This window comes from Sorex fumeus, unplaced genomic scaffold (assembly GCF_029834395.1).
Source record: "Sorex fumeus unplaced genomic scaffold, SorFum_2.1 ptg000063l, whole genome shotgun sequence".
Lineage (NCBI taxonomy): Eukaryota > Metazoa > Chordata > Mammalia > Eulipotyphla > Soricidae > Sorex > Sorex fumeus.
In genome coordinates, this window is record NW_026606120.1 from 70,908,216 (window position 1) to 70,980,089 (window position 71,874).

General features: G+C 45.1%; 1 protein-coding gene across 1 annotated transcript; it reads left to right on the top strand.

Moving 5' to 3' along the window:
- The first annotated feature begins 1,096 nt into the window (after positions 1-1,096).
- On the top strand, positions 1,097-58,931 carry ZNF652 (zinc finger protein 652). The gene is made up of 6 exons (XM_056127263.1): positions 1,097-1,440; positions 46,959-48,134; positions 50,605-50,752; positions 51,074-51,189; positions 52,219-52,363; positions 58,385-58,931. The coding sequence occupies exons 2-6, from the start codon at positions 47,211-47,213 to the stop codon at positions 58,903-58,905; spliced, it is 1,854 nt and encodes a 617-aa protein (XP_055983238.1). The 5' UTR covers positions 1,097-1,440; positions 46,959-47,210; the 3' UTR covers positions 58,906-58,931.
- The last annotated feature ends 12,943 nt before the right edge of the window (positions 58,932-71,874 follow it).

Here is a 71,874-nt window from a genome sequence, read left to right on the forward strand (position 1 = left end):
TATTTGTTCAGTGTGTTTGAGATAATAGAAGTGGGATAAGGCACTTGGGTTAAGACAGAATTTGAGAAACCTCTGAGAAGTTGGGTTTCTGACGGCCCCTCTGCCCCTCCAACTGCTGAGGTCTCGCCCTCTCAGCACTCCAAACTTTTCAAATCAGGGGCACCCTCTCGTGCCTCTGAAATTGGATAAGTGCTACCTTGTTTGCTAACAGCACCATTAATTATATTAACGATTAATAGCTAATTAGTCATAGTACTGTAATACACCATGGAGATTTCCTATCTTGCAACAGCTCTGAGGCACCTTCCCCTCCCGGCTAGCGAACAAGTGTGGCTCTCCATTTTCCAACCCGCTGTGGCACTCTCAGTTTCTGCAGTTTTTCGTCGGCGGCCTCATCCATCTGCGGAGTGACACTACAGCTCGTGTCCAGTCTCTGGTATTTCTGTCCCGTCGCTCACTCCCACACGTCCCCGAGTCCCCAGGAGGCCAGTCAGGATCCCCCTCCCCGCCCCCGACGCACACCCCTGATTTCCTCCAGGTGCTTCTCCTTCTCAACCTCCCTTGGCCCTCCTCTTCGCCTTCGGGCCCCTTCCTCCACTTCACCTTTCCTCAAGCCTGAGCCGCCCCCTCAGGTCCCGGGACCCCAGCCCGCGGGCCCCAAGCCCGCCCCGACTCCAGGTCCGGGCTTCCTCTCGGCAACCACGCCCCCAGACCCAGGGCGCGCGCGGTGCGCACGCGCAGTCCACGCCTTTACCTGGGCGCCCGGCAGTGGGCGGAGTGGGCGGGGTGGGGGAGGCGGGGGTGGAGCGCGGGCCGGCGGTTGATCTGGGCAGACGAGCGCTCGCGGGGTGGCAGGAGGGAGAAAAAGGTGCGCCCGGGCCGGCCCCGCGGGCTGCGCATGCGCGCCGCCGCGCCCCGCGGCCGGGATGCCAGGGGGCGGGCGGAGGGAGGCGTCGGCAGCCCAGTGGGGCGGGGGCGGGGGGGGCCCGGCGCGCTGAGGGGCCGCGGGCGCGCGCGCGCGCGCTCTCGCCGCCGCTCGCCCTCGCTCCCCCGCCCCCCTCGCGCACACACAGACACACCGACGCACAGACACACACACGCACACACACACGCACCCTCCCCTGCCTCCCTCCCCGCGCGCCGCCCGCCCGCCCCGCCGGCCCCGCTCGCCCTCGCGCGCTCGGAAGGGAGTCGCGAGACGTCGGAGCGGCGGCCACGTAGCGCTGCGGCGGCGGCGGCGGCGACGGCGGCGGCGGCGGCGGTGGCGGCCGAGGCCGGGTCTGTGGAGCGGCCCTGAGGACAGACGTTGGGCGGGGTGGGGGGGAGGGGCCGGCCCGGCCGGCGGTTGTTACTCGAGCGCCGCGGCTACAGGCCCCCCGCCGCAGGGATGGACCGCCGAGGCGGCGGTCGGGGCGGCGGAGGCGGAGGCGGCCGGCCCGGGTGAGTAGGAACCCCCGCACCCCCAGCCCCCACCTCGCACACGCCACAGTGGCGGCTGCACCCCCTGCAGCCTGCTCTTCCTCCCCGCTGCCCGCCGGGCCGGCCGGGGCTCTGCGCGCAGGGCTCACCCTCTGCCGAGGCAGCTGCGTGCACTAGGCCGGAGCAGCCCCCATCCGGCGGGGAGGCCCGGGGCGCTGCGCTTGTGTGGCCCAGAGCTTGGGCCGGGGAGAAGTGGGGCGGTGGGGGGAGGTGGGGGGCGCCCGCCTCTGCCCCTTTCGCCGCTTTCCTCTCGGGGACCCGGGGCTGGGCTCCAGTTTTGCAGGGAGTTAGCTGGCCCGGAGGCCTGGATGGGAGCTTGTGGCACGGGTTAGCGGCCGAGGGGGGAGGTCTGCCCCGCTCCTCCGGCGGGCGAGCGAGCGTTCTGCCCTGCAGCTGGTGGCTCGCACCCCTTGTCTCCCCCGCCCTGCGGCTGCGCCCGAGCCTCCCACCCCGGGGAGTATTGTGCCTCCCGAGATCAAATGCATCGCGTGTACACCCGCCTCACGCTCACCCCAGAGGGTTGTGCAGACCTTTCGCCACCCCCACCTTCGCCTCCCCTCCAATCAGACTCCAACTTCAGATGCCAGCCTCGACGGGAGACACGAAATGTAGTGACACCCCCGTGCAGCTGTAACGTGCTCATTGTCGAGGGAAGCCCCTGCCTCCCCCGCACGAAGTCGAGCTCCGCGATTGACGATCCCATATGCTCTTTGAAGAGGGCCAGTCTTTGATCAATCTCGTGGGTCCCTCCCCCACCACCCCCCACACGCGCGCACATACACACGCGCGCGCACACACACACACACACACACACACACACTCTCTTCCTGATTGTTGAGCGGCCCCTGTCATCGCCATTGTCAAAGAATAGCCCAGCCAATCAAAGGAATGTGCTTTTTTTTTTTTTTTTGCCATTGGAGAAGGGTGCTTGCCGCAACCATGGTCTCAGGATGTTCTTTCCCCAGTTGGCCTTGTGCTGGTTCTCGCATGGCCCCCAGGTTCTAGCATCAGCGGCAAAGCAAGTGCCTTCCCCACTCCCGACCCTCAGTGTAATATCAAAGTGATGCTTGGACCCCGTGAATGAGCTCCACATGGTGTATTGGGATCGCGGTGACATTGTAGTGTTGAACGCCGGTGGGCAGGACAGTGCGCCAGTAGGACAGTCAGAGGTATTTGGGGTAGAGTGTCTAGGATCGGGTCTCCCCTCACTGCCGAGGGATGTCCAGGCCCTGTATTGTTCTGGGACTGGTAACTGGCACGCTTTGTTGACAACATGTGTCTGTTTGAGGAGGAAGAACTGCGGTGGCTGGGTGTGTGTGCCCAGTGCGGGTGATGTTCCTGCTGAGGGCTAATGTGAGCGGGGTGACTGCCCCGGGGTCTTCTGTGCTGGCCGGCAGCGGGGTTGTTTGTATCACAAGTGCACATGAATTCAGAGCGATACTTACTCCCTTTAGTAAGATTTTTGTTTAGAATGTTCTCCCCAGAGAACATTTTAGTGATCCTCCTGGAAATGGCTGCTTCAGCGGTTCTTAACCTTACTTTGGGGGATGCTGAAGCCCCTAGGAAGGACCCCTCCCCCCCAGGTCCCCCCCCCCTTCAGTGAAACAGACAATTTTGTATGCAATTCTGGTCTTGAGGTAGGTTCTGGGTTGCACAAAAGTGAAAGGAACTTGAGTCTTGTCTTTGTTTCTTAAGGATTTGCATTTACCTTGTCTGGTTCTGAGCAATAAACAACAAAGTAGGCTATGTGTGTATCCTGTGCTTCCTTCTTTGATTACAATCATTTAAGTATTTGTGTATCTTTTCTGTCTTCCGGTGAGAATGGAGATACTTGAGTGCTTCAGAAAAAGTTAAAACTGGACTAAAAGTTACTTGTTTGATTTGACCAATTGACAATGTATGTTCCTTGCACTCTATATTTTAAATGTAGCAGAATTTGACAGCAAAGTCAGTGATCCTCTTTATGATGTCTGCCTGGAATCTTTGTTACTGATTGAAGTCGTCTGAGCCTTTATAATATGGAGACTTGAGTGATGGAACAGTCCATAGTGTCCATAGGGCTCTTTCCTTGCACCTTGCCAACCCACTTCAACCCCTAGCACCCGATTTGGACCCCCGAACCCACCAGGAGTGGTTCCTTAGAAGGGAGCTGGGATTATCCCTGAGTACAACTGGGTGTGGCCCAAAAGTAAAAACTGAAAAAAAAGAGGCTGTATCGTTCTCATAGTAGAGCACTTGTGCTTTTTTTTTTAAACTTAATTAAGTATCTTTCATGCCTTTATTAAGGTCGACACATTGCCAAGAGAATCGTATGTTTAATTTTTTGTTTTAATGGAGGGTTTTGATTGTGTTTAGGGAATTCAGTTTCTTCATTTAGAATGAGGAACTGGGGATAAAAGTTTTACCAATCTGTCAGTAAACAGGGGATAAATATCAGCTATTCCTGTTTCAGTCACTGGGCACCCAGTCTTTGCCTGTGATCCCATTTCAGTCAAAAGACATTTATTCCACCTTGTAATCGTGTTGTGATCAGCACTGACATAAACAGTCTCCAGCTCTGCAGGAGTTTAGGATTCTGACAATGTTTTTTCTAAAAGAGTTCTTTGAGACTGGTAGAATGTTTGCGAGGGGGGCGTTCTGAGAGGCTAAGGAATTCCTGGTATTGGCATATTTTTGGAAGGCAAGGAAGATCAGGAATCTTGCACAGAACCTGTTCCACACACCTGAAGAATAGCATTTATTCTAATAATTATGTAGTGTGCCCTATTAAGTTTGAAAGCTTGCTGAGATTGCAAGTATCACTTTATTATCTCATAAATGTGCTTGAAAATGGCCTTCTATTGCAGGTTATATTTTTTTGGCGATGCCTGAAGTTTTACTGTTGGAAATTATTTGCCTTATCTTGAGCCCAATCTCTTTCAAAGTTACAAATATGTTACCTTTTTTTTTTTGTCAGCATATATAGTGACCCAGCATTAGGGGTTCAGGGGACAGTGTGCTTCCTTGATTTACTACTGCAGAACCGCTTCTCACCAGTCACTTACCTAGTTAAACACCCACTCACCGCAGAGCAGCTGATCATATAACACCTATGACTGTGGGAGCGGTCTCACTGCCAGATTCAGAGCCTGGAAGCCGGAAAACAATCGCCTAGCAGTGGAACGCTTAAGGAAGCAGTAGTGGTGCCAGCAGCTCACTCGTTAAAGCAAACAGCTCGCTTTAGTTTCTTCAACACACTTCTCCAGACACCCTTCCCTGAGGAGGTTTCAGATCAGCAGTTCCTGCTCAAGGGAAACAGCGGCTGCTTTCTGCAGTTGTGGGCTCAAGATCTGACTGGTGGCATCCAGAAATGTTTCCCTTTCTGCTCTCAGTGTGGGAAGTAATCTTGTAGTGTGGTAAGAAAAATACTTTTCAAGTCTGTAGAAAAAGTTGATCAGTAGTCCTGCTGTTGTAATTTTGTTTCTGAATGCCTGAAGCCTAGGGAAGAAGTAAACTGTTGAACAACTAGTTGTTTTGTTGTTGTTATTTTCTTTTCTTTTTTCTTTTTTTTTTGCTTTTTGGGTCACACCCAGCGATGCTCAGGGGTTACTCCTGGCTCTGCACTCAGGAATTACTCCTGGCAGTATTCAGGACCATATGGGGTTCTGGGAATTGAACCCAGGTCGGCTGTGTGCAAGGCAAATGCCTTACCCGCTATGCTGTCACTCCAACCCTTGTTGTTGTTATTTTCAATCTTACCTTCTCAAGGGTTTTATAATCTCACTCAAATGTGAGTCTACTTTTGAGTTTCGTTTCCCTTGTTTTAAAAAGTCAGTTGAGGCACAGCTTAACAACAACAAAACGTTCTATAGCTTCTCTTGTTTTATGAACCCTAGTCTTTGGAATTAGTTATTCCAAAGGAGAGAACTAACAGTATTTCCTCACTGGGAACCCTTGGGTCTTGTGCTATGGTTTTAGGTATCTTTCTTTTCCAGCCATTGCTATCATCGTTTCAGACAGCACTTTGAATTCATTTTGATAGGGGTGAACTGATTTTGTAGTTAGTGATTTTGAGTAAGGATCAGAGAGATCGGTCTTGGAGTCAGGCTGAATTAAATTTGAATTGTCGCCTCACCATTTATTGGCTTATAGCATTGGGCAAGTCACCTTGACCTCTCTGGCCTCAGTTTCTTCATCCACAGGTGGGATTTGTTATGAGGATTAGAGATAATATATGTAAGCTTTTACCACAGTTCCTGGCACATGTACTTATTTAAGACTCAGTAAACGGTAGGACACAGGTGTTGTGGGAGTGAAACACAGATCATTTTGCTTAAAAGATTTAGAGGTCTGGCACTGGGCTCTGCATACTTTTATTTGTGCAGATTTGGGATGAAAAAATTGCAAATATTTGATTTGGAGCATACTTAAGTCCTGCAGGTGCAGTGTGCTTATTGGAACTTTGATTTGTTGCTCTATGGCTGACTCAACCTGGGGGAGACAATGCAATCAAGCTCCCAAATTGACAGCATTCTGCACAGACTGTACTTGTTTTAAGCCTATTCAGAGCTTGTATGGTGAAAGGGGTATTTTAGGATCTCAATTTATCTCAATGAGTTCTGTGTTCAGAGTAGAATTGTGCAAAGCCTTGTGTAAATTTTTATGGTTAATGCAAACTGGGAAGTGCTCAATAGAATCAGTGAATGTGGGGCTGGAGGGATAGCACGGCGGGTAGGGCGTTTGCCTTGCACGCGGCCGACCCGGGATCGATTCCCAGCATCCCATATGGTCCCCCGGGCACCGCCAGGGCTAATTCCTGAGCGCAGAGCCAGGAGTAACCCCTGTGCATCGCCGGGTGTGACCCAAAAAGCAAAAAAAAAAAAAAAAAAAAAAAAAAAAAGAATCAGTGAATGTATCAGATGTTCATTTTAGTTAATCTGTTTATATAGCAATAACTTTTTAAAAAAATAGCAGTAACATTGTATTTCTAAAAACATCTATGAACATTTTTGCAAAAAATCCCCATGTCTCATCTGACTTTTTTTTTTCTTTTTGGGTCACACCCAGCGATGCACAGGGGTTACTCTTGGCTCTGCACGCAGGAATTACCCCTGGTGGTGCTCAGGGGACCATATGGGTTGCTGGGAATTGAACCCACGTTGGCTGTGTGCAAGGCAAACGCCCTCCCCACTGTGCTATTCCTCCAGCCCCTCATCTGACGTTTTGATTATAAAATGTTATTAGGGCTGAAGATCAGCATTTCTCCTTTGGTGGAAAAGAAAAGTGCCTGTCAAATTTATTGACTCTCTATGTTAGACCTATACCTATAGATTGTGTGTGCAATTTGTAGTCTTATTTTTAGGCTAAAAGATAGTTTTTTGATAAAATATGACTTCACATTTTTTTCCTTCCTGCCTGCCTGCCTGCCTGCCTGCCACACCCAGTGGTGCTCAGTTCTTACTCTTGGCTGTGTGCTCAGGGCTTACTCCTGGTGGACTTTGGGAACCATATTTAGTATAAGGGATACAACCCAGGTCAACCGTGTGCAAGGCAAGCACTCTACCCACTGTACTATCACCCTGACCCCGATATTGATTACTTTGAAAAGTAAATTTAAGTGTGTCTTACAGTTATTCTATACATAGCTTTAAAAAGAAGATTTCTTGAGATTTAATTATTCTATCATTTTTTTGCAGAATACCATTGTGGGAAGTTCGTGATTAGGTAGATGTGTCAGTAATGCATTTAATTTATCTCAAGGAATCTGTTAGTCCTTATTTTAATTGAATTTAATTAATGTTTTTGGTTTTTGCTTCACATCTGGCTGTGCTCAGAGCTTACTCCAAACTCTGCATTTAGGGATCACTTCTGATGGTACTTGGGGAGCTAAAGGGGGTGCCAGAGATCCAACCTGGCTTGGCCACATGCAAGGAAAGCCCTCTGCTGTACTCTCTATGACCTCCTATTTTTATTATTGAGTCACCAAGGGACTTACCCATTATTGGAGGCAGTTGCTAGTATTGGATTGCTGATAAAGAGGGTTTGGAAAAGAATGATCTTTCCCTTGCTAATGTTCCCAAATTGACTGGTCTCCTGTCTCCTTTTCAGGAAAGAATTCATACAGCTCCCTTCTGGAAATCTGACTTTTTAGGGAAAGTGCCCCAAATTGTACCTGAGGCTGCTGCCTCCCCTGCCGGTGGTTTCATTGTCCCCCACTGGGGGGGAGGGGCTCAGTAGCACTCACTTTGTGAAACTCTGCTAATTAGTTATTTAAATTTTTAAATCTTTGGACCACACCTGTGGTGTCTAGGGCTTACTCCTGACTCTGTCCTCAGGAATTACTCCTGCTAGGATTTGGGGGGTCATATGGGGTGCTGGGGATAGAACCTGGGTTTGCTGCTTATAAGGCAACTGCCCTACCTTCTGTGCTATTGCTACAGTCCCAGATACTGCAAATTAGATTTTGCAGGGAACTTGAAAAAACTTAATATTTGCCAGAATGTAGAATAGCCTTTATAATTATGAAACCAGACTAAATTGCTACTTTTTGCCTGCCTGCGATAGCACAGCGGTAGGGCGTTTGCCTTGCACGCAGCCAACATGGCTGACCCGAGTTCGATTCCTCTGCCCCTCTCGGAGAGCCCGGCAAGCTACCGAGAGTATCTCGCCCGCACGGCAGAGGCTGGCAAGCTCCCCGTGACGTATTCGATTTGCCAGACACAGTAACAACAAAGTCTCCAATGGAGACGTTACTGGGCCCGCTCGAGCAAATCGATGAACAACGGGAGGGCCTTTACCTTTACCTTACCCTTTGAAAGAGGAGGTATTGAAGGAGGGTGCCATTAAAAATAGTAACAGCTAAATCCACCACAAAACCAAAAAGCAAACTGGGGCAGGAGTAATAGTACAGCAGGTAGCGTGCTTGCTTTGCACGTGGCTGACCCTAGTTCAATTCCCAGCATCCTATATGGTCCCTGGGCATCACTGAGAGTAACACAGGAGCACTGCCAGGTGTGGCCTCCCAAAAAGGGGGGAGGCTCTTTTTTTGTTTGTTCCTTAGAGTCCAATTAGAAGGGATTATTGGAAAATAGAAGTAGAAATCATGTGGAGAATGATTCCATGGCCTGATTTCTTGGTCTTTATTGTGCGTGTGCCTCCGGAGCTGTGGGGCATTTAGCTGGGTCATGCAGGCACACACCGTTGGTGATTCACCCCTTTTGTCTTATATGCTATAGACAGGTTCAGGGAATTTAGTGAAATATAACTTTTTACTTATACTATGTGGCCCCACAAGATGAGATTTAGACTTAAGCCCTTATAAATTGTTCTCAGTCTCTTGTATGTATCATTTTAGTATATTTAAACTAGTATTAGTGACCTATAAACATTTAAACATATGATGAAGTGTCTAAAATTTTTTTTAATTTGAAGAGGTAGTGAGGGGAGTGTTTGCTCTAATTTTTATTGCTAAAACTGTATTTTCTCCTAATTTCTCTTAAGACCGACTCAAATGCCCTGGGCTTTCCTATATTCATATACTGTTAGAGCTGTAGTTTATAGTTATAGCGACTGAAAAATTCTGAGAGGTCTACATTTTTCTTTTTAGCGTGTGAAGCATACAGAGTTATTTAAATTAGCTCAGCAATAGTACAGGGGTTAAGGTGCTCACCTTCGAACAGCCAAGCCCGGTCTGATACCTGACACTGCATATTGGCCCCCAGCACACTAGGAATGATCCCTGAACTCAGAGCCATGAGTAAGCCCTGAACACTGACTGGTGTGCCTAAACCCCTACCCCACTAAAATTTCTTTTGGGGGAAAAAAAACTCTAAAGATCTGTTAGTACAGAATCGGTGAAATCAATTATGATGTATTTATGTGATAGAATTATATCATTAAAATTATATTGTTCTGTCATTTAAAAATGGGAATCCGGGGCTGGAGTGATAGCACAGCAGATAGGGTGTTTGCCTTGCACGCGGCCCAACCTGGGTTCAATTCCCAGCATCCCATTTCGTTCCCCGAGCATGGCCAGGAGTAATTCCTGAGTGCATGAACCAGGAATATCCCCTGTACATTGCCAGGTGTGACCCAAAAAACAAAAAAACAAACAAAAATGGGAATCCGTAGATAGTGCTATAAACCTCTATAAACTATACTATTAATAAAAACAGCAAAGCATGTAAATTGCACATAGAGTGTGCTACTGTTTGTATAAAAATGAGTGGGATGCCTGGCATGTGCTGACCCCAGGATTTGAGCCCTGCTACCACATGCCTTACCCCCTCAACCCTAGCACCTCTTGATGTGGTCCTGTGGCTTTGCCAGATGTAACCCTCTACAGCTAACAACTACAACATGAGGTTTTTCAGAAACTAAGAATCACTGGGACCGGAGCAATTATCACAGTAGGTAGGGCATTTACTTTGCATGTGGCTGACCTGGGTTCAATGCATATGGTCCCTCAAGCCCACTCCTGAACACTGCTGGGTATGGCCCAAAAACAAAAAAAGGAAGAGAGGAAGGGAAGGAGGGAGGGAGAGAGGGAGGGAGGGAGGGAGGGAGGGAGGGAGGGAGGAAGGAAGGAAGGAAGGAAGGGAGGGAGGGAGGGAGGGAGGGAGGGAGGGAGGGAAGGAAGGAAGGAGTACTCAGTTTTATAATAAATGGTACAGTTGTCTGTTGTGGGGGTGAATTGGATGATTTAGGAGATGTGTGGAAGAAGACACTTCATTGTACTTTTTTGTTTTGCTTTTTTGGGACTGTACCCAGTGGTGCCCAGATCTTACTCTGACTCTGTGCTCAGGGATCGATCATTCCTGGCAGGCTTGGTGAGGCCTTGTTGGGTGCTGAGGACAAACCCAGGTCAGCTGCATGCAAGGCAAGTGCTCTACCCACTATACTATAGCTCGGGCCCCATCATTGTACTTTTAAATAAAGTAAATCAAAACAAATTAATTTTGGGCTGGAGCGATAGCACAGTGGGTAGGGCATTTGTCTTGCACGCGGCTGACCTGGGTTCGGTCCCCGACATCCCATATGATCCCCTGAGCACTGCCAGGAGTGATTCCTGAGTGCAGAGCCAGGAGTAACCCCTGAGCATTGCCAGGTGTGACCCAAAAAGAAAAAAAGAATTCTAAGTTTGGGCAACACCAGTGGTGTTTAGGGCCTAATTGTGCATGGGGTCTGTTCCTGGTGGTGCTTAGGGAACCATGGGATGCCAGGCATTGAACCAGAGACAGCTGCCTGCATGGCAATTGTTTTAACTTATGTATTATCTCTTTAGCCCCTAAAGTAAAATTTTAATGAAAGTAGACAATAATAACATGAAAAATTAGGAAAATTTCCTACAGTTTTTTTTTTTAATTTTCTTTTTGGGTCACACCTGGAAATGCTCAGGGGTTGCACTCAGGAACTACTTCTTGCGATGAAGGGGACCATATGGGATGCTGGGAATCGAACCTGGGTTGGCCACGTGCAAGGCAAACACCCTTACCCACTGAGCTATCACTCCACCCCTGAAATTTTCTACAGTTTTAAGTTAAAAAATTACAATTTTTAAACTGTCCTATCAGCACCTAGAACAAGAAATAGATCATTAATATCCAGAGACTTCTCAATCCTCTCCCAGGTCTGCATTCCTACGGGTTGCTACTGTTTGAGGTTTTGTTATCATTTATTACTCCTGCCTGCTCTGTTTTGTTATTATTTTGGGTGCAGGAGTTGCATTCAGGTCTTACATAAAAGGACTACATGCCCTTGACCCCCAAGCTATGTTATGTTACTCTGAACCCAGGTTTTTTTTTGTTTGTTTTACAGTTTATCCATGTGTTAACTAATATATTTATTCTAATATAAGTTTCTGTTGGTATAGCATATTTCATTTGTGCATTCTATCATTGGTGGATAGTTGAACTATTTCTAGTTTGGGCTGTCTTTAATAATGCTGCTTTCCAGTCACTATGAATATATAAAGACTTCTAAATTTTATTTGTTTGCTTGTTTTTTTCTTTTTGTGGGGGTGGAGTTGGTTCTAAGCTCAGGAATGAATCACGCCTGGCGGGGATCGGAGGCAGACCATATGTGTTGCCATGGAATGAACCATGTCAGATGTGTGTAAGGCAAATGCCCTATCCATTGTACTATCACTTTGGTTCAATACTTGTATATTTTAGATCCATGTGAATAAAAAGGTAAAGGTAAAGGCCCTCCCATAGTTCGTCGATTTGCTTGAGTGGGCCCAGTAACGTCTCCATTGGAGACTTTGTTGTTACTGTGTTTGGCATATTGAATACATCACGGGGAGCTTGCCAGGCTCTGCCCTCGGTAGGGCGTTTGCCTTGCACGCAGCCAACATGCAACACGCAGCCGAGTTCGATTCCTCCGCCCCTCTCGGGGAGCCCATGTGAATACTTAATAAATATTTTTATTTGAAAAATACTCTGATTCATAGAAAAATAGCAGTATCCTGATTTTCAATATTGAAATATTTAGGGTAACAAAATAATTTCAAAAAACTTTTTAATATATTCTTAAAGAATTTTTACAATTATAAGAGTGTTCCCAAGCCAAATGTTGTTTCATTCTTCAGTAAAGAAGGGTTAAGTGTGATGAAAAATGTTTTTAAAAATTGTGATTCTTAAAATATATGTTTTCTAGGGATCAAAGGGGTGGTACTGTGGGGTTCTTGCCTGGCATATGGCCAACCCGGGTTGGATCTATGGCATCCCATATGGCCATCTAAGCACCACCAGGAGGAGCAGACCCAATAGTAATCCTTGAAGCTGCAAAGTATGTTGCAGTCTTGGTATAATACTAAAATCACAATCCTTTCTGCATTGTTACTAGAAATATTTAAAATTAATATACATGTAGACTTTTTGGTAACTTAGGATTTTATAGAATAGCAACATGAAAAATTAACATATATGACTAATCTTGAATATTTTAAGATTTGGCAGGCTGCTAGCCTTTTGGTTGGTGTACTATAATTGTGTGTGTATCCTTGCACTTTCACAGCCGCAAAGGCACAATCATTTCTACTAAAAATTGCATTGATCCATTTCATTGCTTTAATAGCAGTATTGCTATTTTTCCTTCTCTTTTTGCCCGAAGAGGAAATAAAGATTAAAGTATAAATCTGTAAAGCAGTGGTTCTCTACTAAGAAGTGGTTTTGCCTCTAGGGTACGTTTGTTCATGTCTGGAAGCATCTTTAATTATCACAAGTGTGGCCTCGGGTATGCTATGACACTTACTGGGTAGAGGTCAGGACAGATCTCACAGCAGAGGGCTGTTCTGAAGTTGAGACATCTGGCTGTGAAGTAGCTAGTCACTGATGGCTACTAGACAGGGAAGGGTTTCAGCACTGACTTGGTTAGATTTAGCAGCTACAACTCATACACAGTTTATCTAGAGAATGAATAAACTAGTAGGTGATGCTCAGGGGTTACTCCCGGCACTATGCTCAGCAGTCACACTTGGCAGTGCTCAGGGGTCCTTATGGGATGCTCAGGGGTCTTTATGGGGTCCTTATGGATTGAACTCAGGTTGACTGCATGCGAGGCAAACACCTTTCTCACTGTACTCTAGCCCACTAGTAGGTAGTTTTAAACTAGTAATAGGTTTTTTAAAATTAAGACTGTATCACTGTATCACTGTCCTCCCCGTTTGCCGTGCGGATGATATACTCTCAGTAGCTTGCCATGCTCTCCGAGAGGAGCGGAGGAATCGAATTCAGGTCGGCCATGTTGGCTGCGTGCAAGGCAAACGCCTTAGCCACTATGCTATCGCTCCTGCTCAAAATTAAGATACTTATACTGATTTTAGTATAAGTTTTGGTGGACAGATCATTTGGGGTGGGGAGACATTTTGAATCATACCCAGCTGTTTTAAGGGCTTTTTCCTGGCTTTATGCTCAGGGGTCTAAGCACTCCTGGTGGGGGGGTTGGGGGATCATATAGGGTGCCAAGGATCCAGCCAGAGTTAGCTATATGCAAAGAAATTGTCTAAACCCCTGTATATTCTTTTGACCTGAAAAAACATTTTTTAATATAGACTATTTTTAGTCTCCTAGTGGTAAATCCCGATTATATTGGAATATAGCTATTATCTAAAAGATTATGAAAAAGAGTCATTCTATATTATGCTGCAAAGGCTTTTAGGGTCATTTTTTTCAAAAGCAGACATATTTGACTTTTATGGTAATGTTTATCTTGCTTTGCTCTAAGAGAAACGTTGGGGTTTTGTTTTTGTTTTGGGGCCATATCTGGTGATGCTCAAGGGCTTACTCCTGACTCTGCACTTAAGAATTACTCCTGGTGGAGCTGGAACGATAGCACAGCGGGTAGGGCGTTTGCCTTGCACGCGGCCGACCTGGGTTCGATTCCCAGCATCCCATATGGTTCCCTGAATACCACCTGGGGTAATTCCTGAGTGCAGAGCCAGGAGTAACCCCTGTGCATTGCCGAGTGTCACCCAAAAAGCAAAAACTAACAAAAACAAGAATGACTCCGGGTAGTCCTCAGGGGACCATATGGGATGCTGGGCATTGAACCTGGGTTGGCCCTAGACATGGCAAATAGAAGAGTTTGCTTTACTCTTTGCAAATAGTATTATCTGCTGTACTCTCTCTAGTCCCTCAAAGAGAAAGTTTTAATTGTTTGACGGAAAATATTTTGGGGCCAGAGAGACAGCTCAATGGGCTGGAGAGCATGCCTTACATGCTGGAAAATTGGGTTTGGTCTTTGGTACCCCATGACCACCACGAGCACTTCCAAATGCAGATGTTTCCCCACCACCAACCATCAGAATAAATTTAAAAATAAATGTTGTATAACATGTTGGGCTGGAGCGATAGCACAGCGGGTAGGGCGTTTGCCTTGCACACAGCCAACATGGTCGACCCAAGTTCGATTCCTCCGCCCCTCTCAGAGAGCCCAGCAAGCTACCGAGAGTATCTCCCCGCACTGCAGAGCCTGGCAAGCTCCCCGTGTCGTATTCATCTGCCAAACACAGTAACAAGTCTCACAATGTTACTGAACCTGCTCCAGCAAATTGATGAACAATGGGAGGACTGTGACCTTATAACATGTTACATTTTAATAAAATGAATGTTTCTAAGTGTCAAAACATTTAAATTAAAATAGGAAAATATATCCATTGTAAAATAACTATTGTGTTTTGTTTTGGGGCCACACCTGGCTATGCTCAGGGTTTAATTTCGCTCTTCATTCAGGAATCACTCCTGGCGATGCTAAGGAGACCATATGGGATGCCGGGGACCAACCTAGGTCAGCCACATGCAAGGCAAACACCCTGCCCACTGCATTATTTGTCCAGCCCTGCATAGTAAAATAACTCTAAAGTTCTAACTTATTAGTGTGAGAGAAAACCCTCCCAAGGGATGCTCAAGAGACTTGGGCCCTCCCATCATTTCTCGCTGGGGACAGCTAGCTGGTGGTTCAGAGTGAGGGCCTGAGGTATTTTTATTTTATTTATTTATTTTATGTAGGAATACTGCTATTTATTCAGCCACTGATTAGGCTGAATGAATTGTGCATGAACTCCACCTTACTTTTTTTCCCCCATTTTTTATAATTTTATTTATTGAATCACCGTGAGAGCAGTTACAAAGCTTTTGGATTTAAGTCTTGTAATACAATGAAACACCCGTAACTTCACCAGTGCCCATTCTCTATCACCAAAAACCCCAGTATAACCCCATTCCACATCCTTCGTCTACCTGTGGGGCAGATGATTTCCAAATTACTCTCTCTCTACTTTGATTACATTCAATATTTTGACACCAGACCACCATCATTATTTGGGATTTTACCCCAACACTCAGATCTGCCGAAAAGGCAACAGTAGACAATTTGTTTTCTATTGCTGGTTATGAATAACATATGATGTTGCATGGCTGCAGTAGTGGCTGCAATTTTGAAATTCCGAAATTTTAACTAATTAAATCTGGAGGGATTTCTTGCCAAAACCTGCTGGGTTCCGAGATTAGTTCCTGAGTCTTTGGGATCATGGCTGTTAAGCAGCTTGATCAGGAGCCAGAGAGGCCATTCGTTGGTGATCACTCAGGGTCTCCTTTGGACGGGGAGGAAAGGCCGGCTCCACCCCCATCCGGTGAGGCCCTGTGTGTCTCGTCACTGCGGGCCCAAGCCTGACTGTCCAATGGCCTCTGGTGGATGGCGGCCACTGAGCTGCCAAGGGGGAAAGGCGGAGGCACAGCACCCTTTCCCCCCTGGGGAGGCCCGGCGACAGTAACCTACTGTGCAGTCTGAATGCATTTCTGCCAGAAGACGCTGGGTTTCAAGATTTGTTTCTTAGTCTCTGGGATCATGGCCGTTAAGCAGCTTGATCAGGAGCCAGAGAGGCCGTTACTGGGCAGCGACTCGGGGTCTGTTTGGAATGGGGAGGAAAGGGTTGGCTCCACCCCCGTCCCATGACGCCCCCTGTGTCTCGTCATTGAGGGCCCAAACCTGACTGTCCAGTGGCCTCTGGAGGATGGTGGCCACCGGGCTGCCAGGGGGAATAGGCCAAGGCCCGAAACCTATTCCCACCTGGGGTGGCCCAGTGACAGTAACCTACTGCAGCAACTGGGCGCATTTCTGCCAAAAGCTGTTGGGTTTCGAGATTTGTTTCTGAGTCTCTGGCATCATGGCCATTAAGCGGCTTGATCAAGAGCCAGAAAGGCTGTTTGTGGGCGGCCACTTGGGGTCTCCTTGGGACGGGGAGGACAGGGCCGGCTCCACCCCCATCCCATGAGGTCCCCCGTGTCTCCTCACTGCAGGCCCAAAAGGGCCTGAGGTATTTTTATTTTTATTTATTTATTTATTTTTGCTTTTTGGGTCACACCTGGCAACGCACAGGGGTTACTCCTGGCTCTGCACTCAGGAGTTACTCCTGGCGGTGCTCAAGGGACCATATGGGGTGCTGGGAATTGAACCTGGGTCGGCCAAGTGCAAGGCAGATGCCCTACCTGCTGTGCTATCTCTCCAGCCCACTTGAGGTATTTTTAAAGGTATGGGTTTGAAGAAGAAAGATAAGAAATATGGCACAAAGAAAAGCATTAGATTTATGTATTTCCAAACTATATATAAGGGTTAATTCTTAAAGACATGAAACCCCGGTAAGGTCAAGGTTAGATCTCATTTTCCCTAGTGTTTAAACTTTGATCTTCTAAGAGGTGATGCACCTGTTCATGCTTAACACACACACATGCACGCACGCGCACACACACACACACACACATTAGCACCTATGCATGCACCACCTCATGCACAGTCCACCTACTTATATATTGAGCTAGGTAGAACTGAGAAGATTAATAAATAAAAAGATTTTTTATAAAACTAGTGTATAACCTTTCATACAGAGCCCGGTTTAAACAGTAAGTTACTCATATAGAGTGCTCACAGAGTAAAAGAGCAGCAAGGCAAAGACTCAGCAGTGAATGTTTACTTCTTTGTGGACATCATGCTCTGGACTTGGGCTGTATTTCAAAGATAGCTTTTTCAGAAAAACCATCATTAGAAGGACAGGAGTTAAGTTACTTGTTGGGGCTTGTCTTTCATTTCAACGCCCAAACTTACATGTCCTGTATTTTTATTTATGTTTTTACTTTATCAAACTTTATATTGCATTTATCATTCAATCCTCATGCAGCTTTTGAGATTCATTCATTTCGTGTTTTTTAACACAGATAACTTTTTTTTTGCCAAATAATACTCCACCACGTGAATGTACCACACATTGCTTATTAGTTGACCAGTTGAAGGACTGGATTGTTCCTGATTTTGATGCTTAGGATCAGAGCCACTTGTAAAGTTCGGGACAGCTTTTGGAGTGAATGTAAGCTTTCATTTTTCTAGAGCGGTGGTTTTCAATCTTTTTACACCTGTGGACTGACAGTTTAAATCTGTTGCAGTAGACCAGTGGTTTTCAGTCTTTTTATATCTGCACCAGTACTGGTCTGCGGACTGATGGTTAGAAACCACTGCTCTCTGGCCAGAGAGATAGTACAGCAGGTAGTGTGCTTGCCATGTACATGGCTGACCTGGGTTCAACCTCTGATATCCATATGTCCCGTGAGCACCGCTAGAAGTAAGTCCTGAGTATCGCCAATCACCGGGTGTGGCCAAAAACAGGGGGGAAAAAAAGAAAAAGAAAACATAACCACTGCTCTCAAGCAAATACCTAGGAACAGAGTCACCGGGCCATAAGGTGTGTATGATTTAGCTCTATGGGAAGGTTCTAGTTTTTCTGTGTCTTTATTAATACTTGATATTGCCAGTATTTAGGGGCAAGCAGTGCCAAGGGGATCAGGGAATTGAGCCCATGATATTTGGCTGCCCAGTGCAAAGCCACAGCAGTGCAGTAATGCTTGGGCCTGGTGATATACCACTGTGCCACCAGGACCACACCCAGTGGTGCTCTGATGCTCAGGGATTCTATGGTCCTAGGGATCAATTCAGGGCCAAGTTTGCAAAGCATGTGCTCCAGCCCTTTGAGCAATCTCTTTAGTCCCTATCAATATATTTGTATTTTAGTGCTTCATTTGAGGGGAGGGAAGGCATTTGGGGCCACACCCAGTGGTGTTTAGTGCCTATTCTTGACTCTGTTCAGGGGTCACTTCTGATGGTAATTAGAGGGCCCTTACAGTGCTAAGGATTGAATTGGGTTGGATGCATGCAGGGTCCTGTATTTTAAAAATTCTAATAGGTATGTAGGAATAATTAATCGGCCCTGTATTTTAAGAATTCTTATAGGTACATAGGAATAGTTCATTTGAGCCTTAGGCCAGAATCTCAGTGCCAAGGCCAACTCTGCAGTAAACCGCTGTTGACTTTGGGAGTCATTTAACTCTCCTAAGTCTTTTTTCTTCTCTCTCATATAATATAGAATATTGAATGTGTCACTAGATCTCCTGTAGTTCCTGATTAATTTATAGGAAAAGATAAATTCTTTTTTTTTTTTTTTTTTTTTTGCTTTTTGGGTCACACCCGGCAATGCACAGGGGTTACTCCTGTACTCCTGGCTCTGCACTCAGGAATTACCCCTGGCGGTGCTCAGGAGACCATATGGGATGCTGGGAATCGAACTCGGGTCTGCCATGTGCAAGACAGATGCCCTACCCACTGTTCTATTGCTCCAGCCCCAGGAAAAGATAAATTCTTAACAAGAGGATGGATTGATGCTTGCTTGTGTAAAATGAAAATTGTTCTCAGCTAAAGTACAAACACTCCAAACAGTATACATGTTTATAAATAGAGTCTATATGAAATAAATTGACATTTATAAGCTAAAAAATCAGTATTTACCCAGCCAAATAATCCAGAAATCCCACTCTTAGCTCCTTTGACCCTAAACATAATAAAACTATGACTGTGTCATATTTGTTAGCTAGATTTTTGTAACTAATGTTGCAGTTAATAGGGGCAACCTAGAGACTTTTGACTCATGTCTGATGTTTTTACAATATTACTGTTTCTGGGGAGCAGATGAGATACTACAGCAGGTAAGGTGCTTGCCTTGCATTTAGCTGATTGGGAGTTCGATCTCTAATACCATGTAGAGTCCTCTGAGCACTGTTAGGAGTGATCCCCGAGCACAGCCAATATTAAGCCCTGACCTTACTTCATGTGTGTGTGTGAGTCTTAGATTTTTAGCATCATAGTTTGTAGTAAATTTTAAAAATTTTAGTAATTTTTTAAAATTACCCATTTTCTAGTCACTGCTCTTTTTCTGTTCTTTTCTTGGGCCACAGCTCAGTGGCTAGACCCATCTCTGCTTGGGAGTCACCAGTGATGCTCAGGGATTGTGTGATGCCAAGATTGAACCCAGGCCTCCTTCAGCAAAGCATGTGCTTAGCCCATTGAACTATCTCTTCAGCCCCAGGGACTCACTTCAAGAGTTTTATACATTTAGGTACTTCCCCTTAACATCTTCCTTTAATGTGAAACAAACGGCTTCTATATAGAATAAAAAGAATACCATTTAAAATTAAGGATTAGTTAGTTATACCTGTCCAAAGATATCTGTCAGTATGATTGTATACATTGCATCCATCTATCTACGTGGCTCTTTTTTGGTGGAAGACTGGGGCTACATCTGGTAGTGCTTAGGGACTACTACCTGCTCTCTGCTGAGGGGGTAGCTCCTACTGATACTGAGGGATCATGTGGTGCCAGGGAAAGAGAAACAGGTTCTGGTTCTGAGTCAGAAGATCATTATAGATAAAACAGTACTTAGGTATCTTTCACTCCACATTGTTAATTCAAAGAATTCCTCCTGATTCAAACTATGGCACCAAACTTGATCATCGATTTGTTCGAGTGGGTGCCAGCAACGTCTCCCTTCGCCCCTGTCACGTGCTAGTGTAGCCCAGTGGCGTCTGCTCGTTCTAGGAACACGAACAGTCTCAAACTGATAACTCAGGGTCTTGACGAAGAAGTCTGACCATCTCATAGGTGGGCGGCCACGCGATCTTTTGATGTCCCGTGGAATCCAGTCAGTAATGGCTCTAGTTCAGCGGTCGACTCCAAGTCTCATTACGTGTCCAGCCCATCTGATTTTCGATGCCTTGGCAAACGAGAGAGCGTCCCTGATTCTTGATTGTCAATGGAGGTCGGAACTCTGGATTCTTTCTCTCATTTGAGTGAAGCGTGATACTCCAAGCATAGCTCTTTCGATTCCTCTTTGGGAGACCTGAATAGCGTTCTCATCCTGTTTTTGTAGAGCCAAGTTCTCTGAGGCGTATGTTAATGCAGGAAGAACAGTATTAATTTGAACCATTTCTTTTTTGTTTTGTATTTTTGTGTTTTGGGTCACACCCGGTGATGCACAGGGTTACTCCTGTCTTTGCACTCAGGAATCACTCCTGGTGGTGCTCGGGCAACCATATGGAATGCTGGGAATCGAACCCGGGTTGGCTGTGTGCAAGGCAAACGCCCTACCTGCTATGCTATAGCTCCAGCCTCTAAACTGTTTCTTGAAGTGACTTAATTTCTATCTTATTTATTTGTGGTACCAGGGATTGAACTCAGCAACTTAGTTTACTGAAGAGGAAGACTTTGACAACTTGAAGTAGATAATGGATTTTAAAAATCACACCCTTACATTTAATGGAACTCTTGAATGTTCCTTCCACTTGCTTTTTTTTTTTTTTTAGGGAAAAAGTCTTAAAATGAAAAAAAAAAAAAGAAAATCATTTATTTAAAGGCTTAAATGGGGGGCTGGAGAGAGCACAGCGAGTAGGGCATTTGCCTTGCACGCAGCCAACCCTGGTTCAATTCCCAGCATCCCATATGGTCCCCTGAGCACCCCCAGGAGTAACTCCTGAGTGCAGAGCCAGGAGTAACCCCTTGCATCGCCACCCCCCTCCCAAAAAAAAAGGTAAAGGCCTAAATGGTGGCCAAGAAAGCTTCAAGGGGCTGGGGAGATAGCTCAAAGAATGGGAGTTGTTAGGGCTGGAGAGATGGTGCAGTGGTTAAGGTTCTTGCCTTGCATGTGGTCAACCTGGGTTTAATCCTCGACATCCCATATGGACCCCCAAGCACCGCCAAGAGTGATTCCTAAGTGCAGAGCCATGAGTAACCCCTAAACATAGCCAGGTGTGGCCCCCAAACCAAAAAACGAAAGCAGACCAACCCAACCCCGTCCTTTGCTCATCCTGTCTCTCACCTCCTACATTCCTGTGGTCTTTGTGCATGGTCCCCTGGTATATATGAAGGTGCTAGGACATGCTGTGTCGAGTGTCAGCTGAAGAACACAGAAAACAGCTTATAACCAGCCTCTCCCATAGCACAGTTGACACATTCGAGCAGTACAGAGAAAGCTTCCCTTTCATCAGATGTTCATTGTGGGCTCCACTAAGAGACAGCTTTGGTTTGGTTTAGGTATATCCTTAAAAAATTAAAAGATTGGGGCTGGAGCAATAGCACAGCGGGTAGGGCGTTTACCTTGCAAGCGACTGACTCGGGTTCGATTCCCAGCATCCCATATGGTCCCCTGAGCACCGCCGGGGGTAATTCCTGAGCACAGAGCCAGGAGTAACCCCTGTACATTGTCAGGTGTGACCCAAAAAGAAAAAAAAAGTTATAAAAAAATTAAGTGTCTGGAACTCATTAGTGCCTACTCTGCAGAAGATTAGATTCTTACAGTTACTTAGGCAAATTGTTGCACTTTTAATAAGTTGAATTTTTCCTTTTGATCTTTATGCATTAACATATTTGGGATTAAAGTTTTATTGAATCAGTATAACAAGTTGCTTACTTAGATGTTTCTTAGCTTTTTTCTGATCGTGCCCCACCCTTTGACCTTATTTTCTTCCTTTGACCCCCTTGTCCTACTACTTGGCCTCCTAGTCTCATGCCATTGCCCCCATTTATGCAGTGTTCAACGTGTGATCTCCTTGGGATATCCAGGGATGTTGTAATGGAGCCATATGGTTCCTGGTTGAGAAATGCTGACTTACTTCATAGTTGTTTAGAGATACAATTTAAGTTATATAAAGTCATAATGTGGAAGGATTTTTTACACTGCATTTTACTTCCTCTAATTTCTTTATTTTTTTCTTTTCCTTTTTGGGTCACACCCGGCGATGCTCAGGGGTTACTCCTGGCTTTTTGCACTCAGGAATTACTCCTGGCAGTGCTCAGGGGACCATATAGGATGCTGGGAATCGAACCCGGGTCAGCGGCATGCAAGGCAAACGCCCTACCCGCTGTGTTATCACTCCAGTCCTCTTCCTCTAATTTCTTAGTTAAATTGTAGTTGCTATAAGCACTGTAGCACTGTCCTCTTATTGTTCATCGATTTGCTCAAACAGGCACCAATAACGTCTCCATTGTGAGACTTGTTGTTACTGTTTTTGGCATATCGAATACATCACAGGCAGATTGCCAGGCTTTGCCGAGTTGCTATAAAAATATTTTTATCCATTTTTGTTAGGTGTTAGTGTTTATGTTCCAAATTGTGATATTATTTTTTATCTTTCATAGAAAATAAGGTTGATTTTGAAAATAACCTCAAGTATTATAAGATTTTCAAATATTACAAAGAAAGAAAAGTATGATCACCCTAACAAACCCTTCTCCCAAGTTATCAATGCATTAATAGTTATCATCACTATTTTATATATAGTAATTCCTTAAATAATGTTCTTTCACTCAGTATCATTCATAATGGTGATAAGAAAAAAGTTAATTCTTGGTCAGGGTCTTTGTCTTTGTGATGTCTGTATAATCATCCCATGTTTGTGGGTTTCCTCTGGATACCCAGTGTCTAGCTGTCCTCCTGAAATTCTTTTATTTTTCAATTTTTTTAGGAGGGTCACACCTGGCGATATTCAGGGGTTACTTCTGGTAGGTGGTGCTTGGGGGATCATATGGGATGCTAGGGATCGAACCTGGGTCAGCCACGTGCAAGGCAAGATCTTACCTTAGCCCTTTGTACTATCTCTCTGGCCCCACAGAATTCTGTAGTACTTTGATAACTAGTGATAGATCAGTAAAAAAGGGGAAATTTTAAAATGCAGAACAAAAAGAACTCACCAGCTGTATCAATTACTGCTAAAACAGTGCATGTTTGAAAAGAATGACCACTGAATGTAGAGACCGAATAACTCTTTAATATGAAGGCTTCTGCTTCCACCTGCCTCCCCCTCTAGGAAAGTATGGTCATGAGCAGTGTCATTATGGGTTGAGGCGTGGCTAAGTCGGTCATTTCCTCTCTTTGGGGCCTTCTCAGCCAGCCAGGCCATGCTGTGATGGAAAGAAAAGAAGCTGCTGTGGAGCTTGCAATAAAGGAAAGGTCTAAATTTGATTTTTAAAAGATGGGAGGGGCTTGGACGTGTGTGTGTGTGTGTGTGTGTGTGTGTGTATGTGTTGTCAGGGAGGTGGAGAAAGAACACAAAGGACGAATTGCATGTTTTTCATGCCGGAGGCCTGATTCAGTCCAAGTAGCCTCCAAGTACCACAGGTTGTGGCCCCCAAACAAAACAAAAGTATTAATGGGAAGAATCATTTCTTTTACACACACACAATATTATTTTGGAGTTGTGTTAATGCTATCTGCACCATCCCTTCCTATCCCTGTCCCTCTCCCCACCCAACTTGGTATTCTTAGTTCTATTGTCTAGAGTGAAAGAATTTGCTTTCATTCACCATTGTCCTTTCTCTTTCTTTGTTTATAAGTCAGACCATCCAGCATTTGTCCTTCGTCCTCTGACATATTTTGCTTAACAGACAGCCTCTAGTTGCAAAGAATCATCTCTTCACAAAAGATACAAGAACATATTTTGGATTCATTTTAGTAGCACGTAGTTCACTAACCTTTAGAAAACTGTATGCACCAGGGATGTGGCTTAAGTGGTCACGCCTGGGCATGCGGAAGCTCTGGAGGGCAGTCCTGGCACTCTGTGACCCAAGGCACTGCTTGTGGCTCCCTAAGTACTCCTGGGAGTGGCCTTCACAACAGTGTTAACAAAAGAAAAATCATTGAATGTTATTTTATTCTGTGCAGGGGACTCACATGAGAGGCAAGTGCTGAGCTGCTACATCCCCAGCTCTATGGAAGTAAAATCTTTTATTTTGGGGTGGTGGTTTGGAGTACATTTGGCGCTACTCAGGGCTATTCCTGGCTCTATGTTCAGGAATATACGGTGCCAGGAATTAGAACTAGGGTCAACAGGATGTACGGCAAGCACCTTAATCCCTGTCCTACCTTTCCAGCAGAGGAAAAATACTTTTTTCTTTTTTTTTGGGGGGGGGGGGGTGATGCTGAGGGGTTTCTCCTGGCTCTGTACTCAGGAGTTATTCCTGGCAGTGCTTGGGGAACATATAGGATGCTGGGGGTAGAACCCAGGTCAGCCATGTGCAAGGCAAACAACCTACCTGCTGTACTGTCCCTCTGGCCTCATCCAGTTAAAGAAAATTCTTGAGAGTGGTTGTGGCTGGGGACCTGGAAGACACTCAGGGGCTTAGAACTCACATTTGTATGCTGAAGCCCCAGGTTTGATCCCTGGCATGATGTAATCTCCTGAACACCTCTAGTTGTCTCCAAACACTGCCAAGTGCAGACTCCCACCCCAAAATGAAAGTGATTTGGGGGCTGGCAAGGTAGTCCAGCTTGTAGGGTGCTTGCCATGCACATGGGTCTGAGTGCAATCCCTGTCACCCTATATGGTTTCCCCAAGTATCGCCAGGAGTGATCCCTGAGTGCACAGCCAGGAGTAAGTCCTGAACATGGCCGTGTGTGTGTGTGTGTGGTAGGAGGGTGGGTAGGGGAGTGATTTTAGCTAGGGATGTGGTTCAGATGGAGACTACATCACAGGTACATGTGGAATCCTGGGTTTGGTCTCTGACATCATATGGCCCCATTTCCAGTACCGGTGATGTACTCTCCCCCAATAGTTAAAAAACAGAAACAAATAAAAACCTCAGAACAGTCCTTTGACCAGCAATGTAGCACAGTGATAGAGCGTGTATCTGACATGTGTGAGACCCTGGTTCAATCCCTAGCACCCAGTAATGTGGCTCATTGGTAAAGGCCTAACACGAGGCCCCTGGTTCAGTCCTCAGCACACTCCACCTTACAACTTGTGACCCTGCCTCTGCTTGTGTGATCCATGATGAACCACAACCAAACCCCATGTACCACCACCACCACTAGAGGAACTAGAGGAAAGGACGGGAGAAAAAGAAAACAGAAATTTCAGGAAGTGGGGATGTGGCCCAGTGGGTTGTGCAGACCATGCCTGCCTGTGCAGGGGCTTGAGTTAAATTCTGGGCACAGGTATGTCCCTTCCACCCATGGGAGTCCCTCCCACAACTATTAAAACTTACACATAGGAATAAAAAGCACAACCTACGTTCCACCTCATTTCAGAACATTACAACTAAAAAAAAAAAAGATGGGCACATCACACACACACGCGTACACACACACATGCACATGCACACACACACACAGTAATAGTAATAGCAAAGGGGAATTTTCTTTTGGTTGTATTATGAAGACTCCAATATTAAAATACAGTTCAAAGTACCCAAACCACACCCTCTGCTCCAAACCCGTTTTTATTAGTACCATTTTTACATTTTGGGCAACACCTACAGTATTTAGGCCTTGCTCCTGACTCTGTGCTTTAGGATCACTCATGGCAGGGGATCAAACCCGGTTGGGTGCTCCCTACCTGCTGTGCTATTGGTCTGGCTGTAAAACCCAGATTTTCTTTTCTTTTCCTTTTAAATAGTTATCTGGTTTTGGGGTTAGAGCTGTGGTGCTCAGAACTTACTCCTGGCTCTGAGCTCAGGGATCACTCCTGGCTGGGCTCAGGGGAGTGTGGGGTGCTGGGGATCGAACCCACATCAACCACATGCAAGACAAGTGCCTTACCCACTGTATTATCACTCCAGCCCCCAAACCCAGATTTTTAAAAAAATGAAAAGAATCTAGAATATAGTTGCTGAAATTATTTAAATTCCTGTTTACTATCATCCTCAACTCTGAAGTATTTTGTTTCCATTTAGAGTGTACTGAAGAAATACATTGTTTGGAGGTAATCTTTCTATAAATTGTGTACAACAGCCACGTAAGAAAATATTTAAAAAAAATCCTTATGCCCCAGGAAATTCTAAAATTTAAAGTACTCCAAATTGACCACTTCAAAGAGAAAGGAATAATTTCAAAGTTAAGCCCCAAACAGCTTTTGATACTAACCCACTGCCTGTTGCAGAAGCAGTAACCTAGTTTCATTTTGAGTGTAGTGTTTGCTGCTCTCAAGGACTCCCAACTTTCTAGCAAGGTTTTTAAAAAACCAAGTGGCAGAAAACAGTCAAGGTGAGGACTGGTGGAACCCACACATTTTGTTGCAACACAGCTCAACTCTTTCACACATGGGGAATAAAAGCCTGGACGTTATTTATTTGGTGCTGAAAGCCAGGAAAGAACCCAGAAGCCTAGACCTTTTGACAAGGTTCAGGTGTAGACACTCTCTATACAGCATCCCAGGGATACAAACCTGTTGTTGGTGATTTAGCACTAAAGCTTTCACTCAAGGCTAAACTGTAGAGCATATGGCAATTTGACACCATGTAAGGACAAAAAATCCTTTCCAGTATATGAAGTTACCCTCGGCTAGCTCCTCCCTGGGAGAATAATTGAAGGTACTTTTTTCCATAGCACTGTAGCACTGTCCTCCTGTTGTTCATCGATTTGCTTGAGCGGGCCCAGTAACGTCTCCATTGTGATACTTGTTGTTACTGTGTTTAGCGTATCGAATACGTTGTGGGTAGCTTGCCAGGCTTTGCCGTGAGGGTGAGATACTCTGGGTAGCTTGCTGGGTTCTCCGAGAGGGGCGAAGGAATCAAACTCGGGTTGGCCACGTGCAAGGCAAATGCCCAACCCGCTGTGCTTTTGCTCCAGCCCAAATGGAATTCTTTTTTTTTTCTTGACTTTTTGGGGCACCACTGGTGATGCACAGGGGTTATTCCTGACTCAGGCACTCCGGAATTATTCTTGGTGGTGCTCGGGGCATGCTGGGAAGCTGGGAATCAAACCCGGGTTAACTGCATGCAAGGCAAATGCCCTACCCGCTGTGCTATCACTTGCTATCACTCTAGCCTCCCATACAGAATTCTTAATTACCTTCCCAAAATAAATGGTACTCTGTGTTAAGGTATGAATGGCAAGCATGCTTTAGTAAGACAAAATCCGAAACATTCACAAATGTGTGCAAGAGAACTACTTCAAGATGCTGTATCTTCAGAGAAATTTATTTATTTATTTATTTTGGTTTTGGGTCACACCCAGCAATGCTAAAGGTTAGTCCTGGCTGTGCACTCAGGAATCACTCCAAGCGATAAGTGGGGGACCATATGGAATGCCGGGGATCTAACCCAGGTCAACCCTATCTCCTGTACTATAGCTCCATCCAAGAGAAATTATTTTTAAGGTAAAAGTAAGTTAATTTATATACACTGTATACATATATTGTGTATACATATGTGTATATATAGATGTGTATATATGTGCATGTGTGTATATATAGATATATATGTGTGTATATATGTATATATGTATACATATGTATATAGCATGCATATGTGTGTGTATAGTGCAATAGCACTAATTAATTTTGTTGTTGTTGTTGCTATACCCGGCAGTGCTCAAAGCTTACTTCTGACTCTGCATTGGCAGGGTTTGGTGGACCATAAGGGGTGCAGGAGATTGAATTTGGGTCATCTGCATACAAGGCAAGTGCTCTCTCTCCAGCACCAGATTTCTTTTTGCCGGGGGCGGGGGGCTTTTGGGGTCACACCCAGTGATGCACAGGGATTACTCCTGGCTTTGCACTCAGGAATTACTCCTGGTGGTGCTCAGGGAACCATTTGGGATCTGGGAATCGATCCTGGGTCGACTGAGTGCAAGGCAAACGCCCTACCTGCTATACTATTGTTTTAGCCCCCTCCAGCACCAGATTTTAAATGCACTAGAATGTCTAGAATATGATCTTAAGAACTGCAGAGACTCTGTAAGCCCATGAGAAAATGAGCTAGTTCTGGCATGCAGACAAATGAGTAGTTGTAGGCAATTTTATAATGTAGGGAGGTGTTTTATATAATGTTTAAAGAAAACCATAACTGTTTACAATAAGAGATATAAATAGATGTAATGGGTCAAACAAAATAAAAAACTAAAATTAAGTAAATATCTTTTGTTTACTTTTTATTTTTTTTAAATAATCTGTGTGTGGTTAGCATAGTCAAACAAACATGATCACACATACCGTCCAACCAGGGAGGCCTAATGGAGAGATAGGATAGCTCAACAGGCTGAGCGCATGCTTTGCAGGAGGCCTAGGAATTATGACTAAGTAATTCCCCTTCATCTATTTATGTTTTATGTTGAAAAGACTTTAATTAGTGATGTGGATATTTATTAAGATATCCTTATACCTTGTCAAAATCAACGAATTATATTTTGTGGTGACAGGGCTCATACCTGGGACCTCACACATTCAAGGAAAATGCTCTGCTGTTAAGCTATATCCCTTTCCCACCAAAATCGTGGGATTTTTACATTAGTTTGTGTCAGTGCCAAAACAGGGATGTGTGTGGGGGGGTTAGGAGGGTTGTTGTCAGAAGCTGTATCTGAGTTTGTACAGAGTAACCCCAGGGTCAGCTGCATACAAGGCAAGTACTTTAACCCCTCCTTCTTCTGTCTCTCTGGTACTTAAATTTTCTACCACTATGTTGGACAGTATCCTTAAGAATGTGTTTATATATAATATGAGACTCACAGCCAAGGACAGTAGAGACAAGGGCCAGGAAGATTGCTCCACGGTCGGAAGCCTGCCTCATGAATTGGGGGAGAAGGCAGCTGGGATAGAGAAGGGATCACTAAGTCGTTGATAGTTGGAGGGGTTGCTCAGGATGGGAGATGTGTGCTGAAAGTAGATAAAGGACCAAACATGATGGCCTCTCAGCATCTGTATTGCAAACCATAATGCCCAAAAGGAGAGAGAGAGTAAGAAGGAAATTGCCATAGAAGCTGGGGGTAGCAGGAGGGATTCTGGGGACATTGGTGGTAGAAAATGGACACTGGTGGAAGGATGGGTGTTTGATCATTTTATGACTGAAACTCAATCATGAAAGCTTTGTAACTGTATCTCCTGGTGCTTCAATTAAAAAAAAGATATATATGCAAATAAAATGTGGTTATGAAAGGCAGCAGAGCCTGAGAACCTCTACGGAACTGAGCTTACCATAGCAGGGGGACGAGGCATGTATTATGGTTGTGTGGGGACACTGAGACAATGATGGAAGGAATGAGGACAATAGTGGAGTATGTGGTGTTTAAACATGGTATGCATGAACATTAAAAGTATTATAAATCATAAAAATAGAAACGTAAGGAATGTAGTTCATAAAAAAAAAGAAATGTGGTTCTAGCTGGGGAAGTAACTTAGTGGTTGAGTGCTTACCTTGCGTGTGTGAGGTCTTGGATTTGATCCCTGGCACCATTAAAAAAAAAGTGGATATAGCAATCAAAAATAGTTTTGATCAGAGATACGCTCCTTGGATAACTGTTCCTCTTACTCCAGCTTCCTTCCCCTTTCAAAAAAAAAAAACTATTTAAGTTCTTATGAGTATCATTCTTAAAAGTTCTTGTAAGATTCTTTATAAATGGAGGAAAGTCAGAACTACTTTGGTATATAACTGCTATGCTCTATTTTTCCTCAAAATTTAACAAGAGGGATGGGACTGAAGAGTTCAGCAGGTCAGTTTGATCCCTATCACCCCATATAGTCTCCTGAGCCCTCTAGGAGTGATCCCTGAGTGCAGGATAAGGAGTAAGCATGGCTGGGTATGACACAAAAACAAAAAAATTAACTAAAGGGAGTGAGAATATGTCTTGAAGGGGCGGAGTGATGCTCCTGATGCTTTGCATGCCAGAACCCCTGGTTTGATCCCAGCACTCCAAACAGTGCTGGGTGTGGCCTTAAAAGAGCAAGGTAGCATACTTGTAGAGTGTTTTACATATCTGAAGCCCTGGGTCCGATTCCTTGCACAGCACATTAAAAAATTCTACCAGAGGATCAATAATACTGGTTTTGGGAAGTTCTTTTTGGGAAATAGAAGTGAGAATTGGTGGGAAAGAGATCATCTAAAGAGGCTGTAAAGTTTTAAAAACAGTACTCTTTGGGTTCAGAGAGAGAATACCGCAGGTCAATCAGTATCTCATGCATAAGTCAGTCATATGCATACAGGTAATCTTGTATGCATATGACTGGGGTTCAATCCCCGGCACCCACATGGGCACCTGAGCCTGGCAGGATTGATTCCTGAGCACAGAACCAAGAAAAAGCCCTGACAGAGCAAGATGTGGCCTAAAAACAAAGCAAAATTAGTAGCAGTGCTCCTTGGGAACATTGTGGAGCTGAGGGGAAAGGAAAGGGAAGTATGCCATAGTTCTTAATGTGGAAAACATTGGAAGTTGCTGTATGGCATCAGGTGGATAAATGAAGGCAGAAAATAGGACTCAATGGTAGAGCACATTCCTTGCATGCTTGAGGCCCTGAGTTCGATTCCCAGCACCAGTATACAAGCTGGCAAAATCAGACTAGAGAATAGAAACTAAAAAATCAGTATAATCAGGGCTGGAGTGATAGCACAGCGGGTAGGGCTTTTGCCTTGCACGCGGCCGACCCGGGTTCGATTCCCAGCATCCCATATGGTCCCCCGAGCACAGCCAGGAGTAATTCCTGAGTGAAGAGCCAGGAGTAACCCCTGTGCATCGCTGGGTGTGACCCAAAGAGCAAAAAAGATAAATAAATAAATCAGTATAATCAATAAAAGCCAGCGGGCGGGGGTGCAGGGGGGAGAGAATCCCTGAAGTATATAGTAGAGAAACTGAGGATGAGAATTGGCAGAGTCCCGCATAACTCCAAGCAGACCCTCGGACTCAGCATTGTGGGCGTTTTTTATTTCCCACCCAGTCCCATTGCTTCACTGCTTTAGAGCCTCTCACCTGTCCGCTGAGTCAGTATGAGAGAGAGAGAGAGAGAAAAAGAGAGGGAGAGAGAAGAGGAGAGCAAAAAAAAATATGTTCCAGAGAGGACAACTCAGGTCCAGAGGGGAGAGAGCTGAGAGTGCGCATCTCTCGTTGAGATGCTGGTAAGCCCCAGAGTGGAGAATCTCCCATGTAGGAGAAGGAATGACACGTCTCAGGTTGAGATGTGGGTGACCACCAGAGAATGCAGTGAGTTCATATATATGTGTGTGTGTATGTGTATGTATATATATACACATATATACACACACACACTATTTTCAGAGGATCATACTGTTTTAAAGGTAAGAATACCTTTGAACTATTAGTCTATTTCATATAATTATTTTCAAATTGAGATGTAATTCATCTACCATATAGTTTACTATTTGTAAGGTACAGTTCATTTGGTGGTTTTAGCACATTCACAGGGTTGTACAAATGTTACCAATATCTTATTCTGGAGTGTTTTCGTCACCCAAAGAGAAAATTGGGCCCTGTTAGCAGTCACTTCATTTCCACTGACCTCTAGCTCTTCTCATTTACTTTCTGTCTCCATGGATTTGCTTATTCTGACCATTTCATATCAGTGGACTCTTTCACTTAGCATAAAGCTTCCAGGATTCATTCATGTTGTACCACATATATCTTTGTATGATTGATAACGTGTCATTGTGTGAATACATATTAAGCATCATCAGTTTGAGCTATTAGGATTGGTTTTGCTTTTTTACCATTTTGAATAGTGTGACTGTTTTGCAAATTTTTGTATAAACATGTATCTTCAGTTCTCTTGGGTAGAATTACTGGGTCATATGGTAACTCTTAGATTTAACTTTTGGAGGACCTACAAGTTGTTCTTTGAAAGTGACTGTACCCATTTTCTATACCCACCAGTAGTACATAAGGCTTTCAGTTTCTTCTACACCCTGGGCACTGCTAGCTATGTTTCCACTTTAATTTGGTGGGGGAGGGTTGAGCCATACTCCAGTCTGCTCAGTGCTTATTGCTGGCTGAGGGACCATTCTTGGTCCAGGGGACCATACGCAGTGTCAGGGATTGAGTTTTAGCAGGTCATGTGCAAGGCTAGCACTGTTCTCTCTCTCTGGCCCCCATTTTCAATTTTACTATACTTCTCTCATGTATGAAATGGTTATATTCGTCGATTGCCTCAAGCAGGCCCCAGTAACGTCTCTTTCATCCTAGCCCTGAGATTATATTCACGGCTCTTTAGGAGAATGAGACCCATCATTGTTACTGGTATTTGGCATATTTGGTACGCCACGGGGAGTTTGCCAGACTCTGCCCTGTGGGCAGGCTACATTCGATAGCCTGCAAGTTTGTCCAAAGTAGGAATGAGATAATAATAATGAAATGGTGATAATAATGAAAGTATGAAATGGTGTCTTTTTTTAATGGATATTTTGTTTTTTTAATTTTTAAATTTTATTTTCATAAGGTTGTTCACTTTAATTGATTACATTTAATTTTTCAACACCAATTCCACCACCATTACACCTCCCTACCACCATTATTTTGAATTTCCCTAGCACCATTCATGCCTGCCTGCCATAGGCAAATGCTAAATAGTTTATTTTCTGTTGCTTATTATAAATATCATGAGAGGTCGTGCAGCTGCTTTTGTGGCTGTGCACTACTGGAATTCTAAAATTGTAAATGATTGGGGTGCAGAGACGTCTCTGTCAGGAGCTAGTCCATTTTGAGATTCATTTATAAGTCTCTGGGATCAAGGGCCGTTAATGTGCTGAGATGGTGCCGAGAGGCAATTTGTGGGTGTGACAGTCAGGACCCCGAGCAGGCTGGGAGACCGGAAGGGACACTCTGGTCCCTCCCCCACCCCCGCCACCAGGTATCCTGGCGTCTTCAGTCCCTGATCCTGTGAAATGGTGTCTTACTGTGCTTTTTAGTTTGTATTTTTCTAGTAACTAAAGAGTAGGAAGATTAGAAAGAGGAGCATTTCCCCCTCTCTATTGGCCATTTGTACAATTTCTTTGAAGAAATTCTTCCTTCTGGAGCCAGAGCGATAATACAGTGTTGCCTTGCCTGCGGTCAACCCACGTTTCATCCCCAGCACCCTTTGTGGTCCCCCAAGCACCACCAGGAATAGTACATGGACACAATGCCAAGAGTAAGTCCTGAGTACCACTGGGTGTGCCCAAAACCAAACCAAAACAAAGCAAAAAAAATTCCTTCCTTTCTTCCTTTTTTCATTTTCTATATCAGGGATAGGGCTGGAGCAATAGCACAGTGGTAGGGTGTTTGCCTTGCACACAGCCAACATGGCCGACCCGAGTTCGATTCCTCCGCCCCTCTCGGAGAGCCCGGCAAGCTACCGAGAGTATCTAACCCACACGGCAGAGCCTGGCAAGCCACCCGTGATGTATTCGATATGCCAAACACAGTAACAACAAAATCTCCAATGGAGACGTTACTGGGCCCACTCGAGCAAATCGATGAACAACGGGAGGGCCTTTACCTTTACCTTTATATCAGGGATAAAACCTAGGGTTTCACACATGGAGGACAAGTGTACCTTGTCTTCTATTTTTCCATTTTCCCTTCCTAGCTTTCTCCACCCCTTCTCTTACCTTCAGTGACTCATGTTCACTATTTTAAAATGCTTTTAGCGGACTAAAATTACATAAATCTCTGCAATTTATAATCCATAATTCCTTTAAGAAAGATTTTTACAAATAGGAAGCACAGGAATCCCCTCTGTGTTACCCCATTCTCCATTGTGGGCGCTGTGTTTCTAGACATGTGGGAGAACACACTGAGATTGGGTAAGAAGAACCGCTTACCAGGTTTGATCCCTGGCATCCCAGATGGTCTTCTGAACTCTGCCAGTAGTAAATCCTGAGTGCAGAGCCAGGAGTTACCCCTGAACACCTCCAGTTTCGGCCCCAAAACAAAAAGATTGATCAGTTTATCCAAGGCCATGCACCTCAAATCCAAAGGGTCCAAAGAAATGGAGATGTTAGTTTAAGTTTTTGATGATCTAACTGAATAGATGCCTCGTGTGTCTCTCACAGTGCTTTGCATCAGCATTCTTCAACCTTGTGGTATGCAAGACTGACATGGTCTTGCATACCACAGTTAGAACCAAGGAGGCAGACCAGCGCTTTCCAACCTTTCTGCACCTGCAGACCAGCACCAGGTCATGGACTAATGGTTGAAGACCACTGTTTCACGTTGTTAGTGGCATTTGTGTGAGCATTCATACCTGCTCAATAAGTCTGAGTTCTAACCTTTGGAGTTAAAGGAAAATTCGCAAAATGTTTTCAAATCTTTAATTTTCCTTCGCTGTCTCATTTTCTTTTTTTCCCCCCCAACCTGTCCCTCCTCCACCCTTTTGGTTTTGGGCCACATCTTGCACTAGGAGTCAGCTCAAGGCTTTCTCCTGACTCTATGCTCAGGGATCACTCCAAGCTTTGCTCAGGCGACCATATTAGTGCCAGGAATCAAACCTGTGTTAACTACGTGCCTTAACTCCTGTATTATCTCTCTAGTGACCTTTGATTTGTTTTGTTTTGTTTTAGTAGAGCTAATAGGCAGGACATTAGTTAATGGTGGTCTCAATACTTTGATAGCCATCTTGAAAAGGCTATGGCATTAAATAATTGCTTGCCATGAAACTATCTTTGGTCAAGGCCAAGAACCAGGGTTGGTGGAATGCGAAGCAAGCACCTTACCCTCTGCCAGAGAGCTAGTAGAGGGTAAAGTAAAGATTGCCTTGCATCGTGCTGATCCAGATTTGAGTGGAGTACTGCTGGGTCTACTCCACCTCCCTCCTGCCTCCCCTCCTCAAAAGATATCTTGTAGATATTTTCTTCTGGTTGTTTAAAGGATGCTGAATTTTCATATAGCCAGGACTTTGTCAGACTTAACAGAAAAGATAACAAAAACTTTAATTTTATTTATTTTTGCATCAGTTTGGACAAACTTGCAGGCTATCCGAATGTAGCCTGCCCACAGGGCAGAGTCTGGCAAACTCCCCGTGGCCTACCAAATATGCCAAATACCAGTAACAATGATGGGTCTCATTCTCCTAAAGAGCCGTGAATATAATCTCAGGTCTAGGATGAAAGAGACGTTACTGGGGCCTGCTCGAGGCAATCGACGATTAACAGGATGATGAAATGAAAAAATGAAATTGCATTAGTCCAGGCGATACTTGGGTTATTCCTGGTTCTCTGCTCAGGAATTACTCTTGGCGGTGCTCGGGGGACCATATGGAATGCCGGGGATGGAACCCGGTCAGCCATGTGCAAGGCAAACCCCTACACACTGTACTATCGCTTCAGCCCCAACACAAAACTCTTATTAAAAATTACTCCTTTCTCCTTTCTTTAAATTATATTCTCTGTCTGCAGATGACATATGTGAGCTAAATGATGGAAAAGTGTTCGCATTTCTGCATCTTCCAGTGTTGCCGTCTTAGTCTTCGATTTCTTCTTTGTGCCCTGGTGGTAATCGGTGAAGTTAAGGTTGCTGAAGCTGACTATAGGATGAGTAATGTACATTAGTTTTATTGTCTTACATGGAAATGCTTGTTGCTGTTGACTGTTGATTCTTGAAGGTAACTAGGGTAATGCCTAGGAGGAATACCTCTCTTTGTCCTTTTCACTAGCTTCATTTGCACATTATTGAAGAAACACAATGGCAATTTCATTTAAATTCATTTGTTAAAAAATGCTGTGAAGTTTCATTTTTATGAAAGCATTGTCTACAACTTAAGGGGTAGACATTTCTTAATTCCATTCCATACAGATAATGGATTAGGTGGATGGCTTAAAAACAGTTAACATCAAATTTTGTTCTATGAGATTGCATTATTATTAACTGCATTTTTGAACTCTCTAAAATATTTGCTTCTGAGAACACTTTCTGTTTACCTAAACTATGGCCCAGTAATCTGTATCATTTGAATGTTTGTTTCTTGTAAATTTGACTTGTACCATTGGTATTGGTAGTTTTTCTGGTGCATGTATCCGATAGATCTGTGAGTACCTTTGTAGATGAAGGACTTTATAAGCACGCAGCAGATCCTGTGACATAGATCCTTTCCGACCATAAATTTTGGATCTGTAACTCCCATTTTACACACCAAGTTTAAAATCTACAAGTTTATTGAGAAAATACCATAATTTCATTGCAAAAAAGTGAATAAGAATAATGGAGGGCCAGAGAGCGAGTCCAAGGGGTAAGCCACTTGCTTTGCACATTGTTGATCAGGGTTCAATCCTTGGCACTGCCCATGTTCCTGAACACTGCAAGGAGTGAGCATCAGCGGTTATTTTGCACTCAGAAAGTACTCCTGGTGGTGCTCAGGGGACCATATGGGATGCCAGGGATCAAACCTGGGTCAGCAGTGTACAAGGCAAATGCCCTACCCACTGTTTTATCTTTCCAGCATGATATCTATCTATATCTATACCATGATAAATTGCATGATTTTGTCTTAGCACTGTATAATATTCCATTGTGTGTTTTTACCAAAACTTTTTTTTTGTCACACCCAATGGTACTCCAGCTTTACTCCTGAATGTGCGCTGAGGGATCACTACTGGCAGGGCTTGGGATATCTTTTGGGGTTCCAGGGATTGCACCCCGGGTTGGCTGCTTGCAAGGCAAGCACCTTGCCCTCTGTTCTATCCCTCCGGCCCCTTTACCACAATTTCTTGATCCATTCATTTACAGTTAGGCATTTAGATTGTTTCCATATGTTGACTATTGTACTAAGCACTGTAATGAACATTGGTGTGCATATATCCTTTTGGATCGATGATTTTTGGGTTTGGGGCATAGATGCCAAAAAAGTGGTATCATATAAGGGAGTTCTGTTCCTATTTTGGTTTTGTTTTTTGAGATCTTCTTCATAATTGCTTTTCCATAGAGGCTGAATCAGATGACATTCTGTGGGCATGAGTTTTAAATTCAATTATTAAGTAAGGAGATTATATAGTGTTATAAGGATTACATTATTTTTTAAAGATTTCTAAATCACAATTCAAATATTTTAAAATATTATTCTAGTTAGTAGACTAGTAGTTTTAAAAATTATTTTCTTTGAGCAAAACCCAGCACGACTGAGGCAACCATGCAGTGCCAAGGATTGAATGCAGGATTCCAGTTTGCGAAGCCTACACCCCTGCCCTTTGAGCTGTTTTTCTGTCCCCTTTGAACTATTTTCTTCCTTATTACACTAGTTCTGGTGATCAAACCTATTTCTCATGCAAGCATGTGCTATACTGTTGAAGCACATTTCCAAAGAAATAATAATTTATTCTCTCTATTGTGTATTGTGTGTGCTCTCCCTTTCTGTCTCTTCTCTCTCTGTCTACCCCATCTCTCTCTCTCTCTCTCTCTCTCTCTCTCTCTCTCTGTCACACACACACAAACACAAACACATAGCGGTGCTGGTGATCAGATTTGGGGACTTGTACAGGTCAAGGCATGAACTTCAGCATTTGGGGCTGCTTATTTTCTAATTTATTGATTAATTTTGGTATTGAGGACATACACTGCTGTTCTCAGGGCTGACTCCTGGCTCTGCTCCCCGGGATCACTCCTGAAGGGATGTAGGGGACCATATAGGGAGTCAGGGATCAAGTCTGGGTCAGCCGCATGCAAGGTGAGTACCGTTCCTGCTGCACTATGGCTCCTGCCCTCTGACCATGATAGAGCTGCGTGCCAGCCCGGGATCTCTGCTCACATCATGTAGAGTTCCCGCTTGAGGAACAACCAGCCTTTTTGTACATTATTGGTCATCATGCTAAGAGGGAAAAAAGAGGGCCAGAGTGTCTCGTTGGCAATTACTTATTACTATATTTCTTCTTATATTTTTATTCCTTCCCCACTTCCCTTTGCCATTGCTTTTGTTGAGATGACCAGGGGTTGTACACACACCTAGCGGTGCAGGTCACACATTTCTCCCCGTTGGCAGTGTTTGCACTGTGCTCGCTGAGGGCTGTGCTTCTGTAGCTGTGGTCCTCATGTTCGTGCTTTCTGGATATACACTCTCGGCTGAGGCACAGATTATGATCGTGATGCTCACGCCTACTTCCCAGGGGTGGCCACGGGAATCACCTCTTCTGAGCTCTCTGGGATTCACACCCCTTTGGCGGAGTTCACACTCATGCTGAACTACGTGCAGCATGGCCAGAAATTGTTGGTGCTCGGGATCATAGAGAGCATGTCTCTCGGGAGCCTGCTGGGTGCCTGTGGACACAGGAAGTTTGACTTTGTGGCTGCGCGCTTGCAAGATGCTGTTCCTCTAGGTCCCAAACACGGCCATAGTCAGTGTGGGTTTGCAAGTGACTCCTGAGACTTCTATTCAGAGTGTGATGGCCAGAGTTTGTACCTTAAGAACCCAGGAAATGCAGCACTGCCCTTGCGGGAGATGGAGCTGAGAGTCCCCAATGAATAGTGTATTTGTTTCACTGTCCCTTACCCGCAAAATACATCCATTCCTTCCCCCAAGGGAGGAAGCCCCCTCCCTGTGTCCTCTCGAACTGTAGCCTGAAGCTTAAAGTTCAAGATCTCAGAACCGATCTTTGTGAGAAAATCCTGCATTGTCTCTATGTCTACATCAAGTTCGGATGTTGCTCTTTTTCCCACCACCTTTTCTTTCTTTGTTTCCTGGGGCTCGGGGCTCAGGGCTTACTCCTGGCTCTGAGCTCAGAGATCACTTCTGGAGTATTGGGGAATCATATGGGGTGCTGGGGATTAAATCCAAGTTGCCGCATATAAGTCACGCACCCCTACCTGCTGTACTATGGTTCTGGTTCTTCCCTGGTGTTGCTCTTCTTGATCCAGAACCTGTGGAGGAAGTGGACAGAGTATGTGTCCACAATCCACAGTTGTGCCTGGCGATGGAATAATAAATAAGCAGTGCCGTTTGAAAGAATAGGAGGCATAGAGCATCCACGGACTGAAGCAGTTTTGAATCTCCCTGCGGAGCACTGAGACTCACCCTCCAGGCTGGGGAATGTCTGGGATAGACCTGAGTTTGCTGCCTTCCAAGAGTAGTTCTGTCTGTTTTTCTTTGCTAACTAGATTTTTCCTCTTGGACTCTTTGTTCCCCCCCCCCCTCCTGGGCTCCCTTTTCTTTATTTTCTCTCCCTATTATGTTTCTTGACAGCATCCAAAGTGGCCACAAAGGAATATACACCATTTTAGGGGATGAACAACTTTATTATGAACCCCACTTCTGCATGGATCTTGGGAACCCAAAGATCTTGTTAAGTCTTGAGTAGTCACAGTCTCTTTTCTCCCAGGCTGGTAGTAGAACTAACTTTTTGGCAGAATAGCCTTCAAAAAATGTAATGGATTGGGGCCAGAGTGATAGTACAGCAGGGAGGGCATTTACCTTGCACATGCTCAACCTAGGTTAGATCTCTAGCATCCCATATGGCCCCCTGAAGACCCCCAAGAGTGATTCCTAAGTACAGAGCCAGGAGGAATCCCTGAGCATTGCTGGGTATGATCCAGAAAAGAAAAAAAGTAATGGGCTTATTTACTTCCTTGACTCTAGACTTGCACGCAGCCAACATGGCCGACCCGAGTTCGATTCCTCCGCCCCTCTCAGAGAGCCCGGCAAGCTACCAAGAGTATCTCGCCCGCACAGCAAAGCCTGGCAAGCTTCCCGTGACGTATTCGATATGCCAAACACAGTAACAAGTCTCACAATGTTACTGGACCCGCTGGAGCAAATTGATGAACAATGGGAGGACAGTGACAGTGACTGACTCTAGACAACTGCATGTGCCCTAATCACATTTACAGGGTTTTTTTGTTTGTTTGTTTATTTTTTCTGAACATACTCCACATTTTTTTCTATAACGATGCACAGTTGGTCCAAATTGACTTAATTTTGAATTCAGGTATTTCTGTTATGTTATAGATAGACCTTCATAGGAAAAACTCACATTCTGAAAAACTGTACATGAAATTGTGCTTATGAAAAAAATAGAATTGGAGCAAGCCATTCAAAATTGCATTACTTCTGCTAAAGGTAGGTATAGCAGGGGCTGGAGAGATAGTGCAGCAGGTAGGGCACTTGCCTTGCATGTAGATGACCCAGGTTCAAACTCTGGCATCCCATACGGTCCCCTAATCACCACAAGGAGTAGTATTTTTTTGGCTTTTTGGGTCACACCCAGTGATGCACAGAGGTTACTCCTGGCTTTGCACTCAGGAATTACTCCTGGCGGTGCTCAGGGGACCATATGGGATACCGGGGATTGAACCTGGGTCGGCCGTATGCAAGGCTAACTCCCTACCCACTGTGCTATTGCTCCAGCCCCATCACAAGGAGTATTTTCTGAGTGCAGAGCCAGGAGTAACGACTTTGCATTACTGGGTGTGGTCCAAAAACCAAAACCAAAACTAAAATTAAAAAAAGGTATAGCATGGGACTAAACATAATATAATGTATGTCACATGCCTTGCATGCAGCTGACCTGGCTTAGATTCCTGGCACTCCGTGTGGTTCCCTGAGCGCTTCAGGAGTGATCCCTGAGCAAAGAGCTAGGAGTAACTCCTGAGTGGCCCAAAAACAAACAAAAAAAGAAGGCACAGCAATAGGAAGGTAAGCTTTTTTCTTTAGGTCTTAATATATTGCTAACAAGTTATTTTTGACTGAGAAAGCTTGTTTCTGATGATTTTCAACATCAAACTGACATCACACCTGTGTTATGCTGGCATCGTTTTGCTATTTTACTGATAGCATTAGAACTTATTTACATCCAAGAAACATGCTTTGGAGCAAAACAGACTAGAACTTTTTTTTTTTTTGGCCTGGTGCACACTTGGTGATGCTGCATGTATACTCCTGGCTCTGCACTCAGGGACCACTCCCAAAGGACTTGGGGGACCATATGGGATGCTGGGGATTCAACCTGGGTTGGCTGCATGCAAGGCAAGCACCCTACCTACTGTGCTATCGCTCAGGCCCAGAACAAGACTTCTTTGGTGAGAGAATCTCATCTTTAATGACTCAAAACAAACAAACAGAAAACCAGAGGCCAGCGCAATGGTACAGTGGGTAGAATGTTTATCTTGCTAACCTGGGTTCATTTCCTGGCATCCCATACAGTCTCCTGCTCAGAATCAGGAATAAGCCCTGAGCACCACTGGGTATGGCCCCCTGCTAAAAAAAAAAAAAAAAAAAAAAAAAAAAAAGATTTGAGGGCAGTATGGGCCCTACCTTGGAGGTAGTAGGTATCTTTACCCCTGTACTATCACTCCAGCCTCTCCTTTTAGAAAAACTATTTTACATGGTACCATCTTAGTCAATTAGAAAGCTTTGTCAATGATCGTGATGACCAGTTTTATTTTTTGAAGACCAAATTTGAACCTTGGCTAAAGACTGAATTTTTATTTATTTATTTATTTATTTGCTTTTTGGGTTGCACCCAGCAATCATAGGGGTTACTCCTGGCTCACGCACTCAGGAATTACTTCTGGCAGTGCTTAGGGGACCATATGGGATGCTGGGAATGAACCTGGGTCAGCCGCATGCAAGACGAATGCCCTACCCATTGTCCTATATCACTCCAGCCTCTAAAGACTGAATTTTTAATGAAAAGGAAGTTCCTTTTCATTTCCCTTCCCTTTTGTGGTATGACCTGAAAGTTGCATGGTTGATTGAGGTTCCCAAGATCTCACACATTTTGTTGTGGTGCCAGGGGTCCCAAAGGGCAGTGCTGCTCGGATTAGATTAGGTGGGGCAGGGGATAGAACTCTGGGCCTCCTCCCTCTACCCCTGGGCTGTCGCTGGGTCAAAGTCTGCATTCTTTTTGTTTGCTTGTGTTTTGTTTTGAGGTCGGGGCTCATGCCTGCAAAGCACTGGCCCGGCTCATTGAGCTGTCTTCAGTCCAGGACATGTTTTATTCCTGGCTGTAATCTCTTCTTTCCTGAATTCATTCTCTCATATAATACTTGTCAAATATAGCCAACAGTAATCAACATACTCTCTTAATAGTAGTCCATGTTTCCACTTGAGCTATAAATTATTGTGCTATATCTCCTGTCTACTGAGATAATTAGGTGATAGCTTTGCCAATAATTTCAGCACTATAATGAGTTGCTCTCCTTTGAGCTGCCGCACCTCCGGTTTTTGTTTGCTTGCTTATTTTCTTCCACCCAGCTCCTAAACCTTTTTCATATATTTTAGGTCTCTTGATGGCAGAATCCCACTTTTGGATTCTACCTGGACTAAGCTAGGGTAATAGCTAGCTAGATAATGCTTTAATATCAAACAACCCAAGATCTAAGCAGCCTTCAGGTCACATTCTGTGTAAGGTTAAATAAAAAGATGTGTCAAAAATAAATTCACTGCTGACCCAGAGAGATAGTGCAGGGGTTAAGGCGATTACTTTGCATGCCACTAACCCCAGTTCAATCCTTGGTACCACATATGGTCCCTGAGCACTGCCAGGAGGAATCCCTGAGCACCACCAGGTGTGGCCCAAGCCCCCTTCCCCCTTCCCCCTATTCGTCCACTGCTTCTCCTGTGGGATCCAGGTTGGAGTGGTGATAGACAGTCACCTGAAGCCTGATGCTCCCTCTGGCAGAGGAAGAGAGGTGTGGAGTTTCTCCTGTTGGGTGAAGACTGCCCGTGCTGTCTGAGCACCGTGCTTGCTCAATGTGTTGTCTAAAGGCCTTAGTAGCCCCTCAGCCCAGGTCAGGAGCCGGCAGGGTTAGAACACGTGCAGAAGACCAAGAGCCAGTGATCTCTGGACAGAACACATTCGTAAAGACGGCCTTGAACACATCTTTCTGCGTCTCTGCTGGCTTACTCTCTCACGCCCATGTTCCTTTAAATACATATTCCTTTCCTTCTGCCCTCACATCTTTCCAAGGAAGCTTCATTCAATAAAAATGATCTTGCTTCACTGAGAAAAAAAAAAATACCATGAAACTAGTAATTCTTCATTTTTTTTTTACTGTTTTTTTTCCCCCTTTTCACTTTTTAGGTTTTGTTCATACCCAGCATTTTTCCATCTTTCTTTCTTACTGGTGCCAGAGGTCAAACCCAGGGCCTCACATATGAGGCATGTGCATTATCACTGAGTTAAATTCCTAGCACCCAATTCTTAGCTTTTGCTGATTAATTGAATTTTATTCTCTCTCATTCCTTGCCTAATTTGAGATAATCATTGTACGTTTATTTGATAATATTTGTAGTAATTGACATTATTTCCTTGGGTTAGAACTTTGGCACATTCTGAACAGAGCCACTAATATTTTCCTACTTAAAGTATGAAGTGCGAAATGGTATGCAAAGGTAAAGGTAAAGGTAAAGGCCCTCCCGTTGATCGTCGATTTGCTCGAGCGGGCCCAGTAACGTCTCCATTGGAGACTTTGTTGTTACTGTGTCTGGCATATCGAATACTCTCGGTAGCTTGCCGGGCTCTCCGAGAGGGGGTATGCAAAAACATGCTTTAAACAGTGGCCAGATAGTACAGCGGTTAAGGGGTTTGCCTTGCACATGGTTGAACCTGGTTCAATCCCCTGCACCGTATAAAACTGCCATGCATGGTACAAAGGGAAAGAAAAAAGATGTGTTTTACATAAATAATTGAGCTATATTATCTTGGAGTGTTACTTATCATAGTAAGTAGAAAGACTGAGTTTTGGAATCAAGCCTGGAGTCTAGCATGACTTAGATATATAATCTTAGACAAATTATTTAGCCTCTGAGAGGCATAATTTCCACTTATAAATAAAGAGTTTATAAATATATTTAGGAGGCCGATGGTTGTCTTGCACGTGGCTGACCTCAGTTTGAATCCCTAGCACCATTTATGGTCCTCTGAGGATGGTCAGGGCTTACTCTGAGCACAGAGCCAGGAACAGCCCCCTAGCACCACAAGGTGTGGCCCACCCCTGCCCCCACCAAATTCAGATATCAAGCAAAACAGGGTAACAAAACATGTCACCATTCCTTTCTGGAAATGCTCTAAAATAAAGTAAAATAATGGGGTGGGGGACATGTTTGGGTCATCACTGGTGCACAGAGGACCATATGGTGTTGGGGATCAAACCATGGTTGACTTCATTTAAAACAATCTCGTGGTGATTCAATAAAATTTAAAATATATAATAATAATAATAAAGGCCCTCCCGTTGATCATCGATTTGCTCGAGCGGGCCCAGTAATGTCTCCATTGGAGACTTTGTTGTTACTGTGTTTGGCATATCGAATATATAAATAATAAATAAAAGAAATAAAACAAGTACCCTTAAAACAAAACAACCCCAAAACAAGAGTAAAATGAGTGCCCCTGTAATCCAGCCTATAAAATAATTTTTGAAAAATTAAATCCATAAGTGCAAATAAAATGGAAAACAACAGAGCAATGATAAAACATACCAAACTCTTGTTGCTATAATCATAACAATGTAAGCAAAAAAGCACTTAACAAAAAGTTGTACTACTATACTGGAAGGAAAAAGAGAGAATTGGGAACAATAAGTTAACAAAAACTGTAGTGTGAAATCAGTGATATCTGAAAATGTCAAATTGTTAACCAAGAAATATGATCATATTATTTGGAAATATAGACTCAGTAAGGGGGTGGGAGGGCTGGAGGGATGGATAGGACAGTGAGTAGGGCGCTGGCCTTGCACACAACTGACCCAGATTTGATCCCTAGCACCTTGTATGGTCCCAGGAGTGATCCCTGGGAACGGAGATAGGAGTAACCCCTGAGTACCGCCAGGTATGGGACAAAGCACTGTACACTGTCCTCCCATTGTTCATCGATTTGCTTGAGCGGGCACCAGTAACATCTCCATTGTGAGATTTCTTGTTACTCTTTTTGGCATATCAAATACACCACAGAGTGCTTGCCAGGCTCTGCCGTGCAGGCAGGATACTCTCGGTAGCTTGCCAGGCTCTCTGAGAGGGACGGAGAAATCGAACCTGGGTTGGCCATGTGCAAGGCAAACGCCCTACCCACTGTGCTAGCGCTCCAGCCCATGGGACAAAAACAAAGCAAAAAAAAGGGACTGTAAGAGGATGACTAAAATAATTGAGTAGAATTCAGATGGAATAGAAGGTAACTGTTTGGAAACCTGTTTTGACACTTTGCAATGTATTTTATAAATGAAAATATGCTTTAATCCTTCTTAATTTTTCTTTTTGGTCCACGCTTAGCAGTGCTCAGGACTGACTCATCACTCTGCACTCAGGGGTCATTTCTGGCAGGACTTTGGAGGGGGTGGGGAATCCTATGGTGTGCTGGGGATTGAGCCTGGGTCAGCTATGTGCAAGGCAAGTACCTAACCTGCTGTACTATCTCTCCGCCCTCTTTCTTTTAGTGATTCACTGTCACTGTCACTGTCCTCCCGTTGTTCATTGATTTGCTCAAGCGGGCCCAGTAACATTGTGAGACTTGTTACTGTGTTTGGCGTATTTTTTATAAAATTGAGAATGTATTTAAAATTAAACCCCAGAGTTTTGTGGTGGATATTAAGTTGAAATAATAATAAGCACCTTTTATAATGTCTGTGCATAGTGCAGGCAAAATATTCATTAAGCCTTACTTTCCACCAGAGTATGTGCTTGCAGTAATATTTATGACTCAGAGGTTAGGTGGTTGGCTAAACAGAAATGTGAGGTATGTCACAAACAAATTGTGTGCCCTTCTGGTCTTTTTTTTTTTGTAATGGATTGCTTTATTTTTCTTGGAACCCTATCAGTCTGATGGTTACTATTTCTTAGAATTTAGATATCTGTAAAACTGATACATGAAAATTCACCCAGATATTGGCAGGTCCAGTTAGTTTTGCATAGAGCAAACTTAAAAATATTTAGCAACTTTGAAATTACTCTAATAAACTAAGAACAGCGTCTAGTGTTTTGTATGTGCAGGGGCTGGAGCAATAGCACAGTGGGTGGGGTGTTTGCCTTGCACGAGGCTGACCAGGGTTCGATTCCCATCATCCCATATGGTCCCCAAAGCACTACCAGGAGTAATTCCTGACTGCAGAGCCAGAAGTAACCCCTGAGCATCGCTGGGTATGACCCAAAAAGCAAAATATAAAATTTAAAAAATAGAATTTTGTATGTGCGCCTGAGCACACACAGTTTTTAGATTTTTTATTTATTTATTTTAGTTTTCGATTTTTTAAAGCTAGCGGCATTTGTTCTCTCTTCTGTCGTTATATCAGTTAGCTGCTTTATTTTCCCGGCCCACAGTGTTTAGCCCACCACCACCTTCATTCTGGAAACTCTCAACGTGGGGGACCGTGGTGACCCATAATGACAAGAAAGCCAGTAGATGTAAAACTCTTCAAACAAAAAAAAACTCTTCTGTGCTTCCTGCATGGCATATAATTCTTTTTTTTTTTTTATCTTTCTTCCTGTTTCGGAGCCACAGCTGGTAGTGCTCAGGGGTTACTCCTGGGGTTCAGGGGACCATGTGGGATGCTGGGGATTGAAACTGGGTCGGCTGTGTGCAAGGCAAGAAAGTTACCCACTGTCCTGTCTCTCTGGCCCCATGACATGTACTTCTTACAGACTGAGACCATATGCTCTGCCACATTCTGCCTCACAGTACTGTGGATAATGAGTCGATGCAAAATCAGATACTTATTTAGTCATCAAATAGACATTGAACATCTAGGGAAAAAAAACAACACTATGCTAAGCTCTAAGCTCTTAGTGAACTAGACTTGATAACAGTTGCTATCTTACAATTTATGTTTAGCAAAATATTTGTTGAGTTCATGTAAGCCAATAAAATAATGGTCTACTATGGTGACCCAATTAAACAGGATAGAAAATTGTTTACTAAAGAATTGAATCACTTAAGCTCTGTTTGTTTTCTAATGTAGGTTCACGGTATAAGAAGGAAGTGGTATCTGATCTTTTTTCTCTCTCTCTCTTTGTTTTTCTTTGTAGATAAGATGCTCCAAGTCGCTTGCAGCTGTCTTCAGAAGAAAAATCACTAGCGCCCTGCTCTTGCCATCAAACCAGACCTTCTTGACTTACGCTTTGGTGCTGCAACACTGGAAGACTTGCACACAGGTTCCAGGAATCCATTCTTTTTCATGTGATTGCTTCTTTGTGAATGAAAAAAAAAAAAATTGAGTCTTACTGTTTAGAGCAAGTTCTCTTTAGTTGGAACTGCTTAATCAATTGGGCCGCTTACCAATGAGCCAGTCAGCCGGTTCTTGTCAGGAACTGGCTGAAAACTGTGCTGCGCATGCAGTGGGGATGGCACAAGAAGAGAGCTGTCGCGGTCAGGTGCCGTCGACCTTTTATCATGGTGCCAGCCAAGAACTTGACCTGTCCACCAAAGTGTACAAGCGGGAGTCAGGAAGTCCCTATTCTGTGTTAGTGGACACCAAGATGAGCAAGCCGCATCTCCATGAAACAGAGGAACAGCCGTATTTCAGGGAGACAAGAGCCGTGTCTGACGGGCGCGCTGGCAAAGACCAGGAGAATTCTGATGACACAGAAGAAGAGGAAGAGGAGGAGGAGGAGGAGGAGGAGGAGGAAGTCTCTTACAAAAGGGAGCAGATCATAGTGGAGGTAAACCTTAATAATCAAACATTAAATGTCTCTAAAGGGGAAAAGGGTGTCTCTTCTCAGTCCAAAGAGACTCCTGTTCTTAAGACGAGCAGTGAGGAGGAAGAGGAGGAGAGCGAGGGAGAAGCCACCGACAACAGCCACGACTATGGAGAGAATGAAAGGCAGAAGAAAAAGGAGAAGCGCGCGGAGAAAGTCAGTGTCACGCAAAGGAGAACCCGGAGAGCTGCCTCGGTTGCCGCGGCTGCCGCTTCCCCCACGCCCAGGACGACCCGCGGGAGCCGGAGGAAGAGTGTCGAGCCCCCGAAGCGGAAGAAGCGGGCTACCAAGGAGCCCAAAGCTCCAGTTCAGAAAGCTAAGTGTGAAGAGAAAGAGACGCTGACCTGTGAGAAGTGCCCCCGGGTGTTTAATACTCGCTGGTACCTGGAGAAGCACATGAACGTTACTCATAGGCGCATGCAGATTTGTGATAAGTGTGGCAAGAAGTTTGTGCTGGAAAGTGAGCTGTCTCTTCACCAGCAGACAGACTGTGAAAAAAATATTCAGGTAGGTCTCACCACCGAGAGGGCAAACTTTCCAGGCTAGAACCTGGCCATTCAGACTCATCTGGTATCTGCCCAAGAGAATAAATACCGTAGAGGCCGAAAGGACAGATTTCGCCAGTTTATCCTTTCAAAAGCTCCTGCTTTGGCCTTTCCAAACCCAGTCTTAACACATTATTTCAAAGCATTAAGTTTAACTGCCGCTGGACTAGCGAGAGCCCAGGTGCAATGGAAGGGAGACGTGTTCTAGGCCAGGGGTAAAGTCAGCACTGACTTTGCACCGAGAGTCGCTGTTGTAGCACACGCAGGAGAATTTATTCTGGCGTCTTCTCCATCAAGGTGGGAGATGTCGAGTCAAAGGTCAGGAGTAGAGAGTGGTCCCTTGCTAGATTTTCAGGGAAGCCAGATTCTAGTGCAGCTGATGGGGACCACAACTATAAGGACTCAGACCGGTGGAAATGGAAGATCTCCAGGAGTGAGTTTGCTTTTACCAGTGGAGAGATGACAACACTAAATTTGTCAAGAGGCTGAGCCCATGGGAAAGTGCAAACATAACCAGAGGCTGAGCTGGTTGGAAATGGTGCCCGCCTGGCAGTAGGGTTACGCTATGCTACTGCACGGTATCGATAAGGTAACAGAATGTGATGTTCAAACCAGGTTGGCATCTCGAGAGAACTGTGTTGTGGTGGGTTAAGTGGTGTGCTCACTACCATATCTTCTTGCGTGGATTGTTATGGTGTGCTATGTTGGTTTGCACTTGTGATTGCGTACTAGTGAATATTCACAAAAGGTAAGTTAATGTCTCCAAAAGCTATGTAAATAGAACTTTTCATGCCACATTTAAGCTCAACTTTCTTTTAAAAGTTGAAACTGTTTTGGTTTATTTTCTCGAATACTTTTTTTCTTTTAATTTCCTCTTCTAATCAACAGGTTTTGAGTTTTTATATTTTTAACAGATGTCATATTTGCTGAAAATTAACAGCTTTTTTGTTCATCAGTTGTTGCTTGCTCTCCAACACACTGGGTTGAGAAAGGAAGACTGAATTGCAATGTCTGTGCCCTCCAGTGTACAGGGTGAATTGGTTGCTGCGTTCAGGCAGATGGCGCACATGGCACAGTACTGCCCCCTAGGGGTCAGGTTTAGGCATGGTCGTGAGTCATTGCTGTGTATCACCGTTTTTAAAAGTTTTTAATAGTTTTAATAAGTTTTTACATTTAAGTTTGCTTTACTAAAGTTGCAGAAAATAAAACATTTTGAAAATCATTTTTGGAGGAGGGTAACTTTTCTTACTATTTCCTTACCATTAGGTGTTTAAACTGGGTGGATAGGTTTTGTGGATTCTATTAAATGGACTCTCTTTAGATTTCTGAAGACTGCCATGCTGTATTCTCACAGGGAGATCCTGATAGTCTAATAACAAGTGAAAGTTAGAACCCCCTGGGTAGAGTGGCTTACAGGAAGAGTATTTTCTTGAGCAATGTTCAGTGAGAAGCTCATCTTTTTTATGTTTTCTCTGGATCCTGTTTTCTAAAGTCAGAGTGGTTTTCAAAGGTTTTTCAGTGAATTCTAGTTTTTCCCTTCAGAATACCAAAGAGTGACAGTTCCCTAGAACTCTCTCATATTAATGTTGTTTTGGCCAAAAAGTATTTCATTTTGACACACAGACTGCCATATATTTTATGCCAGTGGTTTTCAGCTCTCATCCCTGACTCTGCCCCCCTCTGCAGGTATAAGAAGGTTGAAAACCTCTGGTATAGGTCCCTCCTGGTTCCTAGTACCAGGCACTGGGCAATGCTGTGTGTGTTTCCTCTTGATGCATTCAAGAAAGCTCTGAAGCTGGGCTTAAAGGGAAGGAAGATAAAGATGCTAATAGCATAGAGATTATACTCTGCCAGAGGGAAATGCTTAGTACAGTAAATTAGATTTGGGAGAAATATAGTAAAATCTCAGTAATGTAAGTTGATGAAGGCTCCACATGTGTTATGTACCACCTGAGGTACAAAGTCATTTTTTTTTTGCTTCTGTTGATCTCTGGCCCTTATTATTTGTTTTTATTTTTGCTAATTTAAAATGAGTCTGTGTTTCCGGATAAGCGCCTGTTAGCAGCATAATGACCCACGTTTGACAGGTAAGCACTGTTGTTAATTCAGATATTTAAGAAATTGGAAGTTTCCTTCATAGGGACAGTACTGATGGATCAATGCAGTCAGTTCTTTGCCATTAATAAACTTGCCATTCTTTCTTGCCTTGCTTTTTGACATTGTTTCCATACTTGTAAAATTCTCTAAAAGATGTGCCTTGGACAGTAGACTCTAGAGGTGTGGGTATTGGAATCTGAACTCCTTGGAGAAATAGTTTGGATTTTGCCCTGTGCCACCCGACGCTAACGCAAACCCCCTTCATCTGCCAGGAGGCAGGCGTGGCCTTCTGCTAGCCCCTGTACATAAAGACTGTTTCTATTTATCCTGTTCAGTGTGTGTCCTGTAACAAGTCATTCAAGAAACTCTGGTCCCTTCATGAACATATCAAGATTGTTCATGGATACGCAGAAAAGAAATTTTCCTGTGAAATTTGTGAGAAGAAATTCTATACCATGGCTCATGTGCGGAAACACATGGTTGGTGAGTTCTTCCTGCTGTTCCCTTGCCCCTCAGTGTGCTTCATGCTCCGGACGGGGCGGGATACGAGGCACGACCTTCCTTTCCTGGGCTCTGACCCAGGAAGCCTCACCAGCCTGCTGGTGTGCGGGCCCATGGCGAGCAAGCAAGTTTCACCCCGTCCCACATGGTGCTTTGTTCCCCTCCCGGAACACCACAGGCACGCGCAGCCTCACAGAGGAGCAGGGAGACGGTCTTGGGCACTGAGTTACCACCCGACGCCTGTCTTTTGTCGTCCGGGCTTCCGGGTGCTTATTTTGAAAATAAGTGTACTCTGTGTTGCAGCGCACACAAAAGACATGCCCTTTACATGTGAGACCTGCGGAAAATCCTTCAAGCGTAGCATGTCCCTCAAGGTGCACTCCTTGCAGCACTCTGGAGAGAAGCCCTTCAGGTGTGAGGTAAGGGGCGTGCAAGCCCTGCGATCGGCCCCCATGTGTGTGGTGAAGCAGGGCAAGAGCGGTGGTCTGTGTGTGGCTCAGGGAGCTGGCCACAGGCCGGTGAACCAGCGGGGGCCCACTCTTGAGTGCCATGCGTCACCACATGGTGAAGTAGTGACTTGGGATCATTTATTGTTATTTTTTTTTTCTTTTTGAGTCACACCCAGTTATGCTCAGGGGCTGCTCCTGGCTCTGCACTCAGGAATTACTCCTGGCAGTGCTTGGGGGACCGTATAGGATGCTGGGGATTGAACTCGGGTCGGCCTTCTGCAAGGCAAATGCCCTACCCACTATACTATCGCTCCGGCCCTTGTTCATCATTATTTTTCGCCCTGCATGGAATAGTGCTCAGGAGTCCACCAGGGTCATGCCTGGCAACGCTCAGGGGCCATGCCATGTTAGGGATCCAACTCAGGGCTTTGAGTGTGCCAGCTGTACACTCCCCACAACCTCCCTTGGAAGCTATTTCCTTGGCCCTTTTATTCTGTTTTGTTGTGCTGAGGATCCAACCCAAGGCCTCACACATGCAAGGAAGGCTCTCTACATTCCTTGCCCCAGAAGTTGACATTTTTTTAACAGTCTGTTCTCTCTTAGGTTAAATTTAGGAATAGCGTCCTTTGAGTTATTCTTCCTTTCAGGGAGGTTGGGTGTGCTTTGGTGATAATTATATGAGAACATTTCCTTTTATTTGTTTGCTTTTGGGGGGGTTGGCCACACCCAGTGGTGCTCAGGGAATGCTCCTGGCAGGCTCAGGGGACCATATGTGGTACTGAAAATCAAACCCAGGCTGGTCACATGCAAGGCACATGTTCTGCCCACTATGTAACTCTCTAGCCCAGTTCCTTTTTATTTGTCACTGAGCTGCAGAAATAGTTGACAGAAGCAGATTTTAGTGTGAAAACTGGAGCAGGTCTCCAGGACTCTGTAGGATGGGCTCAAGAAAAGCTCCTCCCAGCGACTATTCTCAGGTCTCCTTTGTGTCCCATGCAGAATTGTGATGAAAGGTTCCAGTACAAGTACCAGCTGCGCTCCCACATGAGCATCCATATTGGACACAAGCAGTTCATGTGCCAGTGGTGTGGCAAGGACTTCAACATGAAGCAGTACTTCGACGAACACATGAAGACACACACTGGTGAGAACTGGTCGGGAACAGGACTGGAGGTTTCAAGCATTTATGGATGCTCGTCTTTGCATCCATTTATTTAAAAATCTAAACCACAAAGCTCCATTCTAAGTGAAAATTCTACTTTAAGTAAAACTGATTAGGCCCTTGTAAGTATTTTTAAGCGAGTTGTTGTACTTATTTACTTGGGGAATAGGAACTCCTGAAATTGTATACAACTTGCTTTATGTATTGGCTTTTGTTGTTTTTTTAATTTTTTCCTAAGGAAAAGATTCCAGACCTTTAAGAACTAGAGAATACTGCTTGAACTAAAATAGCTTCTCAATATTTTTTTAATAGCACAGCGGGTAGGGCGTTTGCCTTGCAAGTGGCCAATATGGCCGACCTGAGTTCAATTCATCTGCCCCTCTCGGAGAGCCCGGCTAGCTACTGAGAGTATCTTGCCCGCACGGCAAAGCCTGGCAAGCTACCTGTGACATATTCGATATGCCAAACACAGTAACAGTTGTCACAATGGAGACGTTACTGGGCCTGCTCCAGCAAATCGATGAACAATGGAAGGACAGTGACAGTGACAGTACTGAATTTGATTTACCAAAAGTCACTACTTTACGATTACCTCTAAATAAGGCTAAAATAATTTTTAACTGCTTTGTATTTAGAGGTATATGTTCCGTAGCATGGATCTGAATCATGGAAACCTTTGATTATCCAACTGGCTAAAGTAATAATTATCATCATTTCTTAGTCTAAATTTGCCTTTGTTGGATCAACTCTGTACACAGACTGAACAGTAACAAGCATTTTCCAGCATTCTAAGTAAACTCTTACTGTAGAATTCTAGATTCTGTTAGTCTGTCGAGTAGCAGGGCTGCCGAGAACCACAAGAGATGATATACTGTGTTGCACACTGGTTTCCTGAGTTGGGGCAGACACAAGCCTAGAGCAGCAGAGTCACTGCAGCTGCTCCTGCCCATGTACAGTACTGACCACTCAGGGGACAAAGGATGAGTGATCACCTGCTGCTTCTGCTGCTTCTCTGAGGTTTTTGTTGTTGCCGAGTTTTTTTTTTTGTTTGTTTTTTGCGGGGGTAATGCTCAGGGGTTACTCCTGGCTCTGCATTCACGAATTACCCCTGGTAGTGCTCAGGGGACCATATGGGATGCTTGGGATCGAACTTGGGTCGGCTGCATGCAAGGCAGGTGTCCTATTCTGGCCCACACTTGCTTCTTTTGCTTTTCCTTGCTAAAGGAGACTATAGTTCAAAAGTAGTGATGGTGATAAGAGTAAGAGTAAGGTCCTCCTGTTGTTCATCGATTTTCTCGAGCGGGCCCAGTAACGTCTCCATTGGAGACTTTGTTGTTACTGTGTTTGGCATATCAGTATGTCATGGGTAGCTTGCCAGGCTTTGCTGTGCATTCAAGATACTCTCGGTAGCTTGCCGGGTTCTCCGAGAGGGGCAGAGGAATCGAACTTGGGTCGGCCATGTTGGCTGCGTGCAAGGCAAACGCCCTACCCGCTGTGCTATCTCTCCTGCCCGGTGATGGTGGTAATAATGATACTTTATTTAAAACAGCAGTGGTTAAAATAACATTGTCTGCCACTCTACCAGGTAATGCTCCAAACATTTTTTCTCTCCCACTTATCACAATGACCTACTATTATTACCTTCATTTTTCAGGTGAGGCGGCTGAGGTTCAGAATTTAAATAATTTTTCCAAGGCCATGTGACTGACACCACATACTTAATGATTTTAATATAAATTTTCTGTAGCATGTCATATAATAGAAGGAAACATGGACATGGAGACATTGTAAGAGCAAAAGGCACCAGCCTGTAGCCTGGTTCTAAGCTCCCGGGATTTTTCAGGATACTGCTCAAGCAGATCAGGATCAAAGTCAGCATGTGCTAAATAGTATTCATTCCAGTTCATGATATGTAAATAAAATTGCTTATTTTATTTGTAGTGCAAAGTTGAAAAGTCTGTGTGGTTAGTACGTTAGAACTCACAGCAGTGTATTCTGCTTAAGGGAAAATTTGTATTACAAGGTAAAATATGTTAAGGAGTTGTTAGGGCCAGGGAATTACAGCCAAGGAAGATAATGGAGTGATTTCAGTGACAAGTAGCATATTTTGCCAAATCTAGTAAGCTTCAGTTATAAAACAAACTTGACTTACTGCTTAAAAAACGTTCAACTTAAATCCTGACCTGGCATTTATTATACGGCATATGCCAGTCTTAGAGTTAGTGATTATTTCTAGCTAAAGAGATAAGAGACTGGGTATGGTGCTTGTCTTGAACAGCACCAACCTGGATTCAATTGCCAACACCCTATGTAGTTCCTCAAACCTTGCCAAGAGTTATCTCTGAGCACAAAGCCAGGAATAAGTCCTGAGCACTGCCAGGTTTGACATTCTCCAAAAAAAAGAATAAATTTTATGAATATTAATAAAGTTATTAAGAACCCACAAAATGATGCTACTACAGTAAGCAAGAATTAAATTATCCCTAGGTTTACAGAGTTTATAGTCAGATGGTGATTGGGGTGATATATAGGTCAAAGTTTGGTGATAAAAGCGTGAGCATGAAACTGAAAAAATGTTGACCAGAGTTTGATGAAATGGGGCATTGGGGAAGGCATAGCAGGAAATATTTTAAGACATAACATTAGAGAGCCACAAGCAGGTACCGGATTAGTGAGAAGGCAGGATGGGGGGGACAAAACACAAGACGTGTGAAAATGGCTGGCCTTTATTCTATGGACAGTAGAGCATTCTTGAATAGTTTTGGTAGAGCGTGACATAATGTATCTGGAGGGTCGTGTGGAGGTGGGTTAGGTGGATGCACGTGGAGGGGGCTAGAGCCTAGCTGGTGAAGCCAGGCAGGTGGACTTCGCAGTAATGTGGATGGATGGTTGTGATGAGACAGACTGCAGTATTAACAGTGAATAAAATTAAAGTGATGCTGAAATAGAGTTGAACGATCTTGATGGCTGACTGGATTCAGTAGTGTGGGAAGGAAAAATCATAGGTTAATCCCAGATTTAGGTTGTAAATTCTCATCAGCAAAGAGGTAGGGGGCAGGGAAGGTGTAGCAGGTTTGCTGGGTAAGACAGGAGGATTTAATTTTGCTCTGGCAGCTTTTGAGATACCTGTGGGGGCTTTTCAGTGAAGAAGTCCAAAGGCAGTTTGACTGGTGAGCAAAGAGAGAAATTTAAATTTATTTTTTATTTATTTTTTTTTATAATTTATTTCTTTGGGCTGGAGCGATAGCACAGTGGGTAGGGCGTTCGCCTTACAAGCAGCCAACATGGCCAACTCGAGTTCGATTCCTCTGCCCCTCTCGGAGAGCCCGGCAAGCTACCGAGAGTATTCGATATGCCAGACACAGTAACAACAAAGTCTCCAATGGAGACGTTACTGGGCCCGCTCGAGCAAATCGACGATCAACGGGAGGGCCTTTACCTTTTTTATTTCTTTATTGAATCACTGTGGGAAAAGTTACAGAGCTTTCGGGTTTAGGTCTCAGTCATGTAAATATCAAACACATTTCCCTTTACCAATACTTATTTTTAACCGCAAACCCCAATAGAACCCCACCTCCCACCCCTCCCAATTCCTGTGAGGCAGATGAGTTCTAGTTAATACTCTATCTACTTTGACAAGATACATTGTTTCGATAGAAGATGCACAATTATTGTTTAGAGTTTACGACACCCCCCCCAATCAGACATGCTGAAACAGTGTTGTGAAATGATTTGCTTTCTACAACTTGGTTTAAGAATAAAATGTTTTGGATTTCTGCTATTTTACTTATTAACCCTGGAAGAATTTCTATTAAAAGTTAGATAGTTAAGAGATTGGTTTCTGTGCTCTGGAGTCGTGGCCGTGCCGGAGAGCCGCTCGTGGGGGGCAGCTGGCGACCTCGGTCGGGCGTGAAGGACGGCCCATTACGCCCCCCTTCCCATGAGGTCTCTGCCGCTCCCACCCCCGGCTCAAACCTGCTGTCCACAAGGCTCCCGTGCGGCCGCCATCTTTCTTTCCAGAGGGGAGCGGGCGAGTGGAGAAATTTAAATTTAAAGGGTATGAGAGGAATACAGGGTAGGTATGCAGAAGCGGTACCAGTGATACTCTTAGTAAGTGACTAGAATGCAGTGCTTGTTGCCCAGGTTGCTTTTTCCTTTCAACAGTGCAGAAGGAAATTAGCCAGGTGCTTGCTTTATTTCTTCCTCCCAGAAGATTCTCTTTTCTTCATTTATAAAACCTTTTTTTCTTTAGACTCATTCCAGGGCGATTTCTTCCAGTTAGGTTAGCTTTAGCTACATGCAAGAGTTAGGCAGGGAGGGGGCTGGAGAGACAGCACAACGAGTAGGGCGTTTGCCTTGCATGCGGCCAACCCAGGTTCGATTCCCAGCATCCCATATGGTCCCCTGAGTACTGCCAGGAGTAACTCCTGAGTACAGAGCCAGGAGTAATCCCTGTGCATCGCCAGGTGTGACCCAAAAAGCAAAAAAAATAAAGAGTTAGGCAGGGAGCCAGAGAGATAGTACGGCAGGTAGGGTTCTTGCTTTGCATCTGCACAACCTGGATATTATATTTGGCATTCCATAAGGTCCCATGAGCACCACCAGGAGTGATTCCTGAGTGCAGAATCAGGAGTAACCCCTGAGCATCACCAGCTGTGGCCCCCAAAGTGAAACATAACAAAAACTCAAACAAAAAACATCCCTCCCCTCCACCAAAAAAAAAAAAAGAAAATAAAATAATTAGGTCGTATCTTTCCACTTATTATCATACATTCTTTTCCACTTACCTCAATGAACTTAATGGATATAGTAAGATCCAAGAGACTGTTTCCTAGCTCTTAATTAAAATAGGTATTTCTGGGCCAGAGCGATAGTACAGAGGGGCACTTGATTTGTCCATGGCCAACCAGGGCCCATCAGGAGTGATCCCTGAGTGCAGAGCCAGGAGCAAGTCTTGAGCGCCACTGGGTGTGCTGCCCCTTTCCCCCAAAACATCACCAGTCACCAGGCAGGAGTGATCCTTGAGCACAGCCAGGTGTGCCCGTCCCCCCACCCCCCTGAAAAGAATGCTAACAACCCTATCTCATATGGTGGATAGTTGCTGTAAGGGTAATAGGTGGTAAGTGGACTGTCTGCAGAGGAGAAGGGAGCAGTAACTGAAGTGACACGTGGCCCTCCCCAGCCTTCCCTGTGCCCATGGACATTGGGAAATGGCGTGGGGCCATTTTTGACAGTCAGAACCTCCTGGGGTCCTTACGGACACTGGTGCTGAATGACCCTCGATGCCACCTCCCCCAGCTGCTGAAAAGGTTCTGCTGTTGCTCCCAAGGGCACACACACACTGCAGGCTGAGTGGTGCTCTTTGTCAGAAGATGAGGCAGGCTGGGCTTCTGGGCGCCAGAACCAGGAAGCCAGCTCCCTGCTGACGAGGCCCAAGAGACATGCCAGCTCCACCATCTTACTCTGGCTTGGAACTCAGAAGTCGCTCAACAATGACCACGCTTGATTTTTGAGGCAGATTCATCTGTAGTGCCAGTCTCCATCCGCGGGTAGCCTTTCTGCTGGGATGTGCCTGTTCCCTGCCGTTCCATTGCTGCCATGAGCTCCTTCCTGCTGTCCTCTCTCTGGCCCATCACACCCCCTCTTTGTAACCCAAGCCCCTATGGTCGGTCTATGTAAGTCTTGGAGGGTTTTGTTTGTTTTGATTTTTGGCGGCCCCCGGAGATGCTCAGGGGTTCCTCCTGGCTCTGCACTCAGGGAGCACCCCTGGAGGTGCTTGGTGGGGGACCATATGGGATGCCGGGGATCAAACCGAGGTTCGTCTCCTGCCAGGCAAGTGCCCTCCGTGCGGTCCTGTCGCTCCCGCCCCAAGTCAGAGGTGAAGTTTTGCTCCTGTCTGCCCATGTGTGTTCAGTCCCAGCCTGGGGAGTCCCGGCCATGACTCCAGCGCAGGGAAGCTGTGGGACGGGTGCTGATCCATCTCTTGACCTGTGTCCATCCCAGGAGAGAAACCCTTCATCTGTGAAATCTGTGGCAAAAGCTTCACCAGCCGCCCCAACATGAAGAGGCACCGCAGGACCCACACGGGCGAGAAGCCCTACCCCTGTGACGTGTGCGGCCTTCGCTTCCGCTTCTCCAACATGCTCAAGGCCCACAAGGAGAAGTGCTTCAGGGTGACCAGCCCCGTGAACGTGCCGCCGGCCGTGCAGATCCCCCTGACCAGCGCCCCAGTGGCCGCGGCCCCAGCGGCCGTGAACACGCCCGCCGCCCCCACCCCACCGCTCAACATGAACCCCGTGAGCACCACGCTGCCCCCGCGGCCCCTGCCGCACCCCTTCTCGCACCTGCACATCCACCCGCACCCGCACCCGCACCCTGCGCACCACCTACCCATCCCGCCCGTCCCGCACCTGCCCCCGCCGCCCGCTCTCTTCAAGAGCGAGCCTTTAAACCACCGGGGCCAGGGCGAGGACACCTTCCTGCGGCACCTGGCCGAGAAGAACAGCTCGGGCCCGCACCACTAACGCCCGCACCTGGGTCCCCACGCGTGCACGCGCGCTGCCCCGCGGCTCCCGCTGCTTGCAGGGGTCGCGGGGGCGACCGCCCCGCCGTTCCCTCCTGTCCTCGGGAGAAGCAAGAAGACTACCTACCGCTCAGGAGGGCACGGCGGGCCAAACCAGGGGAGCCACCCGGCGCAAGGCCGCGGCGCTTTGCATTTTCTGGTCGGACTTTTATAAATTTGGAATTCGCAGACCTGCAGGATTTTATAATTTCATATCAGCTGATGAGGTATGCTTGCTTTTATATCCTCGACTTCCCCTCAAAGAGGGGTTAGGCCTGGTCTCCTTTGTACTAATCGGAAAGGCTGTGAGATTAATCCAGAGCATTAATTGTATCCCTGTGTATCGTAATGAAATCCTTCTCTCATCTCTTGGTGCTGGCCTCCCAGGCTGAGCTAGCCGTGTTTCACAGTATATCAAGCATTATAGAGGAAAATGGGAATTTTCTCCTTGGTGTAGCTCTCCTAACGCACTCTTTATTTTACTACAGAAATTATTTTAGAGTTTTTTTGTATAGACTTCTTTAGTAGTCAGTTTCTAAAACAAAATGTATTTCAATAAGCGGTGTAATTTTTTCAGTGTAGCTGGACCTATGTTGTAAAATAGAAAAAAAAATGTTTTTATAATCATAAAAATGTGATTCTTAAAGATGCATATATAACTTCTATAGTTTAAAAGTTATCCTTCCATCCGTACAACTCAAAGGTGCTTCAGAGACTGTGCGTATCTGAGAGGGTGTCCAGGTCACTGCAGAAATTGAGGTTTTGCCTCTAGAACTTGGCATAAGTTCTTAGTAGTATTTAAAATCTCTGCTTAATGCTCAGAATGTCTCGGGGCTGGAGAAATAGCTCAAAGGGCTAGTGTGCATCTTTTGTATGTGGGAGGCCCAGGTTCAATTCCCAACACCACATGGTTCCCCAAGTCCTGCTAGGAAGCAGGGAATAGCCAACCCCTGAGCACTGCTGGGTGTGGACCAAACCGCCACCCATTCTCAAAAAAAAAAATTTCTTTTTCATTTATGGGGCCAGAGAGATAGTACAACTGGTAAGGTGCTTGTCTTGCACATATCCAACTTGAGTTCAATCCCTGGCACCCCATGTGGTCCCCTGAACCCACCAGGAGAAAGTCCTGAGCACTGCCAGGTGTGGCCCCAAAACCAAAAAAAAAAAACAAAACAAAAACAAAAAACAAAGCTCAGTGGTCTGGCTCACTGACATACTTCTACCCTCCATGTTCTACTTGGTTCAGTTATTGTGGTAAATGGAATGCTTGGCAGAGGGTTGGACCTTTTCCAGCAAACGCTCACATTTTTTCAGCGTCAGCTAAATGTCGGCCAAAGCTTGCACTCACTGAAAAATCTGAATGTCTCCGTCGACAATCTAGAGGAGGAAGTAGTGGGGATTGTCTCATCTCAGTCACAGCTGTGACCAGGCCCAGCTTTTGGGAGGATGCCTCGATGAAGCCGCGTGACACTGCACATTCGGAGATGGCCTGGGCTGGTAGAAGTGCTGGGCAAATGAACGAAGTACACTGCAAGCACACCCTCGATGTTGTCGGGCGGAGCACAGACGCGTGCAGGCAAACACAGTTGGATTCCGAGTTCTTAAGTGTTGTAGCACTGGACTTAGCCACAGCTTTGAGCAGTTGGAACACAGTTGACACTGCAGTGAGGGAAAGAAAACACGGCAGCAGCAGCATCACGAGTGACAAGTAGAGCAGGGCTGCTGAAGCGATTGGGTAGGTTGCTGTTTCCACTTTGGGGAGCATGATCAAGAGCCTTTTATAGGAAAGAATAAACAGAAGGGCGAACATTTTGGGAATATTTAACAGGTCAAATTTTTTCACATTAAATATGGCTGAAATTTTTTTTGTTGTTTTTAATAGACAACAGAATTCCAAACTTAGGTCTTCTCTGTATCTTTCTTAATCTTGAAATTCCTTTATTTTCCTTCCCTTGGGCTCTTCAGCCATTGCCTGCATCAGAATCTTGGCCTTTATTTAATATTAAATGTGCAGATATGCTTCAAGCACTTCCCCCGGCAGATTATCTTTGTGATAGGAGAAATACGGAAGTCTTTCAGTGGAAGTTAAAGAAGTCCCTGTTTTTTAAAGTACCATTCTCTGTTCACTTTTTTGGCTTAATATTTCCAGATTGTTTTTCCTTCTGATTATTGCCTTTGTTTCTTGGATAATAAGCATAGGAAAGTTTTGGAGAGAGGCAGGAAAATATCTCGACCATATTTTTCTTCCTGGTTGGTGGATATTAGTTCATGGGAATGTTATTTTTAAGTCTTTGTATGCTTTCATTGAACATTCAGGTACCCCAATCAATAAGGAAAGTTGATTATCTGTTTATGAATTAATCTTTAGTGGCTGCCTCCCCTTTTCCCACAACCTCTTTTGCATTCCACAGCAAGTGTGTGAATTTATACACGAGCTTTATAAAAACATATCATTACTTCATGGTCAAAGCATGTAATATTAAGAGGATTTTGAAAAACAGTGTAAATTGCAGCTTAGTTATTTTTCGTTCTAAGCTAATCTACAATGTTAGGCCGCAGTTCGGAATTCTAGACTTGAGACCAGTGAATGGACCATTTCATGAGATGGACTTTAGTTGTACTCTGGGAAATTCAGGTAGTCATCTTTGTCATTCAAGTGAATATAGCCATAAGAAAACCTGTGACATAGGAAAACCAGTATTAAGCAAATAATCACCACCACCCTTAACAGAAGCAAAAAGAACTTAAAAAGAAGTCACTGTTGTACACAATACAGATAGGTCAAAGGTATTGTGAAGCTATGTGGAAACTTCCCCCACCCTTATTCCACACACCCCCGGACAAGTACATCCTCCACGGCTTGGCATTTGTGGTCTTCAGGAAAACTGCTCACAATTTAGTGGCTCCTCTGCCGTGTCCTATGACAAGGGAAGAATAAAATGCATTAAGAATATTTGTAATGTTTCTGCTTCTGAATATTAAGAACTGCAGGATTAAGCCTTAACTGTAAATGTGCATCAGGTTTAACATGCTTAAGACTCAAACTCAGGGTTGAAAATGTGTTGGGGGTCCCATACTAAGACAAAAGGGGCATTCTGTGGCGTTTTCCCCTGCCTTGCTGTGGTGGTACGGAACCCCGTGGAGTTCCTCCCAGCTACTTGCTCTCTCAGCTTGAAAATTTGAGCTATGGAGGAGTTTGAGTTCTCAGTCCTTATCAGTCCTTAACTAAGCCTTTCAAAGGCAGTGGGGCCTCCTGTTTCAGCTTTATGTTAGTATCACATTGAGGTTGCTTCATGTTACTGAATTTTACGGTCCTCAAAGGCTCGCAGCGTTACGAGGGTTAAGGATTTTCTTAAGAAAGATATTCCGGAGGGTGTTTTGAGTTGACTTTGCTCTTCCCTGTCCCTGCCCCCTTATATTTTTTTGTTCTTTTCTTGGACATTCATCATACCAATGTAAACTCTTCCTTAGCCATAATGAAAGGCTGTTTGCTGCTTTTCTGAGTTTGAGTCTTATTGGGCTCAGACTGAGTTTGATTTTAAAATTTGAATGAACAAAGTAAGATGGACGGTTCTAAAGGCATGTGGTTTCATTTTCACCTATATTTGTGATTTTGGTTCTTAATTTTAGCAAGCAGGGAGGTCCACTGATAAACCTTTATTACATGGTAGTTCAAAGAAACCTTTGCGAATCAGTTACATATGCTTTAAAGTCTGTCATTTACATTAACTATTCTAAATTAATGACTGAGTATGGACACTACCATAGTTGTACCAAGATGTTAAGTACTACATTTGTTGCCTGTACCTTTTCATTGTGGTTAGAATGCTCCCTATAATTGGATTATTCCTAGTATACTAACTGAAGGCAAAAATGCTCTGAAGAGATGCTTGTAAACTTTGAATTTGCTTCTTCTTAATTTTTTTCCTGTTTGTTAAATGGCTATGTATGTTTAGTTTGATTTCACTGGAAGTTTTAAATTTTGAGAAGATCAAGCAGAAATAGCTATCCATGGCGAGTATAAATATATCTACATGTAGGTATAGAAATATAGCCCATCTTGCAGATTTTTGTTAGCAAAACAAATGGTAGAATGGGTTTTATAGTTAAAAATAAAAAGAGAAGAAACCTGAAGTTAAAGAAACCCTTTTGTTTGAGCTACTGTGTAGAAAAAATGACTTGTATTACATTGCTGATCTATGGACATTTCAAGGCTGTTCTAGACTGTATTGGACATATGCCATGAAAAAGGGAGTAAGTTACACTTAAGGATTTTATTGGCTAGGGGCTGGAGCGATAGCACAGCGGGTAGGGCGTTTGCCTTCTACGCGGCCAACCCGGGTTCCATTCCCAGCATCCCATATGGTCCCCCGAGCACCGCCAGGAGTAATTCCTGAGTGCAGAGCCAGAAGTAACCCCTTTGCAATGTTGGGTGTGACCCCCCCCAAAAAAAAAGATTTTACTGGCTATCTGCCATTACAAACAAACTTGGAATTCTTCAGACTAAAAAATTGAGCAAGTAAATAGTGGGTTTTAATTTTCCTTTGCTGAAGTCAAGATAGAAAATTTCCCAAAAGATAATTTTTTTCAGGAACGAAAGGTCACGAGCCATTAGAGATGGTGGCATTATTATGCAATAACAACAACCCCCACCCCCCACTTACCTGCTTCTGTCATCATAGCGTTTATAATATATAATGGTGACCTTCTAACCCTGGACACTACCTCGAGAAAGCAAACCAGAGATCCTCTCTACATTTTGTATGGAAGCCATAAAAATTGCCATCAATATATCCACTTTCATAGTTCTATACTTTTATACTCTGACTTTTTATAGACTTTATTATCAGATGCTTTCTGTTTTAGAGGATAGGTTTTGCAAGATTCAAAGGAAAATCAAACTCCTTGGTCATGCCACCTTTGAAGCTTTAGCTTCAGTAAATTTGATTAAAGAACCACATGACGTACCTCTGATTGACTTCTTCATTTAAGTCAGAACTATATCTATCGCAGAGTTGCATATCTTGAAAACAGACTTCTCTTTCTTATTCCCTGAGTAGAAGCTATATTGTTGTAAGGAACTCCCCATAAAGTGGATTTCTACCTTGTTACTCTGTGTATTACTCAATAATATATGTATCGTCTCAAGGCTCCTGGAATTGTTTTTCTTTCCTTGGGACAGGTAAGTGATCCAGACCTCTCTCTACTCCTCCCTTAGTCTCACTGCCACTCCAGTCTCTCACTCTGTTCTTGAGTGCCTTCAAAAAGCCAGCATCCTGGAATATTCTTTTCCGGTCTAAATCCTACCTCTGATAATTTCATTTTCCTTGAGTATTGGAACCCACTTTTCTTCCTGTTGGTTTGGTTCTTGAAACCAGCGAAAACCTGGGGTAAGAATTTGAACATGTTTCTGTTTTGTTCCTCTATGTCACTTTTAGCTTGCTTTTTAAATTGCTTCTTTTGTTCCATATATTACGTGTCTGGTAACGAGAGATTTTTCACCCCGAGACTACTGTTCATGTATTTTCTCTTGCCAGAAACTCAGACGCTCCTTTACAATGAAAGATCATCGAGAATCTCTTTGAAACGTCTTTTCATCCCCTTGGTCTTCCCGAATGCCTCCCCTGTCCAATGGCGACCCCATGCACTCCTCTTGCAGTGTCTTCCTTTCCCCAGAAACACTTGGCCAGGTTGTACCCACGGTTTAATTTTAGTTAAACTTATTTAAAATTGTTCCAAGTTGATCAAACTTCCTTGGCTGATTTTCCTTCGACCTCTCTGCCGCCGGTACTGCAGAAGCTTCTGGTCACTTTCATCTCTACCTGTTTTCATCAAATTAATCTTTTCTTAAGTGGCATTGATCCATAATACAGGAGGGATACCGGGAAAGGAGGGGGTGGGGGGCTTGCTGTGTGTGTCCTGCTGGTGTTGGAGCTTCTGATGGGTGGAACTTCGTAGCCGTCGGCTAGTCTTGTACAGCCAAAACTCAAGTGGTGCTGGGTCGTCTGCATCTTTTGTTCTCCTTCCAGTTCCTCCAAAGTTCAATGCAGATCTCTTTCAACCCAGGCTACTGCAGGTCTGTTTTGTTTCTTAGTGAAAGCGATGGGAGTATTTTATCCTTAGTCAGACTGCCCTTCCTCAAAATACCACGGCTCTTGCCTTCATGTGAACAATTTTGATACTCAGGTTTTCACGGCTAGTAATGGTCATACCAAGCGGGAGCTGAAAGACAGCCGTCGGGGCCGGAGGAGAGATGGTAAAGTGGGTCAGGCGCTTTCCTTGCATGTGGCCAACCTGGGTACGATCCCCGAGACCCTGTAGAGTCCACTGAATGCCACCAGGAGAGATTCCTGAGTGCAGAGCCAGGTGTAACCCCTGAACATCTCCAGATGTGGCCCCAAAGCAACAACGAAGCAGGCAGCAGTTAATTTTTGTTATTCTTTTTATCCACGTGGCAGTGTGGAATCTTGATGTTTGAAAGTGATCTCAATTCAAGGTGACTAAGATCTTCAATGCAAGTTTACGAAACACAGAAGGTAGATTTTTACAGAAATAACAAGAATTTCTGGTTTTAAACAATTTTTTTTTTTGCTCTAATTGGCATTGACAGTTCCCTGTGATCGACCTGGAAGCTTACCTAAAGTTACCACTTGTGAACACGCGTGACCCCAAGCCTGGGGTGGGGTGGTGGCCGGCCTCACGGAGCCTGGCCTCACAGGACAGCACATTTGCATGAATGCTACCGGGAGTGTTGTTCCAAGACACTCTCCCCTCTGCTCCCTAACTCCAGGTCCTTTCTCACTACTTGAGATTCTTGGGAGAGTGTTACAGATGACTTCAAATGACTTGGGGGGAACATTAGGAAATCGGGCTGGAGCAAAAGTGGTAAGAGCTTGAGTCCTGCCTGGCCTCAGAAGAAAAAGCGATACTTGCTTTGCTGGCTTTGAGTAACCAAAGAGTCTGTCTGTAACGCAACGTGCCAGCTGTTTCTAAACATCCAACCCCTGGACCCGACACGGCTTTCCCCCACCCTGGCTTCTTCAGGTGTAAAGGAAGGACAGCACCAGGGATTCACCTCGGACTTCAACGTTCCGAGGAAACATTTGACTCTTCTAGAATCTGTTGCCCTCCTAGAAATGCCCTCACTGTATTTTATTACTCCATTCATTCAGCTTTTTAAAATGAGAGCAACCGTGTGTCGTCGATTTCTAAAGTTGCAGTCTCCAAAAAATCTTTCTCCCGCACATTTTCCGTTAGAACACGTGGGTGGTGGCAGCAGTTTGTCTTGTGGTATTAGTGTCTGTGTCCACGCGGGGGCAGCAGAGTACTTCAGCTTCCTTATTCCCTCCTTCCATTTCTAGGCCATTTGGTTTTCAGCCTGTTTCCCTTGTTTCTAAGTCTCGAGAGTGTCTCTCAGCCTTCGTGACGGGAGGGCTGATGCAGAGGCTGATGTGCCGCGTGGACCATCCATCCCTGTGGGCGTCTTCATCAGCCAGGACCTACTGGGGACTCTAGAATCTGTTGCCCTCCTAGAAATGCCCTCACTGTATGGCTGTTGTATGTTAAATGCCGTGGCTGTTGTGTGTTAAATGAAGAGCAGGAAGGCCTCCCTCCCCCCATCCCTTCTTTCTTCCCAGACCAGCCTCAGCTCAGAGAAGGAGCAGGGCAGTGGGGGCACCAAGTGTGAGGGAGGAGGTGCTTCCTACCTTCTTTGTTCCAAACAGACATCTGTCTGTCATGCCAGGCGCCAGTCCAGGGGTCTTCTTCCTGGCCTCTGCATGGTCCCGCGGCCCCCAGCACATCTCTGAGCCCCTTCTCTGTGCTCTGTTGCTTGTTTTGGGGTGCTGAGCTTTAGTTCAGTTCTCTGGCCACAGGTGGTGTTCTTCACACTAAGCAGGTCGGCCAAGGGAAGGGAAACCAAGGCCTCGTCTATTCCCCCGGCAGGCTGGAGTGGCCTTGTCCTGACTCCCTCTCTTCTTCCCTGGCCAAGGCTGACCCCCAAGCAATACAGTCTGCTCAGAACTCTTAACAGTCTCTTTAACACTTAACAAAACGTGTGGCTGAAGGTTGCGAGACCAGGTGTGACGTGCTTGTTTTCATTTTTTGTTTGTCGTCCTGTTTTCCCCCCATTCCCCAACCCCCGCAACAGTACTGAAATCACTTGCACTTTTTCTCTTCTCTTAGAAAACGAAAATCCAGTCTGCTTGCCAGGAAATTGTTTGTTAGGTTTACAAAGCTTGTTGAATGTTGAACATTTGTCCAAAGGAGTTTGACGAAACAGAAGCTGCTTGGGCGGGGGGGTCTGCCTGCGAGGCCCCGAGGAGGAGGCCGTGGAGCGAGACCGTCACTCCCCTGCCTCGGGGAAGATCGGAGGACAGTCCAGTGGACAGCCCTGCTCACCCTGCAAGGAAGCCTGGGGGGAGCGACAGGGAGGTAGGACAGCAAGGGTGTCTCTTCAGATGGGAGACCCTGGGGAGAGAGGAGCTGAGCTCGCCACTCGAACCCCCCAACCAGCCCAGCAGTCCTGGGGTCACCCTTTCCCAGTTCCCCTCCGATCCCTCCATGTGCTGATCACCCCCCCTTGTGTTAACTACACCAATATTTTTTTTTAACAATTGAAATGCACTTTTTTTGTTTCGACTCAATCATGATTTTAAGTATAAAAAAAAGCTTAAGACTGTTAAAACTACTTTTTGTGTGTGTGTTTTTAACCACTCGATGTAGCATTGTCTATTTTATTCTTATGAGACTCTGGTACAAGTGTGCCACTTCATGATCTTTCTGAGATGCTGGGCCTTTGGATGTGTACGGTAACCGACTTAATGCTAATGTTGAAAGTAAATGAAAAGAACAGTATCCATAGCCACTGTGTCTGTCTTCATTTCATCTCCTCCTTAGCCCCAGTTGACACCATTCTGAGCTCCCCTTGCTCAATGAATTTCCTTTTCCTCCCGGGAAGCGAACAATCCCCAACAACTGTTTTCAGCTGTCTCAAGGATCAGTAATGGGCTGCCCGGCTCACAAGCCCTGTGGACCTCTTTAGAAAGAACATGTTTTCAAGGCTGTTGGCCAATTTAGGATCATTAGTTCTTTTTTCCTGTGCTACCTGGCCCAGCGCTAATTGGTTTCAGTAACATTGCTCTGTCCAACTGGGCAATTAATATTCTAGAAAACAGTATTTGAAAAAGAGGCTGTCACTGGATTTTTATTGCTGTCTTTGTTTGGCAGTGCTTGGGGCTTAATCCTGCCTCTGCACTCAGTGATCACTCCTAGCAAGCCCAGAAGAACATTTGGGGTGCTGGGGATTGAACCTGGGTCGGCCACATGCAAGGCAAACACCCTACCCATTGTATCTCTCCAGTCTCCCATGATTGGATTGTTTAAGCCATCTGAAGAAAATAAACACAGTTGGGGGGGGGGGGGTGGGCAGTGATGGGAGGGAAGCTGGGGACACTGGTGCTGGGAAATGTACACTGGCGGAGGGATGGGTGTTGGAACACTATATGTCTGAAACCTAATCATGAACAGCTTTGTAAGGGTCTATCTCACAGTGATTCAATAAAAAATAAAAATAAAACACAGCTGGAAATAGCTCACGAAGTACAAGTATATTGAGTGAAAATCAATGATTGTAAAATGTGGCCCTTGGGCCCCCACCCAACCCCAGGTTGATTCATGCACTTATCTGCATATGCCACCTGTTGAGTTCCTACAGGCATCAGGCACTGCTGTAGCCAGTAGGGGTTCGACATGGAGCAGATGGGGTTCAAGCTCTCACAGATGTTTCCCCTTCAGGAAAATCATCCAGCGAATAACAGCCTTCTGCAGCGGCAGATGGGAAGCTCCCTGTGAGGCTCAGAGCTTGCTGGTCTCTTTTACGGGCATTTTCCCACCGGGTTCCACCCCATTTGGTTCCATGTACACGTCCAGTGAGGGAGTTGAGCATATAGAAAGGAAATGTCTTGGTGGCACTATGGATCCAATCCAGGGCTCAGGCCTGTCAGCTCTCTCCCCACCACGGAGCTGTGTATGCCCAGCCTGGAAAGGAAATCAGACCATTGAAGGTTCCCTTTGTTTGAAACCTCTTAGAAAGGAAGGAAACTGCGCACGTCGAAGAATTACCATTCTTTGGGTGCATCATCTTGTGTCTCTGACTAGATATGGATGTTAACCCATTGTCTTGTTGTGGGTACGACATAGATATCCCAACCCCCATATACACCAAATCAGTGGCTTCCAAACTTGGATTCTGATATAAAAAATTGTTAGTGTGGGGGAGAAGGGGCTGGGTTTTTTTGTTTTTTTCGTTTTGGTTTTTTGGGTCACACCCGGCAATGCTCAGGGGTTATTACTCCTGGTGGTGTTCAGGGGACTATATGGGATGCTGGGGCTTGAACCCGGGCCAGCTGTGTGCAAGGCAAACGCCCTACCGGCTGTGCTATCGCTCCGCCCCATAAAGGATTGTATTTCTTCCACTATTTTTTTATCTGATATGTACACATATAAGTTTACATAAATGAACTAAAACTCAAGAAAAATATCGTGATTTTTCACTTTTTTTTTGGTGGGGGGGGGTCACTCCCAGCGATGCACTGGGGTTACTCCTGGCTCATACACTCAGGAATTACTCCTGGCAGTGCTCAACTCAGGAATTACTCCTGGCGGTGCTCAAGGGACCAAATGGGATGCTGGGAATCAAACCCGGGTAGACCGCGTGCAAGGCAAACGCCTTACTCACTGTGCTGTTGCTCCAGCCCCAGAATTCAATTCTATCTGTCCATCAGGACCCCAACTGCAGCCTGAATTCCATTTCATCTAGAATCAGATAGTTTTACTGGATCTTTTGACGTCTTATATATTTGTTTCCAGCAGGGTCCAAATTCTGAGCTCCCTGCACATTGCTCCCTGCTGTGAGGACAATTCCAAGGACAGGAACACAGAGTCTTGTGACTGTGTTCTGTGACCCACGGCCAGAACCAAGTCCGCTGAGCATCGCGGGAGTGACCTTAAGCACTACTGGGTGGGATCCAAACATTTCCCCCCAAAATATAAATACAAAGCAAATACAAAAACTTGCTTTACAAGGTGATGAGACTGGGGAGACACAGTACTATAGTACATAGTACATAAAACAGCACTGTAGTATGTAGCACGGGGAGATAGTACACAGGGAAAGCCACCTGCCTAGCATACAGCTGACCCCAGTTCAATCCCAAACAGAGTCTGGTTCCCCAACACTATCAGGAGTGATCCCTGAGCACCAACTAGTATGACCCAAAAATAAATTACGGTGCTGATCCTGGGTGGGCCGGACTTGTGCCCACACCCTTTTGTAAATGTTCCCGCTCCTCTCCACCCTCCACCTGTTAAGCTTCTGAGAAGAGGTATAAAAGGCAGGAGGATCTAAGCTGGCCTTGTGACTTCTTTGTTTTCTTTGGCACCACGTAGCCAGTGGTGGTCAGGGTTTATTCCTGGCTCTGTGTGCAGGGGATATTATTCCTGGCAGGGTTGGGGGTGGGGGTATTGTGGGGAATTATATGGGATGCAGCGAATTGAACCCGGGTTGACTGCATGCAAGGTAAGTGCCCTGCCAGCTGTTCTATTGTCTCAGCCCTCAGCTTTGAGACTTAGCCAAAAAAACATGGCAAACCATAAGCAGGTTCTGGAGTGAGGCCTCAAGACACCCTTGGGGCCAGAATGATAGTACAGCTGATAGGGCGTTTGCCTTGCACGTGGCTGACCCTGGTTCTGTCCTTGGCATCTCATATGGTTATGGTCCCCCGAGCACTGCAAGGAGTAACCCTGAGCATCGCCAGGTATAACTCAGAGAGAGAGAGAGACTCATACCTTTATCCTCCTGCAATATTCTCTCTGACCAACCCAGCAGCTCAGACTAGTCCCCTAAAGCATGAGAGATTGCCTAGAACACAGTCCCCAGCTGTCCCTGCCAGGGTTCCACACGTGGGCGAGAGCATCTCAGACTCCACAGCCAGATGCATGCAGAGCAGCCCAGGGACAAGAGGACTTACTGCCCAGTCAACGAGAATCACTGGAAATTATCACAATTCCTCGGTAGGTAACTTAGAATAGTCCTCACCCTCACTTGGAATAGCCCTCGGATTCTGGTCGAACAGTAACTCCCAGAACGGCGGGCTGCAGGAGGACGCGTGAAGGCCCTCCCTCTCCTCAGGCTCCAGGCATCCAAGCTCACCAGCAGCCGCCTGAGTGAAGTGAGAACCGGTCCTCTGGGGGTCGTGAACCACCACGTGAGCCCACTTGCCAGCCAGAGCAGCATCACATGGGGTCTGTCACCCACGCTGGAGGACCATGTCAGGAGAGACCCTCCACCGGCAATCCCATCGAGGCCAAAGTCAGGTCCACCAGCCACTGAAATGGCAGGATAATCGGTGTCTGTGGGTTTGAAGTGGCTCAGATTAGAGGTAATTTATTAAGCACCAAGAGACAGTGAATGCAAAGCCTGGATACCAGCTCTCAGAGACATACTCCGTGAGCACTGTTGGAGATAGTGAGCACTGTCCAAGACACACTCAGTGAGCACTGCCCGAGATACACACTGTCCCGGGGCCTGTGCTTTATCCACAAATTGTCCCCCCTTCAGGGCCAAGGAATGTGTCCTTCTGGTTACTCTGCTGAGACCCAGCCCTGTGACAGTTCTCAGCTGAGGACAGCCACAAAGTCCTCACTTCCCCTTTCTGGGCTGTCCTGTCAAGCAACTATTGGAGACAGAGGAATAAGCCTGTTGCCTGTTGCCTCAGCGCGTGGCGATTCTGAAGTGCCAGCCCTGAACTCAGCTGTCAGATCAGCTGAGGCCTCTGTAGTGAATCATAGCTCAGCCCCGTGCCCAACCTGACATCGCTTCTATCCAACTTCCTTGAAGACTCTCCAGGGGAATTTGTTTGGTTTGGTTTTA

What these genes read in the sequence shown, in the direction of transcription:
- ZNF652 (XM_056127263.1), top strand. Translation starts at nt 47,211, where the DNA reads ATGAGCCAGTCAGCCGGTTCTTGTCAGGAACTGGCTGAAAACTGTGCT. An exon ending in ACTGTGAAAAAAATATTCAG is followed by an intron (nt 48,135 to 50,604) that starts GTAGGTCTCACC and finishes TATCCTGTTCAG; the next exon opens with TGTGTGTCCTGTAACAAGTC. An exon ending in AGAAGCCCTTCAGGTGTGAG is followed by an intron (nt 51,190 to 52,218) that starts GTAAGGGGCGTG and finishes TGTCCCATGCAG; the next exon opens with AATTGTGATGAAAGGTTCCA.